The sequence below is a fragment of the Quercus robur genome, chromosome 5 (assembly GCF_932294415.1).
Source record: "Quercus robur chromosome 5, dhQueRobu3.1, whole genome shotgun sequence".
Taxonomy (NCBI): Eukaryota; Viridiplantae; Streptophyta; class Magnoliopsida; order Fagales; family Fagaceae; genus Quercus; species Quercus robur.
The window spans coordinates 67352726-67424814 of NC_065538.1; the positions used below are offsets into that span (position 1 = coordinate 67352726).

Consider the following 72089-nt stretch of genomic DNA (forward strand, 5'->3'; position numbering starts at 1 on the left):
TGTTTTTTTTTGTCTTTTTTGAGTTGCAACTTACGCATATAAGATTAACAATAATATTATAATATGCAAGTATTAGAAAAGATTTAACTACTTGATTTCGAACCATACGTTTCATTAATAAATAAAGAACTATAAAAAAAAATTAAAAAAGTTTTTATTCATAATTTTAATTACAGATATTATATAGAAGGACAAATATAAAAATTTATGCATTTTATATAATAATAACCATTCATTTAGTTAGAAACGAGTTTTAAAATTATGTAATAATAACTCATTTAATTATTATTTCTCAAAAAAAAAAAAAACAAAGAAAATTCATGATTAAAGCTGTGCAATGCACGGAACTTTCACTAGTTTTCACAATAATTCATGTTACAGTCTAGAAGTTATTATTAGTTTTACTTTGTACTCACATCTAAAATTACTTTTTAACCCAACAATAATAATATTTATCATAATTTATACTACAAAAATGGTAAAATAAATAAAATATGAATTAATTTTTATTCTTGTTTTGGGCGATAAGCAATGGCATGGTCCGCATCGCTCTTTAAACCTGAACTGCGTAAGCTTAACCATGGTTCAGTTATCCACACGGTTTTTCACTTTCCAGTTTCCAGACTCTCACAAACAAACGCTGGGTCACCTATCACCTACCACATCACTTGCTTACATAACACCCGTAACACGTGTACGGCCAAGATTACCCCACCCTTAAAAAAAAACGCGTAAAGCCCAATTTCGCGCGCATTTATGCCCATCCGACGTGGCAATAAAGCATTTGATTGTGCTTTCACGTTGTTCAAATCACGCCGGCCTCACCGTCACCAAACTGCCACGTGTCAGTCATCACGGGTACTAGGTAGAACTTTCAAAATCTTTTTTTATTTTATTTTTAAATATTAAAAACAAATTTCTTTTGAAAGAAATTTTCCTTGTTAGCAAGGATAAGAGTACACAAAAAGTCACAAGGTGGGGCTGGTTGTTGTGACAGTTAAAGTGTTAGTTTGCATGTGAATGAGTTTTCCATGAATTTCAATTCCTTGCTCTTTCTCTGCAATTCCTGCCATTAGGTACTCTTTTTAATTCCACTCTCTCTATTTATTTAATTTTTTTTTTCCGCTGATTTGTTTTCTGAACGTGAATTCCAGAGAAAAGCAATTTGTTGTTTTTTTTTTTTTGAAAATGAAAGAGTGTGAAGAGCAAACCCTAATTGATATTAGATTGACCTTTGGTCAGTTTTGTGTAGCTGTAAAATAGTTGATTGCGTGTTTAATTTGTATTTTTACAGTTTTGCTATGTACACGAGGATTTGATTTTCTTGTTGTTTAGTGTCCTTTTGGTTTCTCGTTAGCCAAACAAAGCTGATAGTATAAATTTCAAGCTTGTTAAGAGAGTCAAGTATAGTGAACTGTGAATCTAACTATACATGTTGTTTTCTTCATCATAGTGGGTTATGTGTGCTGATTTTCCCTAAACTTTAGACTATGAGCGATTTTAGTCCCTGAGGTAGTTTAAACTGATTGCTTATAGTCCCTAACAAATTTAAAGCGGTCTGTTTTAGTCCTTACAAAACTTGAGGTGATTGATTTTAGTCCCTAATAAACTTGAAGTGATAGATTTTTAGTCCATGAGAAACTTGAAGTGATAGATTTTGGTCCCTTACAAACTGAAAGTGTTCTCTTTTAGTCCCTACGGACGGAGTGATGACTTGTCAGTTTCAAGTCTTGCTAAGTCATCTAAGGGACTAAAAGCGAGCAAATTTAAAATTCAGGGATTAAAGTCACTCATGTGCTAAATTTTAGGGAGTCCCTAAGTAGTGATGACGTATCAGTTTTAAGTTTTGCCACGTCATCTAAGGGACTAAAAGCGAGTAAATTTAAACTTTAGGGATTAAAGTTGCTCATACTAAATTTTATATTAAGTCTCTTCAATCTGTCAATTGACTTTGGACGATTGAAGATATTTTTCTGGTTGATTTCGGGCCTCCACAAGAAAAGGGAAAAGATTGGAAATGGTTAAGAACCAAATTGCATTACATTCACATACCGCTCTGCCTCACCGTACAATCCTCTCTTATACCCTCATGCCAATCTCTAACTGCCAAGTAACTAACTAACTGCCTAACTACCCAGCTAACTGCCAATACATCAGCACATGCTTAATACAATCAAGATCACATGTCTAAATACAATCTCAGCACATGTCATGATCTAATCCAATGTACCTATACACTACACTCAGCTATACAACCTGATGCAGCTAGCTCCTTAACAATACCCCCTCCTTAAAACACCTTGCCCACAAGGTGATGGAACTGCCTTGAAAGAGAATGCAGGGGTCCCCAAGTGGCATCTTTTGCAGAACCCCCTTGCCACTGAACCAACAACTCAGCGATGACCCTCGAGCGTAGATTGAGCTCCCTGCTGTCCAAAATAGCCACTGGTTCAGGATTGAGAACTCCCACATCATTCACGGCTGGTAGGGTAGGAATTGGAAGAACATGTTGCCCCAATTGCTTCTTAAGGCAAGAAACATAGAAAACTGGATGAATTCTGGATTCAGGAGGTAATTGCAACTTGTAAGCAGCAGCTCCAATCCTCTGAAGAAGTTGGAAGGGTTCATAGAACCTCAGAGAGAGCTTGTGAGAAGCCCTGTGAGCCAGGGATTTCTGCTTAAATGGCTGCAACCTCAAGCAAACCTAGTCACCAACTTCAAAAAATCTATCTGATCTATGCTTGTCTGCTTGTAGTTTCATGGCATTTTGAGCTTGCACCAAATTATGCCTCAAAACAGCAATCAACTCTTGCCTAGAATGCAGTTGCCTATCCACAGCCTCAACCTTAATGGTACTAGGAATATAATCAAGGAGTGTAGGGCAAGGGATACCATATAAAGCTTCAAAGGGAGTACATTTAGTTGAAACATGGAAGTTAGTATTGAACCAATACTCACACAAAGGTAACCACTCAACCCATTTAGCTGGTCTATCACTAGTGAAGGACCTAAGGTACTGCTCAAGACTCCTATTCACCACCTCAGTTTGGCCATCAGTTTGAGGGTGATAAGAAGAAGACATGGCCAATTGAACACCCTACAACCTCATCAGCTCAGACCAGAAAAGGGAAGTAAAGGCAGGATCCCTATCACAAACAATTGAACTAGGCATCCCATGTAGTTTGAACACATGTTGAACAAATAAGGTAGCAACCTTGGAGGTTGAATAAGGATGAGATAAGGCAATAAAGTGGACATACTTAGTAAGCCGATCCACTACCACAAAGACAACATCCATTCTATGAGATTTTGGAAGACCTTCCACAAAGTCCATGCTAATATCAGACCAAGGCTTAGAAGGAATGGGAAGTGGCTGCAACAACCCAGCTGGCCTACAAGTCTCATGCTTCATCTGTTGACATACAACACATTCCTTGATATAAGTCTTCAAGTCAGACTTCATACCCTGCCACCAAAAGTCCTGCTTCAACCTATGAAAAGATTTCAAGTACCCAGAATGGCCACCCAGGGGACTGTCATGAACATGAGACAACACCTTAGGTATTAAACAATAGGATGGCCCCAAAAATATCCTTCCTTTATATAGAATTAGACCATTATGCAAAGTGTAATGCTTAGGAGCAGTGCCTTGCTTAAGAGCAGTCAAGAGCTGATGTGACACCTCATCATTGAGATAACTTTGTTGTAATTCCTCAATCCTAGTAATGCTTGGAAAGGAAATGAGAAATAGGTATGCGTTAGGGTCTGCCACCTCATCAAAAGAGCATCCTAGTTTGGACAAGGCATCAACAACCTTGTTATCTTGACCCTTCTTGTACTCCACCACAAAAGCATAACCCAAAAGCTTAGAAATCCATTTTTGCTGTGTTGGGGGTGCCTATTTTTTGCTCTAACAAGAATTTCAAGCTTTGATGATCAGTTTTAATGATGAATGGCTTGCCAAGAAGATAAGGACTCCACCTTTTGACAGCTGTAACCAAGGCTAAGAACTCCTTTTCATAAGTAGAAAGGTGCAAACTTCTGCCCTTCAAAGCTTGGCTGTGGAAGGCTATAGGCCTCTGTCCTTGCATCAAAACAGCACCTATTCCCACTCCTGAGGCATCACACTCAATAATAGCTTAGAGAAATCAAGTAAAGCTAAGACAGGGGGATTCATGATAGCAGCCTTGAGGTGTTGAAAGGCAGAATTAGCCTCAACAGTCCATTTAAAAGCATCCTTTCTCAGCAAATTAGTCAAGGGTGCAGCTATGAGACCATAATTTCTGATAAACTTCCTGTAATAACCCGTGAGCCCCAAAAAACCTCTCAAAGCTTTCACACAAGTAGGAGTTGGCCATAGCTGCATAGCCATAACTTTCTTAGGATCAGTTTTGACACCCTCACTTGACACAATGTGCCCCAAATACTCCACTTCAGAGTAGCCAAAGGAACACTTGCTCTTCTTAGCATAAAGCTGATTTTGAAGCAAAACACTAAGCACTGCCCTTAAGTGATTCAAGTGGTCTGCTAAGGACTGACTATAGACCAAGATATCATAAAAAAAAACTAGAACAAACTTCCTCAAAAATGGTTTAAAGATATCATTCATAAGAACTTGGAAAGTGGAAGGAGCATTTGTGAGACCAAAAGGCATCACCTAGAATTCGCAGTGACCCTCTTGAGTCCTAAATGCAGTTTTAGGTACATCCTCATATTTCATTCTAATTTGATGGTAACCAGACCTTAAATCAAGCTTAGAAAAGATCATTGAACCACATAATTCATCAAGCAGTTCATCCACTACTGGTATAGGAAACTTATCTTTAATAGTGACTTGATTTAGAGCTCTATAATCTATACACATTCACCAAGATCCATCAACTTTCCTAACTAACAAAACAGGTGATGAAAATGGGCTTTGGCTTGGTCTAATAGAGCCAACTTCTAAAAGTTCTTTAACAATTTTCTCAATTTCAATTTTCTGAAAATAGAGATACCTGTAAGGCCTTCCACACACTGCTTGAGTGCCCTCCTTCAGTGGAATGCTATGCTCATGGCCCCGAGAAGGAGGCAAGCCTTGAGGAACCTCAAACACAACTGCAAATTCTTCCAATAAAGACTCTAGTTCAGGTACAGGCAAGGTAGGTTTAGCAGTGAAAAGTTGGGCTGTGATCTACAACAAAAGGCCCTTCCTAGCAGGTTTCTTGAAGAAATGGCTTGCATCTTGAAGGGAGGAATGAGATGGTCTCAATCCCTTTTGAACCACTGTCTTGCCAAGCCACTGAAATGCCATAGTAAGCAGATTAAAATCCCATTGTATTAACTCCAATGTTCTGAGCCACTGAGTACCCAAAACTAAATCACACCCTCCTAAAGGAAGCACATTAAGATCCATACAAAAGTGATGACCTTGCACTTGAACTTGCAAATCTTGACAAGCACCAAGTGACTTCACTGTAGCCCCATTGGCTATCTTCACATCAAAAGCTAGAGCTGGATCAATGGCCAACTTCAAGCTTGAACACAACCCAGCATCTAGAAAATTGTGGGTACTGCTGTGTTAATAAGAATCACGAAGTAGTGCCCTTGAATTTTCCCTTCAATTCTCATTGTGCCTGGAGAAGGACTGCCCACTAATGCATATAGTGTAATCTCAGGTGAATCCTGTAGCACATCCTGACCTTCTGACAAGACCACAGACACATCTGCCTCCAACTCCACAAGTTGTGGACTAGAGGAAGGCAATTCTTGAGAAAAAGAAACTCCTAAGAGAAAAATCCTTGCTCCCTTACACTGATGTCCACTCTGCCACTTCTCATCACAATGATAACATAGACTCTTCTTCCTCCTTTCTTCCATATGAGCAGCTGTCAGTCTTTGCAGAGGCACCTTGGTTCTTGATTCTGATGTAGAGATGCTGTTCTCAGGCTTAGGAATTCCAAGAATGGATGGTCTTGAACCATCATGAGGAATCTTACTAGACCTTCTACAACTCTTGCATCTTAGCAAGGCCAAAAGCTTCATTAAGGTTCTTGGGACCTAACATCCTTACAGGAAGTCTCACTTCATCCTTAAGCCCACTTAGAAAACAACTCAGTTTATGAGGCTCAGACAAGCTTCAAACCCTATTAGAAATAGCCTCAAATTGCCCTTTATAAGCAATAACAGAAGAGGTCTGCTTCAATCTTGTGAGTGACTCCATTGGATCATCATAAAAAGTAGCACCAAACCTTACATGCACTGCGTTAACAAATGCCTTCCAATAACTGAACAAACCAGAATTCTCAGCATCTTGAAACCAAATTAAGGCCTCCTCTTCCATGTGATACAATGCCATTAGAACCTTTTGATGTTCAGGGGTGTTGTAGTTAGCAAAGAATTGATTAGACTTGTAAATCCGTGAAGCTGAATCTACCCCTGAGAAATGAGGGAACTCCAATCTCAAAGGCTTGGCACCTGATACAACAATGGAGTTTTCCACATTCTGAATCCCTCTCTGATTTTCTTCTTGAACCCGTACCTCTGTATTACTCAATCTTTGATCCACCTTTGGCATAAACTGAGCAATTACAACCAATTGTTGCTTCATCTCCAACAAGGTAACATCATGCCCTTTGAACTTGGCAGCTAAAGCTGCAATTTTCTCACTATTTGTCGAAGCTCTTGTTTCTGCCATTGATAAGTTACTGCTCTGATGCCAATTATTAAGTCTCTTCAATTTGTCAATTGACTTTGGACAATTGAAGATATTTTTCTGGTTGATTTCAAGGACAACCGGGCCTCCACAAGAAAAGGGAAAAGATTGGAAATGGTTAAGAACAAAATTGCATTACATTCACATACCCCTCTGCCTCATCGTACAATCCTCTCTTATACCCTCATGCCAATCTCTAACTGCCAAGCAACTAACTAACTGCCTGACTACCCAGCTAACTGCCAATACATCAGCACATGCTTCATACAATCAGCGCATGCTTAATACAATCAAGATCACATGTCTAAATACAATCTCAGCACATGTCATGATCTAATCCAATGTACCTATACACTACACTCAGCTATACAACCTGATGCAGCTAGCTCCTTAACATTTTAGGGAGTCCTTATTCCTTAAGGAGTGATGACGTATTTGTTTTAAGTTTTGCCATGTCATATAAGGTTCTAAAAGTGAGCAAATTTAAACTTTAGGGATTAAAGACGCTTATGTCCTAAATTTTAGGGAGTCCCTAAGGAGTGATGATGTGTCAGTTTTAAGTTTTGCCACGTCATCTAAGGGACTAAAAGCAAGCAAATTTAAACTTCAGGGATTAAAGTTGCTCATACTAAATTTTTGGGAGTCCCTAAGGGGTGATGACGTGTCAGTTTTAAGTTTTGCCATGTCATATAAGGGATTAAAAGCGAGCAAATTTAAACTTTAGGGATTAAAGACGCTCATATCCTAAATTTTAGGGAGTCCCTAAGGAGTGATTGTTAGTTTTAAGTTTTGCCATGTCATATAAGGGACTAAAAGTGAGCAAATTTAAACTTTAGGGATTAAAGTTGCTCATGTCCTAAATTTTAGGGAGTTCCTAAGGAGTGATGTCATGTCAGTTTTAAGTTTTGCCACGTCATATTAGGGACTAAAAGTGAGCACTTTAAACTTAAAGAATCAAAGTCGCTCATGTGCTAAATTTTAGGGAGTACCTAAGGAGTGATGACGTGTCAGTTTTAAGTTTTTCCACGTCATCTAAAGGACTAAAAGTGAGCACTTTAAATTTCAAGAATCAAAGTTGCTCAAGTGCTAAATTTTAGGGAGTACCTAAGGAGTGATGACGTGTCAGTTTTAAGTTTTTCCATGTCATCTAAGGGACTAAAAGTGAGTACTTTAAACTTCAAGAATCAAAGGGGCTGTTTGGTAACGTTGATTTAGTAACGTTGTTTGTATTTTTTGGAAATACATGTAATGTTGTTTAAAAACTGAAAAGTGTTGCTTAAACTACCATACCAAACGGCCCTTAGTCGCTCAAGTGCTAAATTTTAGGGAGTCCCTAAGGAGTGATGATGTGTCAGTTTTAAGTTTTTCCACGTCATCTAAGGGACTAAAAGTGAGCACTTTAAACTTCAAGAATCAAAGTCATGTGCTGAATTTTAGGGAGTCCCTAAGGAGTGATGACATGTCAGTTTTAAGTTTTTCCATGTCATCTAAGGGACTAAAAGCGATCACTTTAAACTTTAGGGATGAAAGTCGCTCATGTGCTAAATTTTAGGGACTAACAGTGCATTTAAACCTTATTTCCATGTAAATTTTCGTTTTTTAAAATAATTGTGTAAATTGTGATGCTATTTCTGTTTTTAGTATTACTCTTGAATCATCTTGCTGATCATAATCTGATTTTTGGAACACAAAATTGATGATTTTTCTTTTTTAAATTATTGTTTATAGAATTGGAAGAAGAATGCAACATTGTGATTGAATGCGAGAGTGATGGATTCTGCAAGGAGTTGGTTTAAGAAATTCCAACCTAGAGTGAAAACTGAACCCTCCAAGAAGGAAACGGAAAGTGTGAATGATGCAAATAAGTCTGTGAATGATGAAGTACCTTCAGATGCAGCACAACAGAGGGCAGCAGCAGCCAAGCAGTATATTGAGAACCATTACAAGTCCCAAATGAAGTGTTTGCAAGATAGGAAGGAGAGGTAAGTTTGTCAACACTTATATGACCTGATGCTGTGAGGGACTGTTCTATCTGTTGGAGAAATGTTTGCACTTTTTATTTTTATTTATTTTGACATTGTTATGATGTAGTTTCTTCTGCAATGTGGTGGCATAATGTTGGACTTTTGACCATTCTTGGCTTGTGTTTACTTCCTGAGTCATGACTTGGAATACTTGTATTGATTTTATCTTTGAGTTCGGTCATTTTGTTGTTTGGATTTCTTCCATGATTTTTTTTATTCTTTCTAAATTTTGCATGATTGGAATTGCATCTATAATGCTTAACTTAGATCTTCAAGAAGCAATACCATTTTTCTTATAGTCTAACCTTTAATCTGAGATTAAAGTGTGAAATCCAGGCATTTAATACCCAAAAAGGAACAATTATTTCCAGTGGTTTGAAAAGTTTCAGAAGTATGAAAAAAAGAGCAGCTCTTCCTTTTAACATTAAGCTTATTCCAATAAAATTGAAGTATAAATATTAACGCAGTGAATTAATGTATAAGTACACCTTGCCACCACTACGCTGTTGCTACCATCATTTCCTACTTCCTTTACTCCCTCTTTCTTGCCACCACCACCATCTTCCTCTCCCTCTTCCCTCTAACTTCTCCAGCACCAGTGCTGTACAACCATTACTACCTTTTTCTTGTGAGTTTTTTATTTTTTATTTTACTGTAGTTATTTTCAATACAGCCAAACACTGAAAATTTAATTTCAGTCTCAACCACTTAACAGAAAATCCATTGAAAATATTTTCCACTGAAGACATTTTCTCCAGGAAACTGTTATATGCCAAAACAACAAAGTCTAATTTTGCAAATTTCCCTTCATTTTGTACTCCATTGTGCATGTGTTGATTAGTATTGTTGTATTGTCTTTATTTCCTGCCTGTTAGTTCTTGCTTCTATTGAATGCAATAAAATTTTCCATATGCTTGTAAACATATTGGTCTCATCAAGTAATTCCATGTTGTACTTACTTAGTGTTCCTCCTGAAATAGGCGCTGGATAGTGGAGAGAAAGCTTGCTGATGCTGAAGTTTCGAAGGAAGAGCAAATGGATATTCTGAAATATTTAGAGCAACAGGAGACAGAATATATGCGCCTTCAAAGACATAAGATGGGTGTTGATGATTTTGAACTTTTGACCATTATAGGAAGGGGTGCATTTGGGGAGGTTCTATTCTTACTTTGCCTTCTAGTATTGTAATGTCAATGTGCTGATGTCTTTCTTCCCAAAAGATCTTTTACCATTTTTCTCTAACTAACCTTTTTTTTTTCGTAAGTAATTATAAATAAAAAAATAAAAAAGATTTTTTTTTATAAGCAAAAGAACTGTATTGAAAAAAGGGTGTTAAGGTATGGTGACTGTATCGCTAACAAATTTGCTGTAAATGTGCAGGTGAGACTTTGCAGAGAGAAAGCTACTAGGCATGTTTATGCAATGAAGAAGCTGAAGAAATCTGAGATGCTCCGCAGAGGCCAGGTACTTTTTGAAGCAGTAGTACTTTACTGAAATGAAGTCTGAATAAATAACTAACAGCCCATACACCTGATGCAATGATGCAAATATCCTTCTGGGCATTAAAAACTCTAATATCATTTTCCTTACTTGATGCTCTCTTAGTAGTCATGAAATTCTGTTAAAAGAATGGAAATTTCCAAGGCAGAGTTAGGGGGGTTCCAATTGCTCTGTGGCCAGCCAGCCAAGCCCACCTGCTTATGCAAAACTAACCCCACCCCATGGGGACGCCCTTTACCAGCCCCTTAAACTCCCAACCTAGAGATTTCTGCTCCTTTCCCTGAAAAGCCAAGCCCATCTGTGACGTGGACCTGCAGCAAAGAGTGACCTTTAGGCTAGGGCTTGTTTGGCAGAAAATTTTTGTAGGGTTTGGGATATCTAGAGCTAAAATTTTGCTGGGTAAAGGCTGGAAAGTACTAGGGAATTAAGGGTTTCTAAGAGGGTAAGGAAAGTGATGCAGGAAAGATGATGTGCTGTGATATGATTTAGATTAGATAGAAAGTGAGTTGCTTAGAACACATTATTAGGTGGTTAGGCACCTCTGCATAGAACATGCAGTTCTCAAATAAAAGCTCTCAAGGATTATTTTCAATCATATATCAAAACTTATCTACAAAGTGCCTACATTCTGCTACTTATACTAGTTGTTTGGTTGGCAGTCTCTAGATGGTTGTCAAGTGTCTAAATCCTATTGGCCAATGCTTAAGCAATTATCTAACTAACTAACTAATTAGGATGTAGTTGCTTGAAATGCCCTGCATCAGAAAGGAATTCGGTTAGGAGGCCAAACAAGGAAGTGAACTCAAATTTCTGGGTTGCTTTCTGGGCTGTGAACAGTGCTTAGTGTTTTAGTATTTTGGGGTGTTTTGGAGCTATTTTGTGGATTGATGGTTTAGGATTTTTAAGAATTGGATTTTAGGGTTAGGGAGGAGATTGAGTTGCTGAAAAACAAAAAAAGAAGATGAAACAGAAGGCATCACAACTATTTTTTTCTTTGCATCACACTAAGGAAGATGAGGATTGAACACGCAATTCTCAACAACCTCATTGCTGCAACATTCACAAAAAACCCAAAGCATTTTTTGAATTGTGAGTGTTGCATCAATATTTACAGAAAACAAAATGATGCCGGACAGGTTCACAATGGGATGGGAAATGGAGATAGAATAAGAATTTAGGGATAAATAATCAAACCAATAATAAAGATAGGCCCTAGGAATTAACATTTAGGGTTTGCTTGGAATTAGCACCAAGCAGGAAAACTGAATTAGCTTCTTGCAGTTGAAAAAAGAAATCCAACATGAAATTTTATTTCTCAACAATCTGTCATTTATGTTTACTGGATTCTTTTTAAGTAGGCTTTCAAGGGAGCATCAATAAGAAGGAAAATAATAAAACCATAATCAAAACATAATCCCACATAATCCTCAATCACTATAAGCTTACATCAATGGAAATTCTAAATTCAAAACTCAATTAGCACTAATTTTGAGCATGGCACCACAAAACCTACCTTAATAATATTTTTACTGTAGGGGACTTATCAAAAAGGTTAGTACTAAGTTTTAATCACTATGAGTTTGTTTGGATGAGCTTTTTTTTTTGTTTAAAACATTAGTGGGGTTAAAAGTGTTTTTTTATTTATTTTTGATAAGTTAAGTGGGGTTAAAAGTGTTGGGTGTACACCTAGGTTGCATGGACACGCCATTTTTGGCGTTGTGTCGGTGTCAGACACGTGTCGGACACCGAAACAGGTACAACTCACCGGATTCCAGTGTTTGGCGAGTGTCTATCTTTTTTTTTTTTTTTTTTTTTTTTTTTTCGACACAGCTCCACGTTGCATTTCATCATACCACCCTCTTCATCATCTCTTTCTTCTGCATTGCATTTCATCTTCTTCTTCTTCGTCTTTGTGTTCTACAAATTAGCTTATGAGCCTAAGTGTTTTCTTTTTATGCCTATTAATCTTCTTTGCTTTCTCTCTTTTTAATTTCTTAGTTTGTGTGCCTCACATGACCTGGTCATTACTTAATACTGAGTGAAGTGAAAGGTTGAAAGACTAGTGCCTAGTGGGTTTTATTGTTTCCCCACATACCAACCACGTGGCTAATAACTTTTGTTTTTCAAATTTTTTTTTTTAAGAGTGGGTTTCCGTTTTTTACCTTTCTTTTATTATTATTATTATTATTATTTTTTTTTTGTTTTAAATGGTTGTAGGTAGTATATTATTATTATTATTATGAGGGCTAATATATTTTTTTGAAGGCTAACATATTTTTATTCTTAAAAAAAGATTAATATATTAAATTATAATATGCATTTATAAAGACTTTATTATCTATACTATACTATTGCTCTTAAATTGGTATATATTTACCATTATATGAAAAAATATGTTTAGGTATATATAGAAAATATAAATAAAAATATTTTTAATAATTTATATCCATAAATAAAAAATATGAATTTATTTTTAATAAATTCATACTTTTTATTATGAATTTATTTTTGTTTCTTTACTTAGCCTTTTGTTTTGCCTTATAAATTATAAATGTATTTTATGTCTAAAAATATTAAAAAATATGCCTGAATATAAAATTTAATGAATTATTTAACTGCCGTGTCCCCGCTATGTCGTGTCCTTATTTTTCAAGAATTGCCGTATCCCTGTGTTCGTGTCCGTGTCCGTGTCGTGTCTGTGTCTGTGTCGTGTTTGTGTCATGTTTGTACAACATAGGTGTACACATGTGAGTGAGGTTCCACATTAAATAATATGAGTTTGTTTGGATGAGCTTATTTTGTTTAAAACATTAGTGGGGTTAAAGTGTTTATTTATTTATTTTTGATAAGTTAAGTGGGGTTAAAAGTGTTGGGTGTACACATGTGAGTGAGGTCCCACATTAAATAATAGTGACAAGATTGGGACCCAGCATAGAGTACAATTTTCTGTAGTAAACATTGAATCTCTAACAAGCTGCCTAGCCTAATAAACAAAGTAAGCTTAGCCAAACAAACCCTAAGCACAAACCTTAGAAATGGTAAAACTCACAAATAGGAACCCCATAACATAATAGAACCATAAATAAGATCCGTTGTAACCTTAGTAAAAGATAAAAGGTTTGGCCTTGACACCCTTTCATCTTCTATCTTGGAGGTATACATGATGACAGCATAACATCCTTCTTTCCAATTGGTGCATTTAAATTTTCTGGAATGACAAAATCAATAACAGGAACCATCATTTTAGGCAACACATACGTTGCTTGGCTCATAGAATGGACTAGGGGACCAGCCTCCTCTTAAACTTCTAGGTGACAGTACTTTTTGGCACATCGAAATATTGATCCGATATTATTTCAGCCCTTTTCAAGATGGTTTGGTCATTTAAAAGGAGAGCAATTAATGCACCTTTGAGGAAAAGTGAGTTGATTCAAATCATGGGAATGAGAAAATATAAAGGAAGACAAAAATAACATTAGTAGAAATAGTAAAAAATGACATGTCAATTAAGGAGGTGATAGAGAGTATGATTTTGGATAGGATACATGTGGCCAACCGTCAATCTGACAAATATGTTAAAAATTTAATCAATTTTTAGCATTAAACATGTCAATTATTTGCATATAATTTCTTCAAACAGACTGGGATCATGCTCTTGATAGAGAGTATGATTTTGGATAGGATACATGTGGCCAACCGCCAACCTGACTAAGGCTTGTTGTTTTTGTTGTATTTATGTTAAAAAATTAATCAATTTTTTGCATTAAACATGTCGATTATTTGCACATAATTTTCTCAAACTGACTGGGATCATGCTCTTGGTTTTTTAAGATCAACATTTGTCTTGTTAGGCCAAAAAAACTTAAGAAAAACAATTTTTCTTTGACATTATAGATCTCATTTATTTTGCATATTGATTAATTTTCATATATATATTTAAATTTTATGAAATATGTACTGTTATAGAATCCCGATCGAACAATGTAGTAGTTTATAAATATTTTTTTGAGCATAATAACAACTATATTTTGTATAACACTTATCTTTTAATAAGTTTAAATATACTGAGAAAGGAATATTCAAGATATACAACAATAAAGAAATCAATAATCATGCAATGATTGGAAGATATGAAAAATCATTAATGAAAATTCAGAAAAAAATTGACCCTAAGCATGAAAAATAAATTATTGTTTTCAATGAAAATTCAATCGTTAATTTCTTTTACAATTCATATTGATTAAAAATTTCAAATTAACTTTGATTTCAACCTTCTCTTTTATTCTTGCCCCTCCTAGTTTAAAATCCTGGCTTTGCCACTGGAATTTCAATTCATATTTCCTTGCTGATTGTATTTTTTTGTGAAAAAGGGATTTGCTTATTGTATGTATAACATTTTTATTATTATTTAATAATCCTTTTATTTTTTGAAGGTGGAACACGTTAAAGCTGAAAGAAATCTTCTTGCGGAAGTTGATAGTACTTACATTGTCAAGCTCTACTGCTCCTTTCAAGATGATGATTTTTTGTATCTTATAATGGAATATCTTCCTGGTGGTGACATGATGACGTTACTAATGCGCAAAGATACCTTGAGTGAGGATGAGGCCAGGTTTTATGTTGGGGAGACGGTCCTTGCCATCGAGTCTATTCACAAGCACAACTACATCCACAGGTTTATATAATTGATCTATGCCATTGTTCCACAATATCTATAATAATATCCATTTGTTAGACATAGGGTACGATGGTGATATCCTCACAGGTCACAGCATAAGTCATTTAATAGTAATAAAAAACCTTGTGGTGGTATTTACTTGATATTGTATGCCTAAACTTGCCATCTGCTCTGAGTCTGCTTCTGTCACTTCATATTATTTCTCAAACAGTGATATTTCTGTATACGTTTGCAAACAAGTTCTTTCTAATAACTCTAATAACTCAAGAAAGTAGCCTTATCTGCAGGAAGAGTGATGAAGAAAGGCATTCATATCTGTTTATAACCATCTTATGAGATTTTGGGTCATAAAATGTTTGATGTCAAGGATCCTTGTGGCCTGCATTTTAAATTTTTTTATTTTTATTTTTTATATTGTACCCAGTTTAATATTTCATTTGCTACATTTTCTTTTGGGTCCTTTATATTGTACCTCATGCATTTGATAAGTCTACTTAGACCACTGTGGAAGTGAGTTTTCCTTTCTGTTATAGGGATATCAAGCCTGATAATTTGCTGCTTGACCGTAATGGCCATATTAAGCTTTCGGATTTTGGGTTGTGTAAGCCCTTGGACTGTAGTAGTTTTCCGAATCTTAGTGAGAATGACCATGGAGTGGGAAGGAATTTCAAATCTTCATTGGAGAGTAGCAGCCATTCTAATTTGCATTCTGCACCAAGGCGGACCCAACAGGAACAGTTATTGCATTGGCAAAAAAACAGGCGAATGTTGGTATGCTCTCTATTATCCTAGAATTGACACATCATTTGTAGGGCTTAGTTCCCTGGGTGAAATTTTATTCTCTGTTTCTCATGAAACGCATATTTTGGATATAAAGTGCAACTGTAGATTATTGGTTGTGAAGTTGGTAAAATTGCCTTTTATCACTCACACTTAGCTCGCTTTTCAATTGCATTAGACAGCACTTGTTTAGCTACTTTTGCAGACTCTCTAAATTAGGTGTCATCAAACTTACAGTACCTGCTTAGACTGGTGAAAAGCTTTTCCTGTTTGCAGAAAATAATTTTGAATTCTGCTTTGCATATTTTGATGGCATATTAGATTGTTCCATTTGAATTTTTCTATCAAACTTTGGAAAAGGAAAAAGAATATACATGACTGGAATACTAAGGCTCTGGTTGGATGAGGGAATTTGATCGGAATTTCAGCTTAAGATGGCATTTTTGAAATTTAAATGTCAATTTCCTATTTTTGGTTGATAAGAGTAATGACGTCAATAGTCCTGACAACGTAGAATATGGGATATTGAAGGTCTATGCTAATATTCATAATCTGAAGGTACCATTGAAGAAAATAACTTCCAGAAAATATCTTTGTACTTTCTTGTCTTTGAGGGACTCCAGTAAAATTAAGAGAAACTGAGCCTAAATTCTGCAAAATGACTTAAATTTTTGAGAAGCAGACTCAAGCCTAGTACTACTACCAGCAACCTCCATCCAACCATTTGTGGCCTTTCCTGGCACCTCAATTGCTCTCAATGGCCCCTCTTCTACCAGTCACCCTCATTTGGTCTGCAGTGATTTTGGTGGTCACCACTGACTACTATGTTAGCCAGCCAGCTTTTGGCTGGTTGCCAGGCAATTTATGTCTACTGCCACCCCTTGACCTATTTTTTTTTAAACTCAAAATTTCGTTGTTGGGAATTGTTTCCTATTGTTGAAAATTTTACTAAAGGAAACTAGAAAGGATATAAATAGATCTGCTATATTGGTTGTTGGAAAATGTTCACTGTAAATGTTTCCATATAAATAGATCTGCCATGTGCCATACAGGCTTATTCAACAGTGGGAACACCAGACTACATTGCCCCAGAAGTACTACTGAAGAAAGGATATGGAATGGAGTGTGACTGGTTAGTTGATTCTTTAGTACACATCACAGTCTAGACAGGTAATTTGTTTTCATTTGGTGACAAGATATCTGTATCAGGTGGTCTCTTGGAGCAATCATGTATGAGATGCTTGTGGGTTTTCCACCATTCTATTCTGAAGAACCAATGTCAACATGCAGAAAGGTAATTGTGGTGTTAACTTCATCACGACATTACATTCTGTAAATATGTGACATACAGATTGTTGAAGAGTTTATTATTATTAATTTAAAATTAGCAATATAGTTTTTTAATGGATCATTTCTTATTTGTGTTGTAATCTCTTGCAAAATCTGCAGTGAGCCACTTAAAAATAGGGACCAATGAGGGAGTGAGGAAAAATAGAGCACTGTTGGTTTGGATTTCGATTCTAAGGGCTAAGGCTCTCCTTATCCCCAACCCCTTTCATTTTCTCCTGGCCATGTGTGTTGGCCACTCTTTTGAAGGGTCCTACAGGGTGTCCTTTGCTTACTAGTGTGAATCCTCGTCTTTGCTCATGATCACTTAGGAACTGTCGTTGCCTAATGGGAAAGTCCTTAATATCGCTATCATGTCTCTATGTCGCACAACCTCCCATATCATTTACATAATGAGAGAGAAATTTAATAGAAACTAGACTAATTCTGAAATCATTTTATGAAATTTATAAGAAATTGTGTTTGCTATAAAATGATAAACAACGCTTTTCTCCCACTAACAACTAACAATAATTTAGGGAACCTTGTGTGTTAAAATATTGATTTCTTGTCTCAGATTTTCAGACGTATGTCATAATGTTAGTTAATGTTACATTCATGTCTCGTCTGAGCAATTTGCAATAACCATATAGTTGTTTTTCCTGAAGTGTGGACATTAATCTTGCCTTTATTTATTGTACATGAAGACATCTCTGCTAACATCTGATATGTATATTCTTATCAAACAAATGGTCAGTTCATGCATTGCAGATCGTAAACTGGAGAACTCATTTGAAATTTCCTGAAGAAGCTAAGCTGTCTACTGAGGCCAAAGATCTTATTTGCAAGCTTCTCTGCAATGTTGAGCGAAGGCTTGGGACAAAAGGAGCTTTTGAAATAAAAGTTGGGATTTTTAGACTCTCTTTTGATTAATTGTGTACATGGGTAATTTATTTTCTACTATAACTCAAAAGTTTCAACTCATATTAGGCACACACATGGTTTAAAGGATTACAGTGGGATAGATTATATGAGATGGAAGCTGCTTTCATTCCAGAGGTTAACGATGAGTTAGATACTCAGAACTTTGAGAAGTTTGAAGAGGTGAGAGTAATGGTTTCTTTACATCTTGTTTCTCTAAAAAGTGATACTCTTCACCGCCGTTTCTTTTCTCTCACATGCACACTTGAGTACTCATGCCTACATTCCATAATTTGGTTTTTATATGTCAAAAATCTAGAAAAGTAATTGTCATATTAGCATTCCAACATTTTATTAAAGCGCTTCTATAGTATGGCAGTTTGCTTTGATGACATGTTTGCTGGTATATATAGTAATTTTATCCCCTAGTTTACTTTTATCTTCATTGACTGAAATTGTTGGCATGTGAATTTTACTGTCAATGGACTTCTAGAAGTGCATTTCATGTGAAGTTTCCTGGCAATGGACTTCTAGAAGTATTAATTGTATTGGCTATGTTTTGTTTTTCATCTGCTTGAGCTAAAGGACCTTTGAAAGACACATGTATAAATTATTCTTTCCCCTTTCTGGGTGATGAATTCATTTTGCAATTTTATTGGTAATATTTATTCATTTCACTGTGTCTGCAGTCAGCGGCCATGGAACAATCTTCATCAATGGAACAATCTTCATCAAAATCGGGTCCATGGAGAAAGGCAAGTTTTATAATTTGCATTAGTTTTATATTTTGTTGTCTTGGGAACTTTTAATTTCTATTGACCCGATCTTACTATTTATCTGATTTGCTAATATGTTTTTTAAAATTTATTTTCAGTACATAGTTTGTTTAACTCTGAAGTTTGTAATCATTATTATCTTAATAAAACAATTAAGAGGATCCTTTCCGATAGTATTTCAGAAAAGGTAGATAAAGATACTGGGGAAAATGAAATGCAGTTAGGACGATGCAGAAAGGAAAGAATGCAAATTCCTTTCAGCATTTTTCCCCCTTTGGTTTCTTTTCTTTTGGCTACCAACCAATTAGGAAGCTCTTTAATTTCAGGGCTAGGGGCTTGCTGAAAGAATGATTTCTCACCTAAGTGGACAGACCAAGAGTCAATACACACTTGTCCTGTGTTAACCACATACCTCTGAGTCTCAGACCACCTTTATTTAGAATTTATGGTTGTGAGAGATTTGAGTTGATGGAAGCTTAAGTCCTTTTCAACTTTTAAAGGGCTTTTGGGATGGGATTGGGCTCTTCTTCTTATCATTATTTTGGTTGGCAATTGTTGCACTTCTTTACATAGAGGACACAATTATAGAAAACTCAAATGATAAAATACTGTTTTAGTGAAGATCTCCTGGGAATTCCCTTTACTTCTATTTTATTACTGCCATTAGTAATTCTTATTATCAAAAGGTCACTTAGGTTGTTTATGTATTTTTCTGAAAAGTCCAAATGATCCTTCTGTATGTTTCATAGAGTTAGTCAATCTATATATAACATATGGCTCAAAATTAGATGTATGCTAAACTCTTTCAAACATGTTTGAGCAATTCAAGGAGATGAAGTTCTCCCAACTCAAACTAGTGGGTACTGTGTGTTGAAAATTGTTGCATTTGACTTATTGGAGTCTGTCTTCCATGGGCATCTGTGTGATTCCTGGGGACTTTTTTTTTTTTTTTTTTTTTTTTTTTTTTTTTTTGTGGTGGTGGTTGGGGGGGAAGGTTATACCATTAAGCCCCTCAAAGAAGTTTTCCATCTATAAAACCCATAAGAACATTGTCAGATCCTAGAAGCCCAAAATTGGGTACCTCTATTGAATGACCCAAAAATTAGTTTCTTTCATCCCCCCCCCACACCTCCCCAACGGCCCAACCCCCTTTACAGCCATAAGTCTTCTGCATACATCTGTTATGGTAATAAATATAAAAAACTTATGAAGATAATTTTCCTGCTTAGAGTCCCTTGTCCCTTAATCAAATCCTTTCCTTCATCTGGCTCAAGTATGCTATGACAGCTGTTGTTTACTGTGAAAGTGTTTTAGGGTTTGATAAGTCAACCCTAACACATAAAATATTATTTATATATAAAAATACATGATACTATTGTTTTGCCCCTATTACTCATAACACTCCCCCTCAAGCTGGAGAGTATATATCATACAATCCTAGCTTGTTACATAATAAAGCCAAACGAGTCTTACATAAAGCTTTAGTAAACATATCAGCAATCTGGACTCTTGTAGAAACATATGGAGTAGCAATTACACCATCTTCTACTTTCTCCCAAGTAATATGACAATCTACTTCAATATGCTTAGTTCGCTCATGGAATACAGGATTAGAGGCAATGTAATTTGTTGCTTAATTATCACAATGCATAGTCATAGGCAGCTTCACAACAAATCTTAATTCCCCAAGTAAATGCTTAATCCACATAAGCTCACATGATGTGTGTGCCATGGCTCTATACTCAGCCTCTGCACTAGACCTGGCAACAACAATTTGTTTCTTACTTCTCCAAGTAATCAGATTTCCTCCCAGAAAAGTGCAATACCCAGTAGTGGATTTTCTATCTGACGGTGATCCAGCCTAATCAGCATCAGTGTAGGCTTCTACCCGTAGGTGACCATTAGCTTTATACAAAAGACCACGGCTTGGATATGCTTTAAGATACCTCACAATTCGAATAATTGCCTCCCAATGTGGAAGGCGGGGATCTTTCATAAACTGGCTCAAAACACTAATAGCAAATGATATATCTGGGCGAGTAATTTTGAGATAATTTAGTTTACCAACCAAACAACGATATCTCTCACAATTAGATAACAGCTCCCCCTGATCTTCATACAATTTGACATTAGGATCCATAGGAGTCTCCACTGGTTTAGACCCTAACAAGCCAGTTTCTTCCAAAATATCCAACACATACTTCCTCTGTGATAAATTGATGCCTTCTTTAGATCGTGCTACCTCAATACCCAAGAAATAATGAAGTTTACCCAGATCCTTAGTTCGAAAGGAGTTTTGAAGGTATCTTTTCAAATCATCAATACCCTGCTTGTCATCTCCAGTTATTATAATATCATCAACATATACTATCAACAAAATCTTTCCTCTATCAAAGGTATGAGAAAACACAGAGTGATCAGAATGGCAATGTCGCAATCCAAACTTTAACACTAGATGGCCTTATGCAACCTACACACTTTTCCAGACTCCCCCTGAGCAACAAACCCAAGTAGTTGCTCCATATACACCTCTTCCTTCAAATCGCCATTCAAGAATGCATTTTTAACATCTAACTGAAATAATGGCCAACCCAAATTAGCAGTCAAGGAGATCAAAATCCAGACAGAAGAAAGTTTAGCAACAGGTGAGAATGTCTTGGCATAGTCAACACCGTATGTCTAAGTATAACCTTTGGCAACGAAGTGAGCCTTCAAATGCTCAATAGAACCATTAGGCAAATACTTCACAGTATACACCCAACAATAGTTTTCCCTGGAGGACGAGTAACTAAAGACCAAGTAGCATTTTCAAACAGGGTAGACATTTCTGCCTCCATAGCAGATTTCCAGTCCGAGATGGACGTAGCCTCTTGGACAGACTTAGGAACAATAGTAGAATTCAAGGATGTGGTAAAGGCATAAAGAGATGGAGAAAAGTGACCATAAGAGACAAACTGAGAGATAGGGTGAGAGGTACTAGAACGCTTACCTTTGCGCAAAGCAATTGGAAGAGAGGCAGGATCAAGAGTCGGATCACTAGGCGGGGTAGAGGTCTCTGTTGGAGGTTTCTGCCGACGACAATATACCTGGAGTGGTTTCTTAGGAGATTCAATAGGAGACACAGGTGGTAGGAGAGGAAGACAAGGAGGAGAACTGTCACTAGCAAGCGAAGGAGAGAAATAGGACTGAGATTCATCAAATGTGACATCAGCACTAATGAAACGACGCCAAAGAGTAGGTGAGTAACATCGGTATCCTTTCTGAGTACGAGAATACCCAAGAAAAACACATTTAATGGATCTAGGATCAAGTTTGTCACTCCCTGGACCTAAGATATGAACATAGCCCACACAACCAAAGATCTTAGGAGGTAGATGAAACAAAGGTGCATCAGGAGAGAGCACAGTATAAGGGATCTGACCACCTAGAACAGTGGAAGGCATACGATTAATTAGGTGGCAGGTAGTGAGAACATCATCACTCCAATATGATTTGGGAACATGCATATGAAACTTTAAGGTACGAGTGACCTCTAACAAATGATGCATTTTGCATTTAGCAACACCATTTTGTTGTGGAGTATGGAGGCATGAAGATTGGTGAATTATACCATGATCATTAAAAAGTTGAGACAAAGATGTATGAAAATATTCACGAGCATTATTAGACCGAAAAATACGAAGTGAAGCATTAAACTGAGTCTTTATTTCCATATAAAATGATTTGAAAATTGAGTACAATTCAGACTGTTCTTTCATAAGATAAAGATAGGTTACTCTAGAATAATCATTAACAAAAATGACAAAATATCTAGATCCCAACAATTAGGGAGTGTTTATTGGACCCCAAATATCATAATGAACTAAATGAAAAGGACTACTAACACGACTCTCATGCCTAGGGGCAAAAGGCACCCTGTGGTGTTTACCCAACTGACATGCTTCACATTGTAAAGACTCAATTTGATGACACGACGGAAATAATGACTTCAAAATCTTGAGAGATGGATGACCAAGGCGACGATGCTGAAGAGGCAAGATAGACAAATGAGAAGCCACTAAACTGGAAGAACCACATTGATCCAAGTAATACAGTTCACCGGCTTAATGGCCTCCACCAATAATCTTCCCTGTCTTGAGATCCTGAAAGATACAATGAGTGGATAAAAAAATGGCAGTACAATTCAAAATTTTAGTAAGCTTACTAATTGACAAAAGGTTAAAAGGAAAATCAGAAATATATAAGACAGAAGAGAGAGAAAGATTAGGACTAAGATTGGCAGTGCCCAAACCAGAAACTGTAGTGGCTGAGCCATTTGCCAATGTAACATTGGGAAGAGTACTAGATTGCTCAAGGTCAGAGAGTAAACTTGAGGTACCTGTCATATGATTAGTAGCACCTGAGTCAATGACCCAAGGGTCCTGAGTGGCAAGACAAGCAGCGAAAGTACCTTGTTGAGCCAAAGTAGCAGTAGAATTAGACTCAACAAAGTTGGAATGCAGAGACAAGAGGCGATTGTACTCTTCCTCAGGAATAGAGACTACTCTAGATGTCGGTGGAAGTGACTGCGAAGGTGGTTCTTGAGCTTGAAAACTAGCTTGGTTAGCTGAGGGTTTACCATACAACTCCCAACAAAAGTCTACTGTATGATTCTCATCATGACAATAAGTGCACTTACGAAGACCACGTCCTTTACCACGACCCCCTTGTTCACTACCACGACCCCCTTGGTCACGACCTCCATGGCCTCGGCCCCCACGACCTCGACCTCCATGACCACCTCTATTACTCCCCATATAAGTGGTAAAGGCAGAATTTATCACCAGAAGGTAATGCATCAGTATGGGAGGAAGAGAAAGGGTCAATACTTGAATCAGATAATGTGGCCTGTCGACGTCTACCAAAAACTTCACTCAATGAAGGGAGGTCTGGACTAGCTAAGATTTGTGATTTTACTGGATTCAAACTTTTAGGCAATCCAGAGAGGAAGCGAGCAACATGCATAGAATCTCGTTGTTTCTTCATAATTTTAACATCAGAGGAGATAGGCTGATAAATATTGAGTTCTTCACATACACCCTTAAACTTGTTATAATAGTCTTCTAAAGACATATCACTCAAACTCAAGGAGAAATAATTTTGATGAAGATCATAAATCCGCTTCAAATTGTTAACACCAGGGTAAAGTTCCTTGGCTTGTTCCCAAACAAGTTTAGCAATCGGTAAGAAAACCAAACTACAACTGATCTTAGACTCCATGCTATTCCACAAACAACTCCTAATTTGTGCATCTTTGGCTCTCCATTCAGCAAATTTTGGGTTTGTAGGTACAGGAGGTTCCTTAATCATGTAATCAAACTTCTTTCTACCTAGAAGAAAGACTTCAACTACCCATGCCCACTGAGCATAATTACTACCATTTAGACGAATGGAGGTAATTGATAACATATCAGGAGATAACAAATAATTAGGGGGCTGAGCACTGTCTTTGGACTCCATAATAGCAATCTGAAGAACAAACTAACACTAAAGAAATAAGCTGGACTGAATTAAAACAAACTCCAACCAGCAACCAATGTACTTCAACCAATCAGCCACGTCAACAGTAACTCATCTATCAACGAATCAACATCAAACTATTCCAAAAAAAAAAGAAACAAGGCAGCAACAAATCCATACCAACACCAAAAAAAAAATTGTCCAATCCACCACTAAACATCAACCTAAGGCTGCCTGAACATATACGCAAAGAACGTATTGAAGAAGAGAAGAAAATTAGACCATGGTTGAAACCCTTAACTGAAAAACTCTAACGGCAGCGCTAGGGTGCAGGAGCGGTGGCGCGAGGACCGGTGAGTAAGTTAGGATGGTCGCCGGAGGAGGGCGAGTAAAATCCTGCCTCTCTCGCGATCAGGCAACGTCGATTTGGTGTTGCGAGACCGGAGAGAGGGTCATCGGCGCTGGACAACTCTTTCAGCCACTAAATTGAGATCGTCGGAGTCTCTACTAGGGTTGTCGGAGCTAGCAAGTAAGGATATGGTTGCTGGCGACAACAATATCGGTGGGTGGTGGTCGGAGGGTTAACGGCAGCGGCGGCTTGGTGGCTCTGATACCATGTTGTTTACTGTGAAAGTGTTTTAGGGTTTGATAAGTCAACCCTAACACATAAAATATTATTTATATATAAAAATACATGATATTACTGTTTTGCCCCTATTGCTCATAACAACAGCAACTCTAGTTCCATTACCTCCTTGTCAGACAAGTGTTTCTATATTAATTCACTTCTACGAGAAAAGTGTGTATCTGGGATGTATGAAGGCTTTCACCACTAGTGGATGTATGTGCCAAGAATTCAGGATAAGTATCTGGCTGTATTATTTTACTTCCACGAGGAAATGTTTCAAAGGAAATGTTTTATGGTCGAGACTTAGCTTCCAGGGATCTAAGGGTATACATGATGCCACGTCATTTGAAATTCTATTCTGCCATATAAGGAATGATAATTGATGTCAACTGAAATGGCACCATGTACACCCTCATATTCTTGAAAATTAAATCTTAATCATGAAATGGACCCTCTCATTTTTTCCTCAAAACTTTATTGGATTGGTTCTGTAGTAGGCAGCCATTCCATTTTTGTGTTTTTGATTGCTACTGTCCCTATTGTATACTTGAGTGACTCCTTTTTTGAGTTTTTAATAAAAATTTTCATTACTTATATAATTTTTTTTTTAAACGGACCCTCTCATTTTTCCTCTCACCTGGTGCATCTAGTTAAGTTTGTCAAGTTCAAGATGGTATTTGATAAATTTTCACTTTTCCAAAAACAGCTGTTAGGAAATAATAAATTTAATCATTTAACCATTATTTTAAGAATACTATCTCTCACTTGTGGCCCCAAACTCCTCAACATGTGAGGCCCAACATGTGGAATTTTTACTTTTTTAAATGGGAGATAGTGCTAATACAAGGTTCGAATTTAGAACCACATGTTTTGATATCATGATAAAGTACCACTTGTCCTAAAAGTTTAAGTTATTAAAAAATGATAAATTTAATCATTTAATCACTATTCTAAAAGTATCTATATCTGCTATGGCTTTAAGCTAAACTGCCTTGTTTATATTACAAGAATATGATTTTGGAATAGAAATGGTTTGCAGTTTGCCCATAATTTTGTGGCAGAGGAATTTTAATATCAATGCAGCATCTGTTGATGTCATTATAAATTCACCTGTTGCTGAACTTTCTCTTTTCCATTTTAACTCTTCTATACCAATTGTCTAGCAGTATAGTGTAGGATATGTGAGAGAGATCTCTCCTCAACGTGGTCAGAAATTCAAGAAGTCCTTTGGATTATTAATGGCATTGTTTGGGGTGGTATCCAAGTGTGTATTGGGTTAGTGGGTTACATGGCTTTCTTATATATAAACAACGAAAACTAAAGAACAATATTTTCTTTCTTAAGGTTATATTCCCTCTTCCATTTCTCCCCTCCAGGGATGTAACTTGTATGATAAGCTTCATAAGGGGTTTGTCCATGATTGCAATAATATTTCATAATATTCCTTCTTAATTATTTTCTTTTCAACTTTGTAAATTAAAATGTTTTCTCTAAAAGAATTCAACGTGCCAAATGTGTCTAAGATGTGCTTATGTTTGACAAATCTGATGCAGCTAAAGGTTCCCTGCTTCGCATGTCTGCACTACCAAGTTTTATGAGTCTGTTTGTAGTGACTGATTATCACTTCATTTGATTACAGATGCTTCCATCCAAGGATGCAAATTTTGTTGGTTATACGTACAAGAATTTTGAGATCGTGAGCGAGGATCATATACCTGGCATTGGTATGTATCAACCTTTATAAATTCTTTACTTATGATGCTGGGATATATCATTTATAGTTTTTTTTCTTCTTAAATATAATATATTGTTTATAGTTGCTGAAAATATTCTTTATAGCAGCCCTTACCATGGTTGTCAAAATCGCGATCTGAATTGTAGGATCGCATGATTTTACAATCCTACCTCACCAAAATGTTTAGAATCGCACAAGGATCATAAAAATTGTAGGATCGCATGTAGGATCGTGTTGGATCATAGGATCGTATGGGATCCTACCAATCCTACCAAAACGTACAAATCAGTTTTTTTATTTATTTTTTATTTATTATTATTATTTTTTTAATTTCATCTTTATAAGTTGTAATTTGTAATCTCAAGACTAAGACATTGTACTTCATAAATGTATCAACTAAGTGGTGGGACTCATATGGAGATGACTTTTTTGAATTGAAAATTTTTGCTATTAGAATATTGAGCTTAACATATAGCTTTTCAGGTTGTGAAAGTATTTGGAGTACATTTGGAATGGTAAGACCAAATGACTTTGGTATGTTATCCCTCAGTTGAGAATTCTCTATTAAAATTGGTACAACTTAAAGTGCACTAAAAAAGGAGAAAATTGTTTAAACCAAAAAAAAAAAAAAAAATGAATGAGTTGGTATTTGTTATGTAAAACTTGAAGATAAAAGAGAAAATACTTAAACCATCAAGTGAAAAAGAAGAAATTGGTTTGAAGAACTTGTCTTCAAATGATGAGTGGTTAGCAAAGTGTGTCGACCAAAAAATGATGGTACACATTTTGATGAAGATAATGAAGTAATAATTTTAATGCCTTCCTTTATAGATTAAAAAAAAAAAAATAAAAGGTTACGTGTGTATAGTGTGAATGTGTGATCACTATTGTATCATTTGGTTATTAATGTTAGGGATGATAAGGGTTCAGGAGTTGCTACGGAAGGAAAAAAGTGTGCTAGTATTTTGGTACTTGGTTGGTTTCTAATTAAACATTCACTAAACTTTTTAAATACATTGCATTAAAACTTAAATATATTTATTTCATTAGTATAAATGTAGCGATGTAGGACATGCAAATTACATCATATGATTAAAATCTTTATTTTCTTTTATTGAAGATTCATAATTTACGTGATTATTCAATATACAGAGTCATTATCAATGTGTTTTTTGCTTCAAATTTGAAAATAGGTAAGATCTTACGATCCACGATCTGATTTTATGAGTCCTACGATCTTACGTAAGATTCCGATTTTGACAACCTTGGTCCTTACTATGTATGCCAAAAAAGAGGGCGGAGGTGTAGATCATACCATTCGAACTGTAATAAAAAAACTGACATTATTTAATGGCCATTATAGCCTGATATATCTAATTGTTTTGAGACTTTGTATTTTAGCTTTCACTAACTGTTAAGAGGTTAACCTCAATACAGCTCAATTGAAGAAAAAGACCAACAAGCCCAAGAGGCCTTCCATTCAGTCATTATTTGGTACACTCTTCTTTAACTAGAATTGCCTGACTTTATCTGTATATTTCAATATGTATCTGCACTCTCATACCTCTTATTTCCATGTTTTTCCCCCATAGACACACCCGATCCACCTGTTTTGGGAAGCTTTCTCAATGTTTCAAGTACAATATCAGAGGTCTCTGAAAGCCCTGAGCCACTGCCTCATTCTGCTAGACCTGCACAACATCAACACAAGCCTATGAGATGATAATCAGTGGCAGTTCACAATTGTCCATAGCCAAAGCAAAGATATAGGATATACATATTTATATAATTTTTTTTTTCCTTTTTTAAGAGAAGCAATGCTCAGTATAGCAAGGATTACATACTTTGTAGCCGAAATGTTGAGAAAGGATTACATAATTATGCACTAATAGTGGAGATAATTTCCTGTATAATCACCTGTATGGATAGCAATTGAAGAAAATTTTACGCTATAACTTTGTATATGTAAAATTATGTCAAGCTGTTTGGGTTAAGTTCATGGCCTCTATGTTTATGATGTATGATACGGTAATTTTTGCAACGAAGTTTATCAGTCATTTATTATGTAGTTTGCGCTTATGGCTGATGCTGTAATCATGAAATCTATTCTACACAATTCAATGCATGACCTTTCATTAAACCCTATACCGTATCAATAATCGTTTTAATGGCTAGTTATTGTTCTTGAGATAAGACCCACTCTAATTGTATGTTATGATATTTCATATTAGTTAGATCAATATAAAATTAAACAAATAATTAAAATGCAATTATATTGCAGTCGCTTAAGTAATCTTTGCTTCAAAGAATATTTCAAATCACCAACTCCCTGCATACAAAACTCGTTAGTCATAACACTTGACCGCGGCGCAGCCTCCACAAACATCATGCCATATAGCTTAAATGATTTATGTGTGTTTGGTACTGAATTTTCCTTCTAAATTTTTAGTCTATTTACTATGTACGACTTTTGAAATCTCACTTTTTTTTAGTTATAAATATACTTTTAACTAACATTCAATAAATAAATTTTCAACAAAAGATACATGGCCTAAAAAAAAAAAAAAAAAAAATACTAAAACTACATCCAAATGCACTTGTTTTAATTTATTTGTCATTGAATATTGGTGTCTTAGGTTACTTAACACCTTCTCAACACAAAATCAAATCCCTAAATCTATGTTTTTAGTTCAAAACAAGGTTATACTTATTTCTTTCTGCGCGACCCTCATCACCTATGTTCAAGATTAACATCATATAGAGATTAATGGAGGCACTGTTCTTTTCATGCACATTCCACACACCTTTACCCCTTGCACATGCAGGGAGCACACATAAGGGACACAACTACACACATAACCATCTTAGGTGGTTTGCATCAACAAATTTCATCTGTAATAACTAAGATTTTTATGATAAGGTCACCTTCCCTAGGACCCCCTATCCGAGTTTCAAAAGTAATCATTAGATCAACTTTGTGATTATAAGTCAACTCCGCCATAGAAGAAGATTTCATTGCCCCGACAGCTCCAAACAACAATATTCATATCTGAAAAGGAAGGAAGGAAGAAAGAATATAATCACCAAAGAGCTAGAGGGTTTTCTTCAATTATCTCAATTTTCAACCCAATTCTTCCATGACTACAACTTTTGTCACTTTTTTTATATGATCAACTGTGAGCGGTAGACAATCACTTTTATTTGGACTCTCCACTTATAGTTGACCACATCAAAACTGTAGCAAAAATTGTTGCATGAAAATTATGTCCATTGATTTTCTCTTTCTGACCCAAATCCTTGAGAAGATTGCCCACTAATACACTCCCTAGTAAAAAAATCACCACATGTTTCGAAATCCCAATGTCTGAATTGAGTTCACACGGAAGAAAGTGACTTTTGCTTCATAGTCACTGAGATTTGGAGTAGTTTGAAGACTGGAAGATTTCCCACTAAAGTTGACCAGCTAAATGGACTCCAAACCTGCATGCATTGCCTCTACTAGCTTCGACTTGAGAAAGGCAAGTTGACTTGAGCAGTTGAGCTCTCTTTGCTCAAAACAGAAATTGGAGGGCGATCCATTCTAGAACCTCCACAATCGAAATCTTTTTGTTATCTTCCAATGTGTTTTATATATTCTCGTCTTATAATCGCTTTATGCAGCTCTACTAATAATATGGATTGATTGAAGCAAATTAAGACTTTGATTCATATTGACTTGGACGGAATTTTTCTTCAAATTGGTTTAGAAGAAAGTTTATTTAACTTACCATGTGGCAAGTCAAATGAGCATACACATGTATTTTAGTTACATGACCCACTTAAAAAAGTTTCTTCAACCTATACTATATGGCAAGTCAAATGAATATATATGTCACATTTGTACTTTTAGTCATATGATATACCTAATAGTAATGTAACTTATTTAAATGATTAAATGTAACATCTGATTTAATGCATATGTATGGTTTTATGACCTCTAACTTGGTTTGGAGAAAAACACTTTGTCCATTCTGCATTTCACCGAAGATTTTACTTTATATGTGGAATGTAATTTACCTTTGTTTTTATACCAACAATGGCAATCAAAAGAACAGTAACACACACACACACATGTTTATATAAGTTAAGATCAAATTATATTTGATACACTCTTTGTCAATGTTACACACTTTATCAATGTTACACACTTTAATAACTTCTTATTAGATTTATAGTTTGAATATCCTATCATTAGATTACATTTTTTATTTTTTATATATAATCACATGCCAAATTTCATGTTAATTGAATGTCAGTTTTTATTTGATTCATAGACTCATATTTTGTATAAACATTTAAAATACAAACAAATTTCGGACTTTAATATTTTATAGACGAGATAGTTATTGGTTCTTGATCATTGTGATATTTTGCAACCATCCATAAAGGATATATGAAAACAATATCATCCAGTGGATTTTCACAAAAAAGACTCCTTCCTAGTTATAACTTAAATGGACACGAACTATGATAGGTCAGTGCTTCAATTAAGTTGATGAGGCCGTGTCAATTTTTTTTTTTTTCAGATAATAATTTTATTATTTATAAATCTAAATTCGTTAACAAAAATATCTATAAGCATGAGAATAGATAACTTTCCAAAATTCATTTTAAATTAAACCTATCTATATGTTAATTTATATTTATTTGGTGAATAGTATTACATATATAGAATAAAATTGAATATATGAGTAACAAAATAAAATAATATTTTCTTGTAAAAAATCCATCCTATGAGTAGTCTAAATTACCACAGAAATTCACTATTATACAGAGAAATAATAATGCAGCCCCATTAAGTATGACGAGACATCGTCCTCTAATGGTCTCTACTCTCCCTCAGTTTAAATCATGTGTGAAGGTGCAGTTTAAATGGTGGGGAAAAGGACCAACAAGCACTGACCACACACTGAGCAGCAACTGAGAGATGAGAAAAAATGAATGGACAATGATGTCAATGAGCACTTTGAATAGTCACTTATAATTAGAGCTCTTTTTATTTTTCTGAGGCTTTGGACACCCCAGCCTTTGCCTTTCCCTTTCACAAGTGGCTCTTTCGAAACAAAACAAAACAAAAAAAATTGCATGGTAATGTTTTTCCTTTTCAAATTTGCATGGAATGCATAATGAAAGGCAAACTTATCTTCCTCATCATTCTAATCTCCTCAGAATTGAAAGAGACCCATAGAGAATCCCTATGCTTCTAGTGTCATATAATGGTGGGGTTTTGCTCCACATTGGCTTTTTTTTTGCTTTTGCAGTTTCTTCTGGTTACGAATATAATGCCTGTCTTTTCTGTTACCAACTACCTTCCCTGCTTTTGACCTTCCCTGATTGAGCAAAAATAAACTCTTTCATCTCTATCCAAAAACTTTTTATTTCATTCCATCATGGTTTCTGATTTCACTTCATTTTTTTGCCACTAAAAATATTCCTTTATGTGCACTTGTATAATTGGTTCACTTTCTTGTAAACCTATAATGATGATTGCACACAAGTTGAACTCATGTAAAATTGTGTTTTTGGAAGCATAATTTTTTAATTTCACAATTATTATAACTTAAAATTCACAAACGGTGTTAACTAACTTTATTTAACAATAATTAACCTTTTGCTTTTTAAAAAAAAAAAAATTTTTTTTTTGCCATGATTGTTTAGAACATCTTTAACCGTTTTTTCTGAACTTTCACATAAACTTCAATTAAAAACCCATTTTTCTATTTTAACTAGTTATATCCTCTCAAAAAAAATCTGTTACTTCTCTCCATCACATTTGATTTTGTTTTTTGAAAATTAATCACTTACCACATGATTCTACTAGTCATATCTTTCGATTCTTTCCAAATCTAACCACTGACTACTCAACCTTCAAAATCACTGGTCGAATCAACCAAAAATGGTACTCATCCTCAACGAATAAACGAGTCACATCAACGATCAACGACCAACAATCATCAATCTATAAAAAATTTGACTGAATCCTCAATCAAACTCTATTAAAAACCCAATGACCTTCACATCACGAGCCACAAAATGGACGACCTTAATTAGCTCCAGTCACTTCCGCCATCAAGCAAATCCCCAACCGACCACTGTGTTGTAAAATCCCAACAACCTTTACATCGTGCTGGCCCTGCTGGGCATAGACTACAATAGTTGACAAGAGAATTGTTTGTTGAATAAATGAATAATTGATTTGGAGACCTACACTGACTATTCAGAGATGATAGTTGCTATTATAGCTAAATTTTGGGTTTAGTTATGTAGAAATTTGTGATAGAGAGATGGAGAATATATGAGAGTTTACTTGATTTCGTCTTGTAACCAATATTCACGGGACAACAATCTAAAGGGGTACGATTTCTTATTCACTTTATTATTATTATTACTTTTTATAATGAATTTTATATACAAAAATCAATGATTATTTGAATTGCATATTGACTGCTTTAATCCCATAATTTTCTCTAACAATCACTCCCTTGGTTTAATAAAACATTTCATAATTTTCTTTAGCAATCAATGTCTTAATTTTGTCCTCAATACATGGAATGTAAAGTGTACTTTCCAACACACCCTCTCAAGTTGTGCATTAGTCTGTGATGAAATGCACAACTTGCAAAAATTGAACCCAAAGTTTAATTTGTCTTTCAAAGTTTTGTATTCTTTTTTGGTACAAGACAATTAGCTGACAAAAGTGAAACTTAGTATAAACCAATGTGGGTGCTTCAATTAATTGCACATGAAGATAACAACGCCATTAAAATGGTGGCTCTCGCTTAATGATAAATCCACAAGAAATCATGCCATGAAGATATCGCTACAACGTTGATGTGATGAAATTATTTACTATGAAACGAGGTATATATTAGAAGTTAAAATACGAAGAAAAGTAAGGAGATAGATGATAAAAAACAGTTAACTAGGTAATTGGATTAGAAATCACCAGAAATAGGAAAATCATGTGAGTGAAGAGATTCTATAACGCCCAATCAACCCGCTCTAATATCTTGCATAAATTTTTGATACATAAATAGAGAGAAGAGATGAGAGAAAACACAGGATTTTATGTGGTTGATAACACATTACTACCCTATCTCATATTGTTGGGAGTAAGTCTAGTGACACAAATTTTTCCACAACTTTGCTACGTGACGACTCGTGAATAGTGAAATCATGGACTCACTATTTTATTTTCACTACTTACAACTCGCCACGTAGCAAAGTTGTGGAAAAGTTTGTGACACTAGACTTACTCGTTTGTTGGTTATGCTTAAAAAATCCAAATTTTTAAGAGAATATCATTTGATGCTTTGTTTTTTAATTAAAAAGGTACAAGTTTCCAAAAATTTCTTTATTAATTTAAATTCTAGTAAAAAATGATATAAATATATATATATATATATATAAATAAATAAAGTAAATGACATGTTGGGAACTTTTTTTTATTAACTTTTTAAAGAGAACTATATTTTAGGACACCTCAAAATTAATAAAAATTGAACCAACAATTTAGAACTGAAGAAGTTCAATGGAATTCATATTTATAATGGGGATTAGGCACAAAAATCAATGATAATTTGAATTTAAATTACATAATAATGGCTTCAATACCATTTTTTCTAACAATCAATCCATTGATTTATTAACTAATTTCATAATTTTTTTCTGGTAATTAATGTTTTGATTTGGTCTTTAATTACATAGAAGATAAATTATACTTGGTTCCAACAGACTACGTAAAATCTACATGGAAAAAGATGACAATGCTATTTAAATTCTAAATCCCAATTGGAATCACCAATACATTGCCTAGGGACTCGAAGTTGCGATATCTGGTTCCCGATTGTCCTGTTGTACATGTTTTCACTTTTTTGTTTTTTGAGAAACAGTACATGTTTACACTTGGTTTTCTAAATATCTCGGGTGATAAGTCTTCAATATCTTAATGCATAATAACACATCAATGTTCACATTTATATTTATTATGCATCAGGCACAATTATTGGGAGGCAAATTCATGTGTGGATGGTATGACCATGATTATATTAAGGTATTTAGAAACAAGATAATATTTTGGGACATTTTAAAACGAATATAAGACAAACAATCTGTCCCATTCAGGTATTTAGAAACAAGATAATATTTTGGGACATCTTAAAACGAATATAAGACAAACAAACTGGGATAGAGGAAATATCTATTATGAAATTCTTGATTTGGCTTTATTTGCATTTTCTTTAAATTTCCCTGCTGCAAGTACATATGCTGGTCATACTTCTCACCTAGTTTAATTTCTTTGTGATGAAAACCTGGTAATTGAAAAGTTTCTCTTCAAGTGCCCTTCTTTTTCAACCTACCAATCATAGAAGAGGAGAAAGTGCCCTTCATAACAAGACATGCATGAATGGTTGAAATTAAAATAACTGAAAATGAATCACAATATCATTAGAGGTTTTACTTAACTCAACTAATTAAATCTCCTTTCTTGAATATGAAAATTAGGTTTGAATCCAGCCACACCGAAAAAAGGTGAGAGAGAGAAAAAAAAAACTTTAATAATGTCTTAATCTAATGATAATAAGCAACATATTATTATGAAGCAGACAACAAGAGTTTTTAAATTCTAGTGTATATAATAATAATATCATTAGAGGTATTATATATACTAAAATATTTATGAATACATCTTAGAACAATTCTCTTTTTGCATATCCAATATAATATTGATACGGTGAGGTGACTAATAATAATAAAAAGATCATTAGAGGTAGTATACTAAAATATTTATGAATACATCAATGAACAATCCTCATTTTGCAAGATCCAATATTGATATGGTGAGCTGAGTAGATTGATTCAAATCTCATTAGTCAATTCATTCAATTATATAGGTTAATTTAAGTCTCCTGTAACATAATTGATTGATATTTTTTGATAATTCCAATAAAGACATTTAAGATTTAAATTTCCCTTTCCTCCATTGTTATTATCGAATTATAAAAACTAAAAAAGAAAAAAAGAAAAAGAAGAAGAGAGTTTAATATCATAAATGGCAAAAACTATTTGGTAAATTTTGTAATATGTGACATAAATGATTACGTAAGCTTTTCAAGATTTTGAATTTGAATTTTTAAAAGTTTATTACATTTTAGGGTTATAATTATATAAGTAAATACTAAATAGTTATTTTTCCTCCATGGTATAATGAGTTGCTAGTGAAATTGTTGATTTAGGTTCATGTTGAGATGGGCTTGATACGTAAGATTCATGTTTCAGCTAAAGATCGAGTGTGCTTGGTTGAATGTGAATATAAATCTTTTCTACTTTTTTAACCAAAAAAAAGAAAAAAAAGAATGTGAATATAAGAAGTTACAGGGTGCATCATCTTACATAGTTACATGCATGTACTGTGTAATTGCGTCTTCCTAGTTAAAGACAAAAAAGTGAGACGATTGTCTTCTACAACGTTAATAGTTTGCGCGCGTTTTGTACGTATTTATTATATTTTTGAAATTTAGGCATCTAAAAAGTTGCCTCCACCCAAAAGTTGATTTCAATAGTACTGAAGCCCTGGTATTAGTGTTTGTATAGTAAAAAAAAAAAAAAAAAAAAAAATATATATATATATATATTTTAACCAATCGAAGTCCAAAATTCACCCACATATGGTTATGTAAAATTGTGTAAAAATACATGCATGATTGCTATAGTAAATGTATAAACTTACACTGATATTGATTATAAAAAATAAAAAAAAATTTATATTAACACTGTTTATTTTAAATTTAGTTTTTATTTTTATTTTTTTATTTCTTCTTTATGTATCCTGAGGATAAAGAAAAAGTGTGAATGATGGTTATTGTGTATGAAAAATAAGAAAAAATTAAAAAAAGAAAAAGAAAAAGTTGATATTTTAATTAAATGTAGTGTAAATAGATAATCTGATGTGTGGTATTTTGAAAATTGAGTACGTAAAATAAGAAAAGTAGGTTCTTATGCTAAAAATAGACAATTTTTTTTACATAAATTGATGTGAATGCTCTTAGATTTTAAACTTTGGTAATAGAATAGAAGGCTAGAGGAACAAAATGACAATTTATTACCGTGCATAAGAAAAAGACACTTTGACGCAATTAAATTGCGTGAACACAACTTTTATTATATAATATATATTATGATCTTGGTAGTACGTACCATAGGATTAAAATGTCTTTGAGCTTTTTTGTTTTTTGTTTGAGAGGGAAAAAAAGAAGTCTTTGAGCTTGTGATTTGTTAATTGGTAGGATTAAAATGGCTTTGAGCTTGTGATTAATTTGTTAATTTGGGCAAAGTTGAAGCATTATTGGGCCCTACTTTAAACGGCCCAACTTTTGAATTGGTTGTTAATTGTTAAGTGCAAATGATAATTATATGAAATGATCTTAATCCATTAGTTTAAATTCTCTCGCATCTTTTCTCTCAAAAAAAAAATTCTCTCGCATCTTCCAACTAGCAAGCATAAATAATGTTTTATTCTCATTCTCTTTACCCTAGATTGCTAGAAGCATGCCGAGTTTTCTTTTATTCTAGAAGTACGTATGACATCTAATGTTGTTTGGGGAATACACAATTAGGAATTTGGTATTGTGACATGAATCATGGAGCAATTAAAAAAAATGAAAACATGAATCATGGATTATGTATATGATATCTTTCTACATAAAATAAAGATGGAGTTTGTTTTCGCTTTGGCATACCTTTAATTTCTTTGTAATTTGTAAACTTGAGCAATAAAGTCATATTTTCACATGTGAATCATCATCATTCACTGTATCCTCTCGACCTAATTAATTTTTAGGTGATGATATTGGGTGAATGATTTCTTCGTTTTTAATTAGATTGACAAGCATTTGTATGATTATTTAATTCTCTTATGTATAAATGACAATTTAAGTACTTGTCAAAGTTTCCTTAGTCATTGGATTATTTGTGGATTTTATCCATCATACTAGTTCAAGGCCTGCCCTTTGTAAGGCTTTAGTCATGAAGTTATAAAATATATTTAATTTTATTGATAAGGAATATCTTTTTTATTTTTTTATAGATTGAACAAAAGCTCTCTAGGCAATCAATGGTAAAAATCAATATAAAAATAAGTAATTATGGCAATTGAGTAAGGTATCCACTTGGCATAATTAAGATTTTTAAGACCCAACTTTTATTATATAGTATAGTATATGAATTATTTACATGTTATTTTTAAAAACCTTATTTTTTCTATATTAATTACAATTTTGCTCACTTTAAAAAAATAAAAAATATCCAAATCAGCACACGAAAGCTCTTCAAAAAAAATTATCCTCTTGAAGATGTTTGTCGCATAGAGAAAAGTCTATGAAAAGGAGCAATAGGCTCTTTGAAAAAAATAAATTATCTAGACCACGTATAATTAGACTATTGGCCTTATTCTTTATTTTAAAAATAAGTATAATTTTTTGATCTAACAGAATATAGTATTACAAAAAAAAAAAAAAAAATTGAAAAATATTAATTATGGTTAGTAAAAATATAAATAACCCGATATGGAATAAAGTTGGTTTCTCAAACATTCTTTCTTAATTATTATAATTATTAAATAGTTTAACTACATCAAAAGAAGAATTATAATAATAATATTGAATAGAAGAAAAAAACTATTTTTGTCAAAAAAAGAAAAGTAAGGTATATATCGGTGTTTATGCATATCAAATATTTTTTTTTCTTAGTGATGATAGTTGCAAACATATAAATTCGTTTTTCCTTTCTATCAACCTACACACTTATGTTGTGCTATAAATTATGGTCTTTCTTCTTCTTTTTTTATTTTTTGTTATTTTTTAAATGTGTCCCTACAATTCAAAGGGCAAATATACTATTAAGTGGAAAGTTCAATGCAATATCCTAAGTGACAAAAGAAGATTACCACTTAGAAGCACAAGAGAGATACGTACGCAAGACTATGGTTTTCTTGATCTAGAAATACACTTAAAGGAGCATTGGGATCTCTTAAATGATCCCCAAAAAATGGCAAAATTGCCTTTTAACTATTATAACTAATTAAAGCTTCTCGATCATTAGAAGCAAAGTCATTTATGTCACATGGGAAAGGGCCACGTGACACACAATCCGAGGGGCTATAATATCCAAATCCTTATTAATTTAATCACATGTAAGGATGATAGTTAACAGTGTTTCCAATGTACATTTGCACTATACAATATTATGCTATCCATGTTCTCAAAGTGTTCATTTTCACATTAGTTTCCTCTACAAAAATGGGCTGGACTACCTTGGGAAGAAGCTCCCTTGTTTGATACACTATTATGCAAATTAATGTTTATTATGCAAATGGTGGTTCAGCCCCTACTAAAATTCCTACACCAAAGCCTAGACATTAGGGACTGTGGTTGGTGTTGAGAATCAGAAGTCCCACCTCATCATGCATTATAGGCCCCCCCCCCCCCAAAACAAAAAAATTTCCAAGGAAAACCTTTGAAATTAGCCTGTGGAAATCAAACTGTCCATCGTTGACTGGTTCTCTAGCTTTTATTTTAACTGTTTATAGCAATTCGATCGGACCAAATTAAGCACCAAACCTTGAAAAATTGGCCAACTCAAGGAGGGAAGCATGAGTGTTGGTTTTGATTTGCTGATTTGTTTCAAATATACAAATTAAAATACAATCATATTTAGAACAAATAAATCTTTGATATATAAGCAAGTTAATAAGTCATTTAAAAAAAAAAAATTACATAAGATTTTAAACACGACATTCACTATAAAATAATTAATTTTTTACCAAGTTAAGATATTAATTAGTTTCTTTTTAGCATAGTAAGAATTCAAACTTAAAACTCTTATACAATAACTAAAATTTTTACTAATTGAACTAATTGAAACTTTAATAAATTAAGTCAAAATCAAAAGAACTAAAATGAAACTTGGAAACTTAGTATATTGATGTGGACCCCTACTTTGACCTTGTATATTTACAGGCATTAGAAAATTGACAATTTAGGTACAAAAGATAATATCAAAAAAAAAAAAAAAAAAAAAGTTACAAAAGACAGGTGGAATGGCAATCATAGCCGTCCAAGTAGAGAAAATTAGATGGGGCATGATGAGAGTAGCCGGTGAGCTTGGCGCTGACGTAGTGAGAGAGATCATAATCTTAGTTAAGGCAAGTGTCTCGCGTGCAGACCAACAACACAACAGGCAAATGTGACAGTAAGGAAAGCAAAGTTTTATTAATATTTTTCTTAGGTTTAACCAATATATATATATATTACTATAACAAAACACGACTGTGGATACTCTGTTTTAGTTTATTTAATTTAATGAGATATAATCGTCAGCATCGACGAAGGGTCGGCAAATCAATGAGAGAGAAAGAGAGAGCCTTATTAATATATGGTATATATATCCATCATATATGAATTATGATTTTAATTATAATACATATAGTAGTACACTGTATATAATATGGTAGAAATTATTTTAATTTAGTTTCTGGTTCACATGGCAGGATGGTAGGGATTCTCTCTCTCTCTTTTTTTTTTTTTTTTTTTGGTTGTGGGAAGGCAAAAAACCCAATAGAGTATTGCTCAGAGAATCCCAGTTTAATTTTGTTCTCTTGTGGGAAGTGTGATAGGTTGTCATGCAGCAACGTGGGGCAACTGTTTGTCTGAAGCAAAATTCAATAATGATCCAAGCATTTAAACTAGGGTTTTTCTTTTTCTTATATTTTAAGAGATGGATATGGACCACCAAAACCCTTTGGTCCTATTTAATTTTAAAGAAGCACTGTTAGTGGAGTCATTCTTTATGGAAATCTCACTTAATAGAAAAATTCCAAAATGACCAACTTGGTTAGCTTGTTTTATTATTATTATTATTTTTTGTAATCCTTGCTATTTTAATGGACTTGTTAATTGTGACACATTATTGTGAGTATAGTATTATTCTTTAGGGTCGTGCTAACGAGTTACCTTAGGGTATTGGTTAACAATCCAGTTAAAGAAAGTTTTTATGAAACAAGAAAAAGAAAAAAACAATTAATGTTTTGACAGTTTTTTTCATTTCCCATAAAAGTGATGTCAAAATTTTCTTAAAATGGATTATTAACCAATGCCCTAAGGGCACTTGTTAGTATTTTCTTATTTTTTATATTTACTTAATGAAAAGAAAGTTGAAAGAAGAAAGAAGATATACTCAGACCACTAGCTAGCCTTTTTGCACCATTCCCAAATTCCAAACTTCATGTGGAGAATTTATTAGGCTTGATATATAGTAGGAAACTCCCTTTCTTCATCTACCAATACCGTGTAGAGAATCTGTAAAATATTGCAAAAACCAAGTAGGAGAAATATATAATTTATTAGGTTCTTAGCTGTTTCTCAATTACCATAACTTGTACATGTTTAGGCCGGTAGCCTCAATATCAATTCTCATATTCCCAACATCAATTATAAATACTCCAGTGACTGTGAGGGACCAATTTGTTTAGTTTATACAGGTCCTTATTAGTTGTTATTTCAATTAACATATATAGCATCTATAAGACTACATCGATCCTTAGGCCAGTAGCTGCTCAAGTCAAATTCTCAACTTGACTTTGAGATGAAAATTTTCACTGGGATTATAAATGCACCAAATTGTTTATAAACAGCTTAAATTTGGCTCAATAAAAAAACAATTGAAATTTATTTGTTTATAAACAAGTTAAGCTTGAGCATTAGTTTTAAGCTTATTTAATAAATAAGTCGGGCCCAAGCAAAAATATATTGTTTTTGAACGTGCTTATGAACAATAAAGTTTGATAAAAAAAATAAAATAAAATAAAAACTATAATTCTACGTTCATTTATGGACTTGGTTATAAGCTTGGTATGGGTTCAACAAATAAACCCATATCCTATTAAGCCCTTACTTGATTGAGAGTTGGGACCACTCATCTAAACTAGATGAACTTGATGATAAGTTGATATAAGCTTGATAATAGGCTCAATATTCAACTCAAGCTTAGCTTAACTAATAAATCAAGCTGAGTTCAATCTTTTGTACTTTTTTTACGAGCTTGAATCCAAATATAATTCCTAGGCTTGGTTCAAGCTCAAATTGAGGTTGAACATTTTATTTTTATTGATGAACCGAGCTTGAATATTCACTACTTGACTGGCTCATTTACATCCCTAATTTTCACAAGGCAATGGACTTTGATAATGTATACAGACGCATAATATATATAGTAAGGCTAGAAATACTACAAATTTTATTAGATAGATTTTACAAATTGATTTGCCACCAATTACCCAAAAAATAAAGATTCAAATATTTATTTATTAGGTGGTGGATGCCCACCAATCAAATTCATTGCCACATTAGTTTGAAAGTTATTAGGTCCAAAATTATAAGGTGTTTGAAACCTATATCCAAAACCTTGTTCACTTGTAGTTTGAGTTTTAAGTTCTTAGTGCCTATGAGTTTGTTTGAAGATTACATTTGAAGACACAAGGAATTGCCCAAGAATCTTCTCAAGAACGGTTGAATCTGCTGCCTCAACAGCATCTCGATTGATCAAGCTTCATTAAATCTTAAATCTTGACACCAATCTTATTTCAGTTTGCTGTATAAATGAGTTTTTGTAACCCTAATAGAGAGCTATATAGCCCACTAAACCCCACTTTAAATAAAATTTGAGAGGCAAAAACCTTAAGGGACTTAGAGAGCAAACCCTAGCCTGCACTTGTTGAATATGTGAGTTTAGAAAGATATTAAGGAGATTTTGCCTTGTGCACCAATGAATCTGTACCAACTACCAAGCATTGTCTTCAACATTGTATTGAAGATCATTGAGGTGTTCCAAGTGAAGTTGCTACAAAGTTAACCTACTACAATCAAGTTGTTGCTATGGTGTGTTAGACAGATTGGATATTCATGCACTGAAGAGATCATGTGTCAGAGTACCAATTGGGTTGGAACTATGCTTGGATAGCATTAGTAGGTTTTTATTGTAGGTAGGTACTCTGGGATCATGTATATTACTTTTACTTGTAACCTAAATCTTACATAGCGAATTCTTCAAATTTGGTGGTTGTCTTTAAACCACTCGATAGTGTTTTTCATATCTAGGTTTAAAATGGTCTATTAAAAAATGTCCAAAGAACACTTGTTAACCGGATCCATAATAATAATGACATTTCAAAATTATTATTACAAATCTAAAGTACAGTATATTCACCATTCAAATCAAAAGTTCAATTATTAACACTCAAGTTAAATCAAAAGTTCAAAGTACTAAATTAACACTCAAGTTAAAGGGTGGTATTTGTAATAACGCATTATAAATTAGGTCCAAGTTAACAGGAAGTTGGGTGCTAATTAGCCCTTAAAAAAACAGGACAAGAGTTGGAAGTTAACTTTATAAATACTTGAGCCATCCTAGGAGTCAAAATATTTTTTTTAGATGAGTTTGGAACTTATACTTAAAAAATACAGTTTTTTAGACACTAAAAAAAAATACTACATTTTTTTAGACACTAAAAAAAATACAGTTAAGTGCTCATAATGCATCTACAATAGTAATGGCCTAATACGACAACAAATCATTAACATATACTAAGATTGAGAAAGAGACAATTTTTAACGATTAACAATGAGTAAAATTGTTATTTATTTTGGGGTTGTGTTTGTATCTCAATTGACACTACATTTTCCCTGCATAATAGGATAAAAACTGAGACTGTTTCAATGTGCACTAGATAAGTGTTACTTTAATAGTAAAAACTTTTCTTATAGTCGAATACTAAACAAAAGAAAAAGAAAAGAAAAGAAAAGTAAGAAGAATTTGTCAACAGTAGGAATTGAAGAATTACAAATAAGAAGAAAGTGGTTGTTTACTATGCCAGATTCCCAAAATGTCTCATCAAGCACAAGGTCGGTGATTCCATCACTGGTCATTGGCCCATTGAAACATAAAAAATCCTTCAAAAACTCAATGCAAGCCTTAAGACCAGCCCCACATGTTATCTCAGACACGTATACACACACACACATTGAGAGAGAGAGAGAGAGAGACGTTTCGAAACTACTTTATGCTAAAGAAACCCGGTGCATATTTATAACCTCAAACTGTCTTATCAAAAGTAATATTAATCAATGTGATCTTGCACTCTTGAGCACCTTGTTTGAACAAGTCGCATTAAGTCCATAAAGAAATCAGACTTTTGGACCAAAACAAAAGGCACATTTATCTGTGACCTTTTACAACAACAACCTATACTTACTAGACCTAGTAGCTTTTATAATAATAAACTTAGTTTTACTCTTCTAACCCCTCAAATTTTTTTTTTTTTTTTGGTCATTCATCATACCGACATGACATTTTTTTAGACCCTAGATTACGTGCATCAATCTAATCATAATCACCTTTTTAAAGATTTATTATCCTTAATAGTCTTTAATAAATTTATGTGCTATTTATTTTGTTTGTATATACACACCTACATGCCATTTTGGGACCTCAAAAACTTTACGTTTGCAATATTCTATAGATCACCACCAACCAAAGGAGGTTCATATAGAAGCTTAACTTTTTTTACATCATGAAAAGTGGTTCCATGGCTAAGAACTTAGTGGAAACTACTAATCAAAGTGGCTTCTGAAATGGATGAAAAATGCAGAGATAGACTTTGAAGTTTGAACCACCAATAGCAAGTCAGTGCAATGGACCAAAAAAAAAAGTCAACCCATGTTGACTTTGAATGGATTTTGTGCCACTAGGAAACTTCTAGATCTCTAGTATATAACATAAAGATTAGAAAATCAACATTGCTATAGGTCTGCTTCAGTGTAGGTAGCAAGACTTGAAGTACTGAGTAATCCATTTATAATTTTATACATATTCATCTATGCGTCACCAAATCTTTTATTGGTGGTTGTTGTTTAGTCAAATTTGATAGCAAGGATGAATGATAAAAACTTTGAAGTCTTGTCAATTAATAAGAAGTGAGAGTAAAAGTATAATAATTACCATGTTTACCTCTCTGTAATCACATACAAAGCAAGTTATTGGTGGTATTTTAATTTGCATTCTCAATGTGTATCCAATAATAAGTATATGTCAGTGCCCTATTTATACACATGAAAAGTTGATATCATATAAAATTTTCTTGTACTAGTAATTAATTATATTAAACATAATGTATATCCCCATCAGTGACCCAAAAGAATATGAGCAGCTCTGTTGCTAAACAGGCCGGCAAAGTAAGGATGCTAATTGCCTATATATAGAAGACAAAAAATAAACCAATATGCTGAATACAAACGGAAACACAAATGCATAGATAAGACAAAAACAACTATATTAATGCAGTCTTTCCCCTTTGTTGCACTTGGGGAGATTGGCTTTACGAACCCATTTGAGGAAGAAATATATTGACTATATTGTGTGTGTTGATCAGCTTATTTTTATTGGTTTACTTTAAAAAAAATTAGTAAGGTAAAAGTGAGTTTGGCTTATGTTAGTATTTTTTTAACTGGAAAATTTATTTTATTTTAAATATATAATAGTAAGTGAAAGTGTGTTTTAATATTTACTTTTTATTTAGTCAGTGGGTGATGTAGCAAATGGTAATGTGTCAAATCTTCATAAGAGAGTTTTACACACAGATACACTTAGATTAAGTTAGAGCAAAATTTCTATCATGTATCAAATATATATATATATATATATATATTTATATATATATATTTCTGTGCTCTTGTCTTGTCTGTGTCTCTGAATATTGCATTTAAGTTTAAGCAGTACTATTTATATTTCCCCTTCCCTTTTAACTAGTATACTGTTTTTTTTCTTCATTATTGCAATAGGGACTATTAACTTAGTTATAGCCTTTCAATGTTGCAGGAAATGAGTGGTTGCCCTTTTGTTTTTTTCATTTTCTGTTGTTGGTGTTGTTTTAGGGTCCTTCTGGTATTATAACAAGAAGTAGAGATTTAACTGTAGAATTTTTGGGATAAAAAAACTTTAGTGTTTAGGGCATTTGGTAAACTACATTGATAAAATGCTTTGAAGCTGTTTATCTTCCTTTTGTAAGTAAACTGATAAATTAAAAAAAAAAAATCAGAAATGAGAAATAATTAAAGAGGACATGATAATAGTGTTTTATATTTAATACTTGAACCCAATTAGTCCAATTAAGGACTAATGATTATTAACTCTATCTTTCTCAAAATTGGGGGATAAGTGCTAATTTTGAAAAATAATCATGTTCATTTATTTTAATTAATTTTTTAATGGGTATTTTAATTTATTATTTTTATTAAAAGTTGGAAAAATCCACTAAAGAGCTTTAACACTAAAATTTAAAATTTCAAGTTTAGTTTAATTATGCTTTCAGCCTTTGAGGAGCCCTTAAAGTTCTTCAAAATTTACCAAACTACTAAAGAAATTTAAGAACCCTTAAAATGCTATAAGGTTCTTGGTTTTATGTGGGTTAGTGTTTAATGTAAATGGATTCATGCCAAAGTAGGTTGACATGCTTTAACATGATTAAGAAAGTGGTTAATTGTGAGTTGACTTGATTAACCTTCATTCAACCCGAAATGACCAGATTCATATAAATAAATGTCATTTTGATCTAACATAAATTCCAATTCTAAAAAGAATTGGATTATTAAAAGAATTTCATTGAAACTCTAAAGTCCCAACCCTTTCACCCCCAAAAAAGGAAAGAAATTTGTATTTTCGCTTTATTTTTTTGTAGATTGTGTATTGAATGGGTTGAAATGAGTTATGTTATGTTAACCTTAGTAATAAATGGGTTGTGCTAGGGTATAAGCATTTTGACACAATTATTAAATGAGTTAAGTTAGGTTTGAACTATACATTCAAATACTTTTATCTCAACACAACACGGATACAAAACATTAACATGAATTGCCACCCTTAGTAACTCAATATCATACGGCTACTTAGACTTAAGAGGCTTTTACAAGTGTTGATTAATTGTCAGCACTGGCTTTATAATGTCCAAAATCTAAAATTTTTTTTATTGGAATCTAAATTATTATTGAGGATATACCTATAATATATTTACATTTATGTACTATATTATTTAGATTCGTTAGCATATATAAAACGTAGCATAGAATGTAGTGCGTTTTATGTCAATTCAAATTTGAACTGCCTTTTACGCAAAAAAATTTTGAACTGGCAACATCAACTTCACAAGTGTCTGCAACCAAAACAAGTTTGAAAGGCTAAGATAGTTAGTTTTATAAAGCTCAAGACTCAAGAGTAAGAGTGTCAAAGTGACTAAAAAAAATAAAAATAAAAATAAAAGAGTGTCAAAGTAATACCTGCGTTGACAACGTAGAAAATTTGTATTTTTATCAATCACGTATGGAACTTATATTTGTATATTTTTTTTCCTTTTCGTTAAATCTAGTTTTCATTACTATATGTGATCTTAATTTTTATTTTTATTTTTGAGAGAGAGTTTCAACTTATGGTGACTGCTTTTGATGATAGCTCTATTATCAGATCAAGACACAAATTAATTTTTGGTGTAGGCAGAGATTAAACCATAGATCTCTTATATGTGATCTTAATTTTTATTGTTTCTTATGTACTACAAAAATATTGAACCAACTGGTGCTATATTAAATTATTAATTATTTTCTAGTGAATTAAATAAAGTAGCTTTTGAGGTGCTAAAAGCTAAAATTTTAACTCACCACTGTAAATGCTCTAACTTAAATTAAAAAAAAAAAAATCCTAGCCAGTTTAGTATTAAAAAAAACATTATTTTGTTTTTGTTTTTGTTTTTGTTGGTAAATAATTACATCTTAATGTATTTAGAAACAACGATTTTATATATTTATAATTTTTTTAATACTATATGGATGCCTATTTGGAGTTTTTTTTTTTTTTTTTTTTTCCAACCCTCACTAGCTTAAAATCCTGGATCCGTCCCTAAAATTAGCTTAATATATTGTTGTAAAAGCAAAATTTCAAATACCAAGATTGTCACAAGAAAGGACTTCCGGATAACACTCCACCCAACCTTGATTGTGAAGATTATTTATAGGTTTAAGAATCCAAAATAAATAATAAGAAAAAAGAAAACTTGAAAGAAAAATAGACACAATCACAAATATCAAGATATCACATAGTTTGGCAATGGCCTTTGTTTACAGGTGGCAGCAAATGAATTTAGTATATAAAAACAAAAGATTACAAACTGTTTCAATACTAAAAAAGCGCTCACAAATAACAAAATTTGTCTAAATCTCTCTTAAACTAATTCAAAGTATCTCCCCACGTGGGAGGACCCTTGGACAAAGCCATCAAATCCTTAATACTATTTTATATTTCTAAGACTTTAATACCTACATTTTGGTGGAGAATGAATAACTTTCACACTAGATTAAAATTTTCTTTATGAACAGGAAATTTACTTTCCTTTCATACCAAAAAAATCTAAATCAAGTCATATTAGGAATTTAATACATGTAATTCTGCATATTTCAATATCAATACTCATTTTCTAGTAAATCCCAAACTAGAATATAAGATTGTCCATCAAACTGGATGTCCTACCGTTATATATGTTATTATAGCGTAAGCATTAATGCATTATTATTATATATTTTTCAAATTGAATAAATATTTTTTTAAAACAAAAGTTGTTATCTTTTGAGTTACCAAAATATTTCCTTTGTTGCCTTTCCTGTTTTTTTAACTTTTAAGTCATGCATATTGTTATATGTTCATAAAATAAAAAAAGTCATTGTTATATGCTGGACCAAAAAGGCAAATCCAATATATTGCCAACTAAAACATAGAATAATTTGTGATAGGAAGAATATGCCGCTTCATCAGCAGTCACATTTAACAATGAGATTATTTAATATGAACCAAGTAGTATTTGGGGTTCAATCCCCACCTACACAAAAAATAATTGATATCTTGGTCTAGTAATAAATAGCATAATTATCAGAAACAGATGCTATAAATTGAAACTAAAAAAAAAAAAAGGTAGTTAAGAAAATTATTGATTATAAATAAAGTGATACAAAATAATTTGTATCTTTAATAATGTTTGTACAATGAACAAGAATATTGCATGTATGAACCAAAAAATGATATATGTTTCTTTTTATTAAGAAGAATTTTTCTATCTTTTACTAAAAAGGAAAAGAAAAAAGAGAGGCATCCAATTTATACTAAATTTTGTTTTGTTTTTTAATATTAGATAGCAATTCTACTCTAACTTAATCTAAGGGTATATGTGTGTGAATCTCTCTTTTGAAAACTTGAACTCTAACCCTTACTCCTCACACTTCAAAAGAACTTGTAATTGTAAATTGACCATCATATCAATGGTGTGTAGTCTATCAAATAACTATTGCATACTAACCCATTTTTGTAAATACTCATAAGTAGTCCTTGGTCAATTAAATGTCTTAAATTATTGCATATTGCCCTCATTATCTTTAGCATTAATAAAATGTATTTTCAAATAGTTTTCAATTGATAATTTTGTCATGAAAAACAAATAAAATAAAATAAAATGAAGAAATACTACTATAAAGTAAAGGAAATTTAAGCATTTATGTTAGGTTAAATTGCATATTTGGTCCATAAATTTTCGCTTTTGTTTAAATTTATAAGTCAAAAGGTTTCACTTTAATTATTTTAGAAAGTTCATTATTAGTGACCTCGATTTCATGAATTTTCGTTAGTTAGATCAGTATTTTTCAATCTATTAGATGATTATAATGACATTTTAAAAATATTTTAAAGTATAAGAATAATATATATATATATTTATATATATATAGGTAAAGCTGAGAGAAAATCTAATTAGATTTCAAATTGGATTCTAATTGTTGTCTAATTTTGCATCACGTGTCCTCTCTCTCTCTCTCTCTCTCTCTCTCTCTCTCTCTCTCTCTCTCTCTCTCTCTCTCTCTCTCTCTCTCTATATATATATATATATATATATATATATTTTAAATTTCTAAGTGAGTTATTGTTGTGCAAAAGATGAAGAGTCTAATATTAATAAACCATAAAAAAAAAAACTCAATAAAAAAGAGTAAACTCATGTGTATAAACAAAACAATAAAAAAAGTAAAAAAAAAAATAATGAAGAAAGAAGGAGTAAAACTCATGTATAGATCTATGACTTAAACAAGGTATAATTTTAATTCATATATGTGTAATTTTGTTGTTTTTACTTGTATCATGCATGTGCACGGATTATACACTAGTTTTGAAATAAAGGTAAACAATTAATAATTAAATATGCATTTTAACCATAGAAATGACTTTCTTTTATAATTAACAAGCGTGTAACCCATGCATACGCATGAGTGTATTTAAAATTAAACACAATTTTTCTTATAAAAATATAAATAATTAGTCAAATTATTAAAAAAAATAGTAAACGTAAGTAGTCACATGTTAAAATTCTAACCTAAATTTAATACTATTTGTGATTTTTTTCCCTAATGTACATATACATTAATAGCCAAAACTCAGAGAAAATTCAATTAAATTTTTAATTGGATTCTCAATTTTGTGCCATGTGTCCCATTTAATTTTTAATTTTGTATGTATTATTGAGTGTAAAAATCAAATAGTTCAATATCAATTATATTCTAAATTAGATTTCAATTGGAATCTCATTTTCCGCCATGTGTCCATCTATTTTTTTTTTTTTAAATTGTGGCAAGTGAATTTATTGAGTGCAAAAACCGAAGAATCTAAATCTAATTAAATTCTAAATTATATATATATATATATATATATATTTAAAAATGTATGGTATAAAAAAAATGTAAGCTAATACTAAGTATAATTTGAACATCATCTAAAAAAAAACATATAATTTGAATTGTATAATTGTGATTGTTTTTAATTGCACTCATGCATATGCATAGTTTTTAATAAGATAGAACATGTGATAATTTTGTGTGGTGATTTTTGTTGAGTATATGTGATTAATATAATTTATTTTATTTTTCATTAATATTATACTATTAGTATTTTGCATTCATTAACTCACTTGGCAGTTGACACAAAGATTAAAAAACTTAAGTGGACATATGACACAAAATTAGTCCACAATTGAATTCTAATTTAGAATCTATTTCAATTTCTTCTAAATTTTGACTTTAATAATACATATAGATTGCCTTTTTCTTAGTTATTTACATTTCTTTGTTTCTCTTTAATTATTTCTCCCCTTGCAAATTAGTGTGGATGTGGCTGGAAAAGTTGATTGATTGTTTACACAACCTTACAAAAAAAGGACCAATTTTACCTTTTCTTAAAATAAGTAATTGTATAAAATAGTAGCAAAAGGACGAGTATTTTAGGAATGTTATCGTTTGTAAATTTGGAGATTTAAAATTTTATAGAGTTTGCTTAATTAGTAAAATTTATATCAATAGTCTCATTTTTATTTATTTTTTGGTAGAAAAACATTTTCATCATTAAAAAAGTACACTTAATTTTTTGAGAATTTCACTTGAATGAGATCACTCAAGTGAAATGATCGCTCAAGTAAAATTTCAAATGAAATGACAAACGAACTTTCTATTTGAATTTTTTCAAGTTCACTTTTTAATTTGCTAGAGCAAGATGCTCAAGCAACATTGCAAATAGGTTAATACAATTTTATAGAATTACGCACACACACCACAAAAAAAGAAAAAAGAAAAAGACAAATTGAGGGTTGACTGTTCTTAATGACTATTAAATAACTTAAAAGAGTTTTGAAAGTTATGTCTCTTGATTAGTAACATTTCAATGGTGCCTTTTCATTCGTATCTTTTAATTGATGGACTTAGCTTAGGTCCAGTGCATCCAATACACTGGATTCGATTAGATGGTGATGAGTTTCTAAAAGTGGACATATGTCATCATTTCAACGGGTACAGTACTACTGGACATTGGACTTAAGTTTGACCCTTCATTGATTATATCTATTTAGTCATGTTCAATTTTTACAATTACACACATTTAAAGGAAAGTAATAGAATTTGTAGCTGACTTAGTTATATCTAGAAGATTATTTTCCTATGACCCTATAGAAAAATTCTTTGAGTAGGGGAAAATATCATTTTAAAGAAAATAATTCATTGTGCCTCTAAGCATATGTTGATGTCATGCCTCTTTCATTATGTTCCACTTTATGTTCTATCAATCATAATCTATCATGTGTTTATTTGATTTTCTTTATAAAAAAAAAAAAAAATCAAAGTTTAAAATGGAAAAAAAATCAAGTACATGGCAAGCTGTGATTGGAGGAACACAAAAAGTAGTATAAAAAATTTGTATTCACTAAAAGCTGTGTAACTCAGTACCATTTATTTGCTCTTATTTATAAGAACTAGGGTTTGAGTCCTCCTTCCTATTATTTTAATTATCAAATTATAAAAAAAAAAAATTACTAAGGAGTAAATTTTTTTTTTCTAATTTAAATTAAATTAAGTGATAATGAGGTTTTCTTATTGTTTTTTTCTGGAAATCAAATGCTCTAATGAGTGCTCGTAATCTGTGAAATATGAGGTTTATTTAATTAGGATTAGTTTGACCCTTAGCTTTGACTCAAATTGTATTTGTAGAGAGCAAAATGGATACAGATGGGGAAAAAAAAAGGAATGTTTTGTAGATCAGAAAGATGCTTTGGTCTTAATCCAAGCATTTGTTATAAACATGTTAAGAGCCTTGTGTCATGTACAGATTTTGGTTTCAAATCCCTCTACTTGTCTTGTTTTAAGAAAACACAAACACATATATAAAAGGAACAAAAAAAAAAAAAAAAAACCCATTTATAATAAGGTAGAAGAATGTAAGCTTATCTCATGTACAGATCCACTTTGCAACCAAAACTTAAAAAAAAAGAAAAAAAAAAAAAAGGTTGTAATATCAACTATCAAATGTAAGTTCATCTACAGAACCTTTTCAGAATTCAGATATATGAAAAAAAGAAAAAAGAAGAAGATAATCATGACTAACTGGGTGAAACTATTGGTAATAAGTGGGTGCCTATGTCCAATTACAAGTGCATTACTTGGGAAGGTGATTGTGAAGGAGGTTTAATTTATATATATATATATATATATATATATATTTAGAGATTTTAGTATCCAACTCAAACAAGTATCATATTGATTTTATATTTTTATTATTATTTGCTATATCTACTAATTAAATTATATGCTATGCTATATATATAATATTGGATGTTGTAGAAATATGACACAGAAAGATGATTTAGGGTAAGCAATGACTGAATATTCTGTCATTTTTTTTTTTTTTTTTTTTAAGTGGGCAGAAACAGATGGCGTAGTTTGAACAATTATTTTGAAAAAAGAAAAGAAAGATAATCTATTAATAATTTTTTTTTATTTGCATAAAAAAAATATTATTTGCTATTGTTTCATTTCCCTCAAACAGTTCTTTCTCTTTTGTAATCATTTTGACAATTTATTATCATAGGATGATGTCATGATCTGTATAGAGATAGTGGCTAAACGAAAGGCATTTATCTTGACAAAAATCAAGACAATAACTTTCCTGGACCAACTTTGAAAATGATGGAATTTTTGCCTAACTTTTCATTTACGTGTAAGTTATATAGCACTTAAAAATATCTTCCTCTCTTTTTTCTCTTTTCTCTGATTTTTTTCCCCAATAGGTGATTCTAGCTAACACGTGCCTTAATTTGACATTTGGTTGATTATTTTACAAATTTGTGAATGCTATGCAATTCGGTTGAAAGTTTGACTGAAAAAAAATAATATAGAGAAAAACAAAAAACAAAAAAACAAAAAATAAAACCTATGCATACATTTTTGGATGTTGGATATTAAGGGTTTGTTTGATACCATTGTTTAAAGAACAATTTTTAATGTTTAAACAACATTACACGTACTTTTATATATTTTTTCACTCACACGTATTTAAAAAAAAAACAAACAACATTACGAGAATAACATTACCAAACAAACTCTAAATTTGTCACTTGTTTTCCAATTTGATGGAAATGGAGGAATGTTTACGTAACATTTTCTTATGATAATTAAGTAAATTGTAAGAGAGAAGAAGGTGAGATTCAAACTACCAGCATGCGATACAGAAAGATAAAATTTACCAATTGAATTATTATTTCTGGACTCTATAATGTATGTAGGGGTTATAATATGAGTTGTGACTAATAAGGAGAGAGTGGAATGTTTTTGGTGCTAGCTAGTTAAATAAAGGACAAAGGGTATCACAGAAAGTGGTGGTCATCGCTCATCAATCACACACACACACACACAGATTGTGCTTTCTAAGTCCTAGCTGCTTCTTTCAAAATAGGCTTCAAAAAAAAAGAAAAAAGAAACGGGCAACGAAAAGAAACGGGAATAGCTTTGAATCAAAATGGTCGAAACGTTTCCGAGAAATGCGGCTACTTGCCGCCTCTTTACTTTCCCATCACTTGTTTTCGAAGAAGGACTTTTTGCAGAGTTGTTCTTTTAGTTTTAACTTTAAGAGAGAGAGAGAGAGAGAGAGAGAGAGAGAGATTAAAATGAAAATTAACATATTTAATGAAAAAAGCAGTTGCATAAATTTGACACTTTGAGCCTTTATATCATAATCACCCACCTCAAGACCTATCTCCTATTAGTTTATTATAACTATCATTTTTAAAACACATGTACACACTCTCTCTCTCTCTTTGTTGCGTATGAAGAAGAGCTGGTATGTGTGAAAAGTCAGCGACTTTCTTTCTTCAAAACCATTCTCTTTGTTTTTGAGAAGAACAATCAGTTTCAACCTTCAAAAAAACTTGTTTGTTTCTTTGTTTGCTTGCTTGTTTATCTGCTTCCTAGCAAATAACCAAAACCCATTTCCCCAGAACAAAGTATATATTTTTGTTTTTGTTTTTTTGTTCTTCATAGCTTAATCAAACAACAACAACACACACCCAAATAACAAACCCAAGAGTTGCATGCTCTTTACGTCTGTTGGGTACAAAAGAAAAAGAAATCTCTGACTACCCTTTGATTCCAAATGACACTCTTTCTCTCATACTTGTTCTTGCTTTTGCTTTTGCATTAAAAGTATGAGCATCAGTTTGTTTATGTCAAGGATGGACAATTATCAAGGTGATTTAACTGACATAGTTCGAGCTAGTGGAGGGCCATATGGTTGTATTACAGGCAATTCTTCACAACCCATTTCTGAGTGGCAGTTTCCTTCGGATCCCATGATTTTTCCTTCCATACAAGAGCAGCCTAGAGATAATTTTGGCGATCCATTCTCTAATATGCGAGATCCGCTTCTCAATGAGCTCCATTTATCATCCAGTTCTAGCTTCTTTGGCAGCTCCAATTCTGCTGATGTTATTGGTACTGCTACTTCAAGTGTTGAGGAAAGTCACACGAGTGGTTTTACTGGTTTACACGTTGATGTTGGTGGTGGTGTTGGTGTTGGTGTTGGTTCTAGTAGTAGCTCTACAAGTATTAATGTTCTTGACCTTGATGAGATGAAAAGGCCTTGTAATATATTTTCAAGGATGCTTCAGATCTCTCCTAATAATGCAAAGTTGTCTGTGTCCCCATGTGGTTCACCGGTGATGGCTGCTAATTCCCCTAGGGGAATTAAGGCTCCGGCTATGCTTCCAAGTGACATTCTTAGTGTTCCTAATAGCTCCAAGCCTTGCTTCATGGACAACACCGCGGTGCAGATCTCATCTCCCCGGAATCCAGGTATTAAAAGAAGGTGAGTGTACTTAATTTTATCTTATCTAGCTAGTTAGTTAGGACACCTTCTTTCATGAATTAACTCTAAACAATTTATTTTAAAGTAGTTTTAATCGGTCTTATTAAATTTTGTGATCTTTATTTTTTAAAACGTCTTTAAGTAAGAGATAAAAGACTCGAATTTTAGATGTTTCTATTAAAAAAACCAGAGTTACAAGAATTTACAAAGAATGGATTCATGTAAGATTTTATTTTCTTTATGTTTTTTGGGAACTTGGATTGTCATAAAATCATGGCAAAGATCTAAGGAATAGGGTTTAATATATGTTCTAAGTGTCCATGTTGTCATTTTTAGATTGATTTTGTTTGTAGTCTTGATTGAGGTTTGAGGAGCTCTATGATTTTCAGGTGAGATTTGTCACTGTTAACATTAATACTAAGAACATGATACATGTATCTTTGATGGGTATTAATCAATCTGAAAAGGTGGGCTAACTGGTGTCACAATAACCTTCACAGACTTAGCTTTCATGTAGTTTTCTCAAGCTACTTTTCTTCCCTAGCTAACACACCTGAAAGGATAGCTATGCTTTGATTGGTATAGGCCTGTGCCTTTAGAATGTACCGTCCTTTTCAGCTTTCTTTAAGATAATTATCCAAAACATCGAATTTCTGCTAAAATGCTGTTGATTTGAAACATTAATTCACCAAGAAATTAAGAGAATCATGTTGTTTATATAACAATCAAAATTATATATGCTTCATTAGTTATGGTCTAGTTCTCTTCTTTTGTTTAAGTACAAAACTGTTGGCAATAAAATATTAAATTTTGATAACGTTTTATATATTACTATATATGCAGGAAGAGCCAGGCAAAGAAGGTGGTTTGTATTCCAGCGCCAGCAGCTGCAAATAGCAGGCCAAGCGGAGAAGTAGTTCCTTCTGATCTGTGGGCTTGGAGAAAGTACGGTCAGAAACCCATTAAAGGTTCTCCTTATCCAAGGTGAGAGCAAGTTCCAGATATTCTCGGACCAAAATAAAACACAAAGAAAGATTCAGATATTCATTCTCGATAAAGGGTCCAAGTTCTTTAACATAATAAGTTCTGCCAAGGCTGCAATTTGTATCTCTAACTGACAGACGTTTTTACTTTTAATTGGTTCGTGCTTAATCATATTTTTTTAACATTAAATATATTAAAGTGATGAAACTAACTAAGACTGAAAAGATCCTTCTAAACAGTACAACCCACAAAAGTTTCCTAAGACACAGACCTCAAATAAATATCTTTTAGTACCCTAAATTGACTATTAGTAATGGTGTTTGAGCAAAGCAAACACAATATGTATACTATTGTTGTTGTTATTATTATGATGATGATGATTATTTTAGCAAAAGAAAATAAAAATAATGATGATGATTAGAATATAGACTTTTTGGTCATACACTTATTATCAACAACTATTTTTCTATTGGCATGACATGATTTAAGAATTACACTAATTTTTGTGGATAAATGTTTGGATACTACATATATGTAGGGGCTATTATAGATGTAGCAGCTCAAAGGGATGTTCAGCTAGGAAACAAGTGGAGAGAAGCCGGACTGATCCAAACATGTTGGTAATTACATACACATCTGAGCATAACCATCCATGGCCAACTCAGAGAAATGCTCTTGCTGGCTCAACCAGGTCTCAGCCATCAAAGACCAATGTTACTTCAAAGAACTCACAAGGTGCTCAGCTAGCTCAGAAGCCAACTAGTCCAAAGGAAGAACAAAGGGAGAGCAGCAATGACAACAATGTGTCTTCTGTTGTTGCTGGAAGCTCAACAACAAGTGCATCTGTTAAGGAAGAGATTGAGGATATTGATAAGCAATTGGAGATGGACAATGATGGAGAATTCAGTAATGATCAAGGGTTTGCTTACAGGCCAGCAATGATAGTAGGGTCTAACCAGTCTGATCAGGATTTCTTTGCTGAATTAGGAGAAATTGAGACTGACCCTTTAGACCTCTTGTTCAATCAAGGGTTTACAGGAGATCATGAACAGAAAGAAAGCAAGGCCATGGATCCATTCAGCCTGTTTGATTGGCCTTCAGGAGACAACAACAACTCCAACACCACAAACTTATTTGGAGAAGCTAAGAGGGGGTTATAACAAGACCTTGAAACAACCAATTCCCCCACTAATATAGTCATTTAGTAGTTCATACGGTGCAATTCTGCATTTCAGGTCCCGCTATAAACCTTAAACCTTTGGTTTGAATACTCAACAATGCAACAAATTTTACAATTTTTTTCACAATTTGTTGAACTGACGATTATGATCAATGCAGCACATTACTTTCATTGGGAAGACCGCTGATATCATTTTCGTTATACTTCAATCATAACTTTCCCCTTCAGCTATTGTGAAAATAATGTAAAATTTGTTGTGACATTCACGTGGAGGGAGATTCAGATTTCTACTCTACACCATCTTTCTTTTCTTGTTATTTACCGAAACAGTGTCAGGGGTTAGGAAAAAGAGTAAAAGACAGTGCTGGTTCACTGGAAGCAGACCCATGAGTCCCACATTCCTTTTGGAATATTGGTGGATGGGACAGAAAGCTGAGGAACAGAAGGTTTCTACAGTTAAAACAAGTACATCCATCAGAGACATGACTGGAAAGCTCAGCGTGGAGATTGATACAAAGATGGGACTCGGCTTTCATCTTTTTAAGTGGGAAAAATTATGCAATCCTACCCTCTGGTCATGTGGGTGGGTAGGCGAAAAATAAAAAATAATGCTTTTATTGCTTGCTTTGATGGGGAAAAATAAATGAAAGATGACAAAAGAATATTATAGGGAAAAGAAAAAAAAATTATTATGGAAGCTTGACTTTTCTTATCAGTCTTCTCTAGGGATGTGCAAAGAGAAAAAAATAAAATACATGCTTTGGGTTCCTCAGCTTTCTGTTTCTTATATTATCCATCCAACTTGTGCTTCTTTTTTATTTCTACATCAAGTGTACTAGTTATTTATTTTTTTAAATTTTTATAAAGGTGATTGTTTATGAGAAAATCAAAATTACTAATCACACTTATTTTCTATGTTCATGATCATTTCTTCTCTCTCTCTCTCTCTCTCTCTTTTAGTACTATATTTCAGCTAAACGAGGTTGTCATTTAATAACTCTGCATGTGGATGGTTAACTGTGCATGTATAATATTATGTACGTAGATAATAATATTCAGGCTGACTTTGCTATTAGCTGCACAGTTATCTTAAGAATCAAAACTATATATATATATATATATGGAAGAGATTTTTCATTACTTGAAGAACTGTGAACTAGAATTTCCCTGCCTAATAACTTAATAATTGAAAATTCACGGGTGTATTGAATTTTCAGAGTACACTGTCCTTAACAGAAAGCTGCAATGAGATTGACTATACCCTGTTTATATACTGTTTAAACATATTTTCAGTGTCTAGTGCTGTTTCATGTAAGTAATTTTCTTTTATTGCATGTTGCTCAACAGTGAGAATTAAATCTCTTATCTTTGCATAATGTCCACTATTATGTTACAAGGATTTTCGGTGTTTTTCATACCATGGATCAAACTACTTTTTATTCACGAAGGGATAGGTTTATGTGTCTATTAGGTAACAATTTATTATTTTTAGCCTTTTAGTTTATTTTTTGATGCTAAGTTTCTTTAATTTTTTTCTAGAACAATATAACTATAATTTAACCGACTTTCAACAAATAAGCATATCAACAAGTTTCCATTAACTCTTTACTACAAGTAATTTTACAGCAATTTGATATTATGCATGTCTATAATGGGTTTTTCATTATAAAATAGCTAGAGGATTAAGTTAATGAAAGCTTTTGGTTTTCTTAATAACTCGAATGAAATTTTATTTTCTTATTATATTTTGTGATAAAAATAATAAAAATATATTATGAATATGAGAAATATTTATGATTTATGTGAACATGAATATGAATGGTCCAATGTTCTCAAAAAAAAAAAAAAAAAACTACGGCCATGGCAATGAGAATTTAATCAAGGAAAAAAGTTGCAATTTAAAATGATAGAAGAAGAAAATGTTGAAAAGAAGAAATTATACATGAATAATATACTTTGACCTTGGGGATTACTTTTTCCCGCTGATATTATTTTTAATAATTCACGGTTGAATTTTTTTTTTTTGTTTAAAAATAAATCAAAACATAAATTAAAAAATAAAGATTTTTTTTTATCTATATTTTATTTCAATTTGGATTTTTTTTTTTATGTATGGATAAAAAAATAAAAATATTTTGCATGTAAATATTGTCAAGTGGCATCATATAAAAAATATATTATTGTATATATTTTATTTATATATAAATTCATTCTTCAACATTAACATCATATAAAAAATATATTATTGTATATATTTTATTTATATATAAATTCATTCTTCAACATTAACATCATATGTAAAAATGAGCAAGAAGATTTTAAAATAATAAAAAAATATAAAAAATTCCTGTGAAGCTTCAAGTTTCAACTATTGAATATTAATAATGTTACAGTAGGGTAATAAGGTTTTCCTTCCCACACTTGTCCAAATTTTGCACTTGTAACATTAGAGCCCTATGCCTCCCTTGGTAATTGAAGGAACAATAATAATGAACTCAATTTAATGGGAAATAGTGACCCAAAGTTCTGTCAAATCGATCAACTTTAATGAAAATTTCATACCCTTTCAATTGAAGTCACTTCAACGGAGGAAAGGAACAGTTCATAGTTCTCAAATGGGATTTTCCTCATTCTTGATTGATTGGAATAAGAGTCATTATGCATTTGAAGGAATTTAGGTGCCATTGGGTTTATGGGAGTGACTGTTGTAATGATTTTGAAAAGAAAGAATGGGAGTTATAATTGATGACAAACATAAAGCTTCATGACCATTTACTCTTTTTTGAAACTTTTGGTGATATATACTTACTTTCTGCGCATTCAGTGAACTTTCTTATCTCAAATCCTAAAAATCATATGCACATGAAACATCTTTTGTTCTTATATATGTTTGGTCAAATAATTAGTTATAAGCCTAATATCATTACTTATTACATCATGTTGGGAATCAGTACTCTCCGTTTCCATTTTCCCAAGATAAAATAAAAATTTTCCGAGTTATTATCTATTTACTTGTTTAATTAGTTTTGGATAAAATTTAGCTATAAACTTAGTTGTAGCTTAATTCCTACTAAAAAAATTAACATATCTACATATTTTGAAAATCTAACCGTTGTAGTGATTGCATGTCCTTAACAAGGTTTTCAGGCCCGGACCGTTCATTGAACCGTAAAAGGGAGAGGTTCAAGGTTTTTGAGGTCGAACCGAGGTCGAACCGAGGTCAAACCGTGATGACGTCATAATTAATTAAAGCCTAAATATAGATATTAAATTTATAAAACTAGCAAAATTGACAATATATCTATATATGTGAGGGAAATTTAATGATTTTCAAGCATATATTTAATAATTAAATAAGAAAGTTAATAAAATAAAATAATAACCATGAAAACATTAAAATTTATGATTAATTTTTGAAGTAAAGTTGAATATCTTTGAAGGATTTTAATTATAATTTTTTTTATTCCTTGTAAGAGATGGATAATTTAATTAAGTAGAATAAAATTGTGTTAAGTTTTTTTTTTTTTTTTTTTTTTTTAAATTGCTAAGGGGTTGGACTGCACGGTTCTCACCGGTTCGTGCGGTCCAACCCCGGTTTTAACGGTTCACGGAATTAACAAAAAATCCGGTTCTTTAGGCTTAAAAACCGGTTTTCATCCCGGTTCTCGGTTTTCACGGTCCGACCTCCCGGTCCGGTCCGGTTATGAAAACTATGGTTTTTAACACACATATCAAATTTCGTATTATTTAGATGTTATTTAATGTTCAATTTATAAACTTATTTTTTATGCATAATTGTGGGTTACAAAAACTTAAAATTTAAATATTTGATTGATGATATAGTTATTGATCTTTGATCTTCTAAGAATTTTGCAAACATAGAAGATATAAAAAGAAAATACAATTAATACAGCGGTAGATTTGTTAAAATTCACATTCAATAAAAAGATATTGAATAAAGTTGTAGTTTTAAGTTACAATCAAGTTTATCTGTTTACTTATTTTCTATTTTACCTAAGACCCATGTACGCTTATCAATATATATATATATATATATATATTTTAAAGAATTCTTGCCAATATTATACGGAAAGGAAAATATATATTTTTTTCGCCAAACACAATAAAGCTTGATATAAATGAGTAAAAATCTTTAACAAAAAAGAGAAGAAAACAAAGATATGTTCTTAGTCTTATTTTATCAGTATTTAGCACAATAAAAAAATGCCTTATTTTATTAGTAAGTTATCACAATCGTGATCTCACATTCTCATGTAGGCAGAAAATATTTTGGAAAATTTTTATTGACCTCTGACCAAGTTATTTCGTGAAAGTATAATATAGTCCTCTTATTTTGAAAGATAAATGGATATCCTTTGAACAGGAAAATATTTTAGACCATTCATATTTCATCCTCAAAGTATTAAAAAAAAAAAATACTATTTTAAAATTATTTTGTTGATATACATACCAAAAACAAAGGAAAAAGACTTGCTTCCCTAAAAGATTATTATCGCAACCTTGATTTTAGTTTTCCATTTGTTATCCTAATTTAAAAAATAAAAATCACAAGATGCAAAATGCTTTAGAAAATATAATTCCAATTACAAAAAATAAAAAAACAAATACAAGCTTCAAAACTGAATGAGAAGCAATGGATTTTTGGATAAATAACCTAAATTTTTTAATAAAATTGTTGTATTTTAAAGGAAAAGGCAGTATTTTATATATTATGACTAATTTCTACTTCTATTTTTACACCAAGTAAGTCCATTTAGTTAACCTTAGTATCTTAAGGATAATCAGTATCTAATTTATAATATTTTCATATTTAGAGAAGGTCAATAAACTTACAAAGCATCATGTAAGTTTATTATACTTTGCTTAATATTTATTTAATTAGTTCTAAAAAAATATTTATTTGATTGCAAGAAATTACACTACTTTCTTAGGATATATACATAATCCCATTAAGCTTATCTGCATTAGTGATATATAAGGCCTAAAGAAAATCTTAAAGAGTTAAGCTGTCCTATTAATAATAATAAAGTTTTTTCTCTTGTTAGAGTTCCTCTCCCCCCCCCCCCCCTAACCCACCCCCTTTTCTCTCTCAACAAGTGGGTTCCAAACAAAAAGGAAGTAAAATAGAGAAAAGGTTGTAAACTATCATTGTTCCAAAAGTTTAAGTTATTAATGAAATGGTAAAATTTATCTTTTAGCTATTATTCCAAGACCCTTTGAAGAAGTTAAGGCCCAAGGTTATTAACTATCTTAGTCTATGTTTAATGAACTTAAACTTATGTGTTGTGATAGCAAAATTTTCTTAATCCTACTTAGTAAAAATGTAGTCATCAAGGGTTTCCAATGTGAACATAGGCTTCTAAGGCTAAACCACATTATCTCTCTCTCTCTCTCTCTCTCTCTCTCTCTCTCTCTCTCCATAATTTCTTATTTACACTATTATAAAATCAAAGCTAGGTTTTGTCTTTTTGACTTCAACATCATCAAAATAATAGTGTAAAAAATAATTTATAAGTGTTAAGTTATGGTTTTTCACATAACACTTATGTTGACTTTATTTTATGACAAAAAGTTTTGTAATTGCATTAATTTATTTCCTTGTATATTGTGGGATTTAATTATAATGGGTTTAGTCTTAAGTGGTGAAGATTTGATTAATACAACTAAAGGTCACATGAGGAGCACATGCTGAAAATTGAAAAGTCAGTGTGTTTTGCAACTCATCTCACAAGTTGGCCAAGTCGCAAGATAACTCGCGAGATGCACTGACAGGTAGGATTTTAAGTGTGACTCTTATAGCCTTCACCCATACTATATATACCCTCATTACCCACAAAATTATAAAGAGACTATTCAGAAGAAAACTCTAGAAAGGTTTCTACAACACCCACCTTGTTAGAGAAAACTACTCATCCTCAAGAGAGAAATCATTGTAGTCTCTTTTCCTCCCCTCTCCCATTGTTATACCTTAAGAGGAAATTTGTACCCAAACACAACCCATACATATTTAGAGTGTAGAGAGTGTTTTGGAGTTTGGGATGGGTATTTGCCATAATAAGCCAATGAGGCTTGGCAGATACAATTGGGTGGTATTGCGCAATCCAGGAAGCTAGTGAAGACAAGATTTCAAGAAGTCCATTGGTAGCTTGAGCTTGGAGGACTCAAGTACTTTGGATAGATTAGGTTTGGAGGGTTTTTTTGGTACCCTTGTACTCCAACTTATTCAATAGTGGATCATTTCGGCTTAGAGGGCTGTAAAGAGATTTTTATGTCGAGTTCTTTGGTTTTCCTCTTCGATAACACATATCGGTGTTATCTTGTGTTTGCATCTCTCTTCCCTTACTCTTTATGCTTTATACTTATTGTCTATTGTATATGCATATGTTTTAGAGTAGTTCCGGTCTCATTGCGTTACATTTACCCTTATTCTGTACCTAATTAAGTAGGGTAAAAGCAATCTAACCATAAGTTTAAAATTGGGGGTCTAAACAAGGAAATGACACAGCTATTTTTCTCATAATTACCAAACAATTATTTTACCCATTATTGTCGAACGGCTAGTTTACTCATAAATTTTCAATGGTTAGAAAATAAAGAATAATAAAAAGTATTTGGAACACAAACCCACACCAACACAAAATACAAAGGAAGAGATGCCATTAAACCCAATCCCTAAACGTTGGAGTGAAATTTTTACCTACCAAATACTAAATATGTTAATAACATAAACATATCAATAACAATATTTGTTGAAGGTCAAATTATTTCTATAATAAATTTTGATTCTTAAACTTCCTCCTTTCTCACATTAGATAAAAAAAAAAATAATAATAATAATAAAAAATTATAAGGCCAGTGGAGCTGAGAAAAATTAATTTGATATTGTACATATGTTTAAACATATCAATGGGAATTAAAGACAATTTCAAGAACACAACTAAGTACTTCTTTGAAAAGAAATATAATTTCCTTCTTTACCAATATATATATATATATATATATATATCAATAGGAATTATAGACAATTTCTAACAGATATCCACCCTCACCCAAATCCCATCAAATTTAGTAAGAGCTCAACTTTAAACTAACATTTTAGAGTTGTTTTTATATATGGCAAGAATTCTAGTTATAAAAAAAAGTAGGCCAAAATTAATTTAGTTAATTACGTTTAATATTATCTTTAGTAGCTACAAAGTAAGTGTTGCACAGGTGGGGGAAGCGTAATCTAGTACAAATGTAAACATTGTTAATATTTAGACCCTTATGACAACCTTTAGTTGTCGGTCAAATTATGGCAAGTATCATCTTTTCAGAATGTCTATACCAATCGGTATAATAATTGTTTTTTTTTTTTTGTATTATTTTAACCTATAAAAAATTAGTTTAATATACGTAGGTTATAGTGTTACTTGGCCCATTTTGACTAGGATCTTTGAAGTTCTTCCAAAAGAACTTAATGAGTATAATATGAGCAATAATCATAGAAGAAGTGACAACGTTAGTACTATTGTTGCACATGTTCTTCAAAGGCATTTCAATCTACATAGTTCTAATTGTCCAATGCTTATCTACATGGCCTCAAGGTGGTTATATATTTTGGGTCATTGCCCTTGCATCTACTAAATGTGAATGTTTTATGATAACAAGATATGTAGGGAAAAAATTACTCATAGTTTCGACCTCTTTAATTCAAATTGCAATTGTAATATACGCAGTATTAAAATAATCCAAATAGCTTATAGTGCAGAAGAAGAGATGCCATTAAACCCAAACCTTGAACGTTGGAGTGAAAATTTTCAACTACCATGTACTAAATATATTAATAAACATAAACATATAAGTAAAGATAGTTGTTGAAGGTAAACATTATTTCTATACAAAATTTTGGTTCTTAAACTTCACTCAAATTAATTTGGAATTGAATATATGTGTAATCACATCAATAAAAATTAAAGACAATTTCACAAACAAAACTAATTACTTCTTTGACAAGAAATATACTTTCATTGTTTACCAAAAATAATATCAATAGGAATCAAAAACAATTTCTAAAAAATGTCCACCTTCACTCAAATTCCATCAATTAAGTACCATTCCTTGTTTTAATAAGAGCTCAACTTTAATCTAAGCAAGTTTTCCTAGAAGAAATCCTCATTTGGCACTTAATGAATTATTATTTTTTTGGATGTCCAAAAAATAGCCGTATAAGTACTATATTTTGGGGGAAATTAATCACCAAATAAAGCTATACAGGTTTGACTTTGTCGTAGTGGTTTGAGCGTATATATAACTATTGTAATGATTAGTGGTGGCAGTATTTATCCCATCACAATAACTTCATTTTATTTTAAAAAAAATTAAAAAAGCAGTCAAAATAATCACGTGAAAACTTGTGTAAATCATTTCAATTTTTTCATTTCTCTGTTTCTTAATAAAATTATTCTTGGATATTCGACTTCCCTCTCATATGCCTCTGGTCCTAGGGATATAAAACAAGCTACAAGCCTTCCTTTTTCGATTTAATAGCTAATTTAGATTTTCATACCATGTACATCCCTACTCACCTCAGCATTTAATATTAATACCTTCTATCAATCGCATCAAATGCTATTGGAGATGGACTACTTTGCAATGCAAATCTCATTCCAACTCTTCCTTTACCTCTCTAAGGGGTGTATGGTGTTAGACTTAACACTTGGATTTTGGGATGGACAAATCCCATATATATATATAGACACACATACCCTTATAGGAGTGCCTACATAAATATACCAATACTAGGCTAGACTTGGGCAAGAATTTATTGATAAGAACTCAATATAAACCTTCACTCAAAACTTATCAATATAAATTTATTATCAGAGTATATCCATTTGACCCCATTGGTTGGTCTTAGGTATAGTGAGTAGGTCTGAATTCCTTGCATGTCCTTTTATGGGTTCCACTTGGGATTGAAAAATCCCATATACACACACACACCCACAAACCCCCTTATAGGAGTGCCTATATAAATACCAACACCAAGTTAGACTTGGGCATAAGTTTTTCGATACAAACTTAGTAAAAACCTTTACTCAACACTCATCAATATAAATTGATTATCAGATTATATCCATTTGACCCCATTGGCTGGTCCTTGGGATAGTTAGTAGGTCTTAATTCCTTGCATGTCCTATTATGGGTTCCACAACGATTGGGCATGGCCCATAAGGTTTATTATTACTTGAAGATGATTATTGTTTGTATTTGTTTTACTTTCTTAGCATCTAAACCTAGTATCTGAATCATTAATTTGATTATTAAATATTAGGTTGGTGAGCAATTATATATCACTTGTGAAGTCAAGAAATGTTATCCTTCATGCTAAGAGGCTATATTATCGTTAGGGTCATATTTTATATATAATTGGCTAATCCTTTGACAAAACTTACTTTACTTGTAATTAGGTAGATCTAAATTGGGTTTAATATATCAAGAAATATGTTGTTCAAACATATTAAGTGGAATCAATAAAGACATGAAGGTTGATCCAAGAAACAAGTGAAGATAAGATGTTTACACAAGCTCGACAGATGTTGCTATTGAAGATTAATGGAGAAGCTCATCACAAGCTCGATCTATCGAGATCTATGATTTCGATCGAAAATTCCAGATCTGAAATTTCGTCCATAATGACTTGGATGATTTGGGTTTCTCTTCTTACAAACCTAGTCATATATAAGACTTATTTTAAAAGTCGTCATACACGGAAACAGAGACCTGGAACTCATACACTCTATGAGAAGCTACTACGTTTGTGCCCCTTAAGGTTTTGTAACCAAGTGCTTCCTAATTTTCACCATTTATGAAGTGAAGAACTTTGCAGCCAACAACAATCAATCAAGTTATTAGAGTTAGTCACGTACTAGGATCCGTGTAAAGGAGTTAGTCACAGATTAGAGATTTGTGCAACAAAGGAAAGAAAGCTACTACAATATTAAGTTCAAGTAGGTATTGAAGCGAAGGTTCAACTGTAAGCTGGTATTTTGGGATAAGTCAGGGTAGTGGTAAGATTCCTTATACTTGTAACCGTTTGATTATTAATTAGTTGATTCTTGGGAGTGATGACCTTAAATCATCTGATGTGGTTTTTGCCTTACAAAAGGTTTTCCCCATTTGTCAACAAATCACCATGTCAATTTAATTTATGTTGCATATTTGTTATTTGATGATTTGTTGGTGCCTCCACGATTTGCATATAATTTGACTTAATTAATCAACTTGGATAATTGAATTAATTAACCGAGGTCAATCTATCTTAACTCAACTATTATGAAGATCAACTCATTAAAATCATAAAAAGGGATGTTAGAGGAAGAGTTGAAAGCAATCAAATGTTCAAGAATTCAACTCTAAGTCGTGTAGGGTACTTAGGCTTAGCTCATCAAACAAATGTATATTTTAAAAAACCTAAAAGATCTCCCATGGTGCATGTTAAACAAGACCAAATTGGGTTGGTAATGAATTGTGATGCGCCTAGAGAAGATAGAAGGTGAAGGTGCTCCCTAGTCTTGGCTTGAGGACCCTTTGTTTTTGCTAGAGACAATCTCTTGTAATAAAAGTAGGGGTGTGTGTGGTTCGGTCAGTGCGGTTTTTTTTCAAATTTATCACCAAACCGATCGGTTTTCTCATAATTAGAATCGATGCACACCACCTAAGGTTAGTTTCCAACCTATTGCGGTGTGGTTTTTTGCGGTCAGTTTAATTGGTTTGTTCGGTTTAATATTATTAAAAAAAAAAAATTATTCAAGACTTCAAGCAAATACAAATTGTTCAAGCAAAATATCAATTCACCAACCTGTTCAAGACTGCAAGCAAATATGAACTTTTATTTATTTATTAAGCTGTCAAAGTAAGCTGCCAAAGTCAAACTCTAATTTTTTGAGCAATTAGCCTGTTCAATGTCCAATAGTTCATCTAAAAAAAATGTCCAACAGAGTTATAGAGTCTTAGAAAAATATTCACATTGTCAGATAGCTCAAGAACTTAAGTTAATGGCGAGAGGTGAAAGAGAAACAACACCCTAAAATTTTTTCTTTTAAAAAAAACCCCCTTTTCAACGGCGCCCTATGAAACATATTATTGCATTGTTTTCTTCTTCAATACAAAGATAGAAACAAATTCCAAAACCATCCCCTTTTCTGCGTTATATCCTCAGCAACCAAAGTACCTAAACACACTAAGTTCACTAACAGTACACAGTCAAAAAGTCAAAGCAATCAAACTTTATGCTTTGGATTTCTCTACAAACTAACACAAAGCCACAAACCATTTCTACATTACCCATAAAAAAATTATTATTATAATCACTTACCTGATGTGGTGTTTGTTGTTTGGTGAGCGGTGAGACACTGAGAGTAAGATAGTGAGAATTGAGAAGCGTGAGATGAGAGAGAAGAGTTAGGTGAGAGGAGGAAAAGAAAGAATATATAGTAGACCCGCTTGACCTAGCACAAAACAACAATGTTTATTTATTTATTTATTTTTAAACCCAAGAGAAAGTGAGAAACGCATCGTTTTGTTTTTATAAAAAAGCTGTTGCTACTTGCGACAGTAAACACGTCGTTACATACATACATACATACATACATATATACATACATACATACATACATATATATATATATATATATATATATATAGGTTAGTTTGGGAGATTTTGGTTTCAGGGTTTCAATTCTGTTGGCTTCACCACATTGGTGTCAAATTGCCTTTCGCCCTCTGCTAGCCGGCCTCGGCTCAGTCGGTCGGTTCCACCAACAGTGTGGCTACGTCGGCGCTGGTCGATCTTGTCGACTCCGGTACTAATTTGCACAGTCCTAAATAAAAGCATTAGCCCTTGTTTTGGTGAGTTTAGTTTGGTTGTGTTACTCCTAAAATGAGTGCGATAACATCCATTTGTGCCTATTTATCAATTTGCCTCACATATGATTCTCCTTCAAACTCTCATTCTCATTTTTGTTTTCATATTGTGGATCATTTTTGTTTTAATATTGTGGATCTTGGTTCGCATTGATACTTGTGGATTTAGGGGTAAAAGAAAGCCCAATGGTTTGGGTGGTGCTTAATCAGATAGAAGGTGTTAGGGTCATATTTTCAATGTAATTGGCTAATCTTTTGACAAAACGAACTTTACTTGTAATTGGGTAGATCTAAGTTGGGTTTAGTATATCATGAAGTATGCTGTTCAAACATATCAAGTGGTATCTTTAAAGACATGAAGATTAATCCAAGAAACAAGTGAAGAAAAGCTGTTTCATTAAGGCTTGACACAAGCTCAACAGATGCTACTATCTAGGATTCATGGAGAAGCTCAACACAAGCTCGATCTATCGAGATCTACGATTTCAAAATTTCTAGATCTGAAATTTGGCCCAAGATGAATTGTTTGATTAAGGTTTCTTTTCTGAGAACCCTAGTCATATATAAGGTTTATTTTAAAAGTCATCAAGTGACAGAAACAGAGACCTAAAACTCACATACTCTGTGTGAAACTATTGCGTTTTGTGTGCTTTAGGGTTTTGTAATTAAGTGCTTCCTGATCTTTATTGTCTATGAAGTGAAGAACTTTGTAGCTAACAACAATAAATCAAGTTGCCAAAGTTAATCATGTACTGGGATTCGTGCAAAAGAGTTAGTCACAGATTGGAGATTTATACAACAAAGGAAATAAGGCTACTACAATATCAAGTTCAATTGGGTATTAAAGCAAAAGTTCAACTGTAGGTTGATATTTTGAGATATGTCAGGGTAGTAGTAAGATTCCTTATACTTGTAACCGTTTGATTATTAATTAGTGGATTCTTGGGAGTGGTGGCCTTAAATTCACTCGATGGGGTTTTTGCTTTGCGAGAGGTTTTTCTAATTTATCAACAAATTACTGTGTCAATTTAATTTTCATTGCATTTAGTTTATTTGGTGATTTGTTGGTGACTTAACGGTTTGCATGTAATTTGACCTAATTAATCAATTTGGATAATTGAACTAATTAACTGGAGTCAATCTATCTTAACCTAGCAAAAGTAAGTATTACATACTGACTACTATTCAGATAGCAAGCAGTACAGTGAAGATTGAAGCTGCATAACTTGTGGATACGGGGATATAAGAATTGCTCTGTTGTTTCAATTGTTTAGGAGAAATCTAAGTCATCTAATATCTCTTAGTATTTGTTTTTATCAATAACTTAGTTTAGGTTATTATCCAATGCACTAGTTTATTCTATCCTTATCAGTTATTTCCTTTATCATTAAGGAGTTGTTGCATTTACGTTCAGTTGTAAGCCTTTAGAAAGCCTATGATCAATAATAATAAAGAGATATCAGAATATATATATATATATATATATATATATATATGAGAAAAACCAAGCAATTGCTTGTCAGTAGGTCCTAGTTATCCCCTGAAGCATAGCTACAAAATTTCTTTGACATTAACTTGCTTTTCATATTTCTCTCTTTTGTCACCATAGCCCCACATGGGAGAAGAGGTGCAGCTCGTGGCGGCCGGGGTCGTATCAATAAGCTGGTACTCAAATTTATCAACTTATGAAGCATGTACCTTTCTTTAATGTAAGAGTTCTAGAGCTTGTATGCTTAGAGTCCCTAAATTGGAGCTGATTGGTGTCCTTTTGTTACTGTTTGATGTATAATTTTGTTGGATGGCCTCAGCTGAATTCTATATAGGCTGGGATTGGGTTGTTTCTGCTTGTAATCTTTGCTATTTTGGGTTTCTTTTTCGTTTTTTTCTTTTTTTTTTTTTGGGCTGTAGCTGTTGTTATGCATATAGTGGCTGCAGATGTCTTGGAGTTTCTACATAGTCTTCGCAATTAATTAGCTGTTGTTTGTTGAATTGGTGTTTGTACTCTATCATTTGTTAGTGAAATTACTGATTCTTTCCCCCACCAAACAAAAAAAAAAAAAAAATCTAATATGTGCTAATAACCTTTCAAAGTTTTGGTGATAAGCTGTCTGTTAGATATAATCATGGGACCAATATACTGATATACATACCACGAGTGGCCACAGTATGTCAATGTCCTATTGTGGCGTTAGTTGGTCATAAATTTGATTTCTCTGGACGCTTAATTTTATGTCGAACAAACTAGAGTCACATAAGAACAACTGATAAGGACAGAATAAGGAAACAAACTCTAGTCACATAAGGATAGAGTTTGTTCCCTTGTTGCATTGAGGCTGTTGGGCGTGACTCTATTTACCACAATTTGTTTCCTTTATCATTGTTTCCTTTATGATTCAAAAAATGAATTTAATTTTATATATACACACAATATCGCGTCGTTTAAAATACGTTGAAAACTTTATATATATATTCAAATGGAAAGAATTTGTTTCCATTGTACACGCCCAACAGCCTCAATGGTCCGTACACATCCACCACAATTTGTGTCTGTACCTATTGATATATTCAGACAAGGTCTGTAGTTTGACCTT

The 72089-nt window shown here is 32.6% G+C and overlaps 2 protein-coding genes across 5 annotated transcripts; both read left to right on the top strand.

Moving 5' to 3' along the window:
* Positions 1 to 891: 891 nt before the first annotated feature.
* On the top strand, positions 892 to 28560 carry LOC126726776 (uncharacterized). Of its 4 annotated transcripts, none has more exons than XM_050432126.1 (14): positions 892 to 1076; positions 8423 to 8676; positions 9699 to 9873; positions 10099 to 10182; positions 14652 to 14893; positions 15430 to 15667; positions 16729 to 16808; positions 16886 to 16970; positions 17774 to 17905; positions 17993 to 18106; positions 18613 to 18678; positions 26466 to 26550; positions 27999 to 28055; positions 28154 to 28560. In XM_050432126.1, exons 2-14 carry the CDS (start codon positions 8465 to 8467, stop codon positions 28282 to 28284), a joined length of 1701 nt encoding a protein of 566 aa, XP_050288083.1. In that variant the 5' UTR covers positions 892 to 1076; positions 8423 to 8464; the 3' UTR covers positions 28285 to 28560. The 4 variants fall into 4 exon arrangements, with proteins under 4 accessions (XP_050288083.1, XP_050288085.1, XP_050288086.1 ...); XM_050432127.1 differs by lacking the exon at positions 892 to 1076 and adding an exon at positions 5273 to 5294; XM_050432128.1 differs by lacking the exons at positions 27999 to 28055; positions 28154 to 28560 and adding an exon at positions 26666 to 27710.
* A 25774-nt stretch (positions 28561 to 54334) lies between these two features.
* On the top strand, positions 54335 to 58494 carry LOC126726777 (probable WRKY transcription factor 14). Its single transcript, XM_050432130.1, has 3 exons — positions 54335 to 55409; positions 56253 to 56393; positions 56932 to 58494. The coding sequence occupies exons 1-3, from the start codon at positions 54751 to 54753 to the stop codon at positions 57551 to 57553; spliced, it is 1422 nt and encodes a 473-aa protein (XP_050288087.1). The 5' UTR covers positions 54335 to 54750; the 3' UTR covers positions 57554 to 58494.
* The last annotated feature ends 13595 nt before the right edge of the window (positions 58495 to 72089 follow it).

Bases quoted from the DNA above. Each gene is read 5' to 3' on its own strand.
- LOC126726776 (XM_050432126.1), top strand. From the start codon at position 8,465: ATGGATTCTGCAAGGAGTTGGTTTAAGAAATTCCAACCTAGAGTGAAA. The intron at 10,183-14,651 runs GTACTTTTTGAA...TATTTTTTGAAG, and splicing joins AGATGCTCCGCAGAGGCCAG to GTGGAACACGTTAAAGCTGA. The intron at 17,906-17,992 runs GTTGGGATTTTT...AACTCATATTAG, and splicing joins AAGGAGCTTTTGAAATAAAA to GCACACACATGGTTTAAAGG.
- LOC126726777 (XM_050432130.1), top strand. From the start codon at position 54,751: ATGAGCATCAGTTTGTTTATGTCAAGGATGGACAATTATCAAGGTGAT. The intron at 55,410-56,252 runs GTGAGTGTACTT...CTATATATGCAG, and splicing joins AATCCAGGTATTAAAAGAAG to GAAGAGCCAGGCAAAGAAGG. The intron at 56,394-56,931 runs GTGAGAGCAAGT...ACATATATGTAG, and splicing joins AAAGGTTCTCCTTATCCAAG to GGGCTATTATAGATGTAGCA.